Source organism: Helianthus annuus, chromosome 1, assembly GCF_002127325.2.
Source record: "Helianthus annuus cultivar XRQ/B chromosome 1, HanXRQr2.0-SUNRISE, whole genome shotgun sequence".
Taxonomy (NCBI): Eukaryota; Viridiplantae; Streptophyta; class Magnoliopsida; order Asterales; family Asteraceae; genus Helianthus; species Helianthus annuus.
Genome location: NC_035433.2, coordinates 58,295,692 through 58,367,780, shown reverse-complemented (window position 1 = coordinate 58,367,780; position 72,089 = coordinate 58,295,692). Strand labels below are relative to the sequence as shown.

At 41.1% G+C, this 72,089-nt stretch overlaps 1 long non-coding RNA gene across 29 annotated transcripts; it reads left to right on the top strand.

Annotated features, from left to right (window-relative positions):
- Nucleotides 1-43,125: 43,125 nt before the first annotated feature.
- On the top strand, nucleotides 43,126-49,923 carry LOC118481255. 29 transcript variants are annotated; one of them, XR_004865121.1, is made up of 13 exons: nucleotides 43,127-43,385; nucleotides 43,493-43,550; nucleotides 43,625-43,671; nucleotides 44,010-44,082; nucleotides 44,286-44,332; nucleotides 44,404-44,505; nucleotides 44,593-44,650; nucleotides 44,766-46,651; nucleotides 47,511-47,599; nucleotides 47,680-47,761; nucleotides 47,881-48,106; nucleotides 48,255-48,413; nucleotides 48,598-49,536. It is a non-coding gene; the product is annotated as an uncharacterized LOC118481255 (long non-coding RNA). The 29 variants fall into 29 exon arrangements; XR_004865123.1 differs by having other exon boundaries at nucleotides 43,975-44,082; XR_004865119.1 differs by having other exon boundaries at nucleotides 43,476-43,550.
- The last annotated feature ends 22,166 nt before the right edge of the window (nucleotides 49,924-72,089 follow it).

The window sequence follows — 72,089 nt, the reverse complement described above, 5'->3', positions numbered from 1 at the left end:
TGACTGTTTGATAACATTACTCTTCGAATCATGAGATACTATGCTTCAAGCCTTAATCGATTTTCAACTCGTTCGACGTATTGGAGTGCCACCCGATCGAACATGCCGTCCGATCAGGTGACATCCCACTGAGGACCCATTCTGAAGTACCTAACCGATTGGTTAAGCCGGCCGATCGAACAGGTCGTTCGATCGATCGACCTGAAAGGTAAGGACACTTCAGTGTCCTCTAATACTACAACAAAAACTTCAAAAGGACAAGCCATCATACACAAACACATCCTCCTCAAAGGAAGAAACAATCCACTCGAACAGCCCAACCGATCGAGCCTACCGGCCGATCGAACAGGCTGTCCGAACGGACTGTCTAACCGAACGAACAACCCGTTCGATCGAACCTACAGTTCGATCGACCAGGCTGTTCGACCCATCATCACTTGTTTCCATTTAACGCGTTACTCATCGTTATGCTATAGAACTAATCAGGCTAACCCTACTCTCAAGCGCTCCATTCAATCCATCAATCAATCGCTGTGAGTATACTCGAACCCTTTTTGTTTTAGCATTTTTGGGTGTTACATACGTTACTTAACTAAAATCACAATCGAACACACCACTCAATTATTTAAACGCTAACCGTTCTACATGTATTACGTGACTAAATGAAAGCTTGTTGTTATGTTTACACGTGGAATGTTGTCTACCTGCCTTAATGACGTAGTACTATAGTTTGGACTCAGCACATGTTCACATGGGGGTTGTTAAGGACAATTACTTGCATGGATTACGGTGGTAATCATGTATTGCGAACTGCCTCGGGCAGGCAACCCGCAGTCATTGGTATCGATAGATCCATGTCGATAATTAACATGCTTCGTTTTCCTATGTGTACGTGCTGGTTATGCGTAAACTATTTCGAACTCTATATGCTATTATCAAACTTGTATGCTCACCTTTACATTTTATGTATTGACTTTATTTTAACGTATGTGGCAGGCAATTAGGATACTTATCTGCTAGGAAGGCCAGCTTAGAATTAGCGTCTAGAGCATAGTTGTCTGTAGATCGTGCAGATCGAGTCTCTAGAGGCATTTGAACAATTATATTATTTATATATGAATCTGAGTTGTCGGAACAGGACATTTGACTACTTGTTATCTGTAATAATTTGTTTTACTATTTGGGATACGGTATGGGACGTATTAATTAAACTAAATAGTAATGATAGTTGTTGTGGAAACTTCTGGACAATCTGTTTCGTTCAGTGCCATGCCCTGATGATTCTGCCATCGGTTGGGGTGTGACAGATTGGTATCAGAGCCATAACTGTAGGGAATTAGGCTAGACACGACCTAGTACGGGTCGTTGTCTTAGAGACCTAGGCTATAGTTAGGAACCAACAGACCAAGCTTATGTGCTACATCCTGTTACTCTTCGCTATCACTGCACTCGAATTTTCAAATAGAATCAAGCGATTTAGTCAGGATTAGGTGTGAAAACCGCAAACTCTCGACTAAATTGCTAGGTCAATGCTGATTCTATCAATTCATCAATGATTTCTTCATTAATTTTTCAAAACCAACGAGGAGAATTATACCAAATCAGGAGTGAAATCCATATTTTGATGAATAATCTCCTCAATTTTTACTAAAACAAGGAAGAAGTTGCTAAGCTAGGGGTGAAACCCTAACCTTGACAACTTGTTCCGGATTTTATTTCATCTCACCAAAGCCTCGATGGACTCCAACGACCTGAACTCGCAAGTATGACCTAGGGAATACGTGCTGAATGCCCAAGAATCGAGGCAGCAACACGAACCCGAAAGTCGAAAAGTGACGACAAGTCCACTGCGAATAGTCGAATCGCTTTAGGTAGCCGATGTCTAGTAGCCGCAGACAATCTATCCCTCGATTTTATGTGTTTTGATTCTGAGCTCGCAACTGCCAACTCTGATAAATCGTTAATTTTATGTGTTTTAAGTGTACTTGTCTGTTTACGTGTTTTAATTTTGAAAATCATTCGATTTTCGCTATCACTTCGATCGACACACACGACTCGTATTGCTATTCTATCTCAAGACACTAATAAGTCGCTGCAATTTTAGACAATATTATGCTACGATTATGCTATACTACTCTACGACTATACCATACTAACTCGATATGCTATTTGCGATTGCTATATTAGAATAACTCGTAAAACTTAGATGCAGTCAGGATATTGTATGTGCTACTGTGTGCGGATAGGAGAATTACGTGACATTAAGTGCATCTGTGATTAAATGCCTATGTGTTTATGTGCTTCTGTGATTCTGTGCTCTATGTGCTTCTGTGCTTCTGTGATTACGTGAATCTGTGGTTTTGTGCCTATGTGTTTATGTGATTCATGCCTTATCGTGTTCCTGAGCTTTAGTAAGTAGTAGACATGTGAGGTGAGATTCGATTTGTTGTGTCTGAGGCCTACGACAATGTCTGTTGCAGACCATGTCATCATCTGGACACCGAACCCCTCTTACCTGCCAAGAAAAGAGAGACCGTCATCTTGCTGTTATCATCGCCAAGCAAGTGGCAAAAGCTATAAGCGAGGTATATGAAAACGTCAGCAAATCGTCTGAGGAGTCGCGAACTGAAGCTCCTAAGGACGCTAACAAGACCGTTTTCAGCTTCAAACAATTTAAGGCACGCGGACCAAAAGAGTTTACCGGAGAAGATGGCCCTACCGCCATGTTTCAATGGTTTGATTCGGTTGAAGTCACTCTGCGCCAAAGCGGCTATCCAGAAAATCTCCGTACCCTAATGCAACTGCCGTTTTCCAGTCCCGAGCTTTAGACTGGTGGACGGCCGAGCGAAACAAACGCGGGAATGATGCAGCTTATGAGCTGACTTGGGAAGAGCTGAAAGCCATTATGATGGATGAATTCTTCCCTCCCCATGAACGCCAAAAGCTGGAGGACGAGTTTTGGAACATCAAGCAGAAGGACGGAGACAATGCTGCTTTAACTGCTCTCTTCAAGTAGCTTAGCATTATCTGTCCCGATCAAGTCAAGACGCCAGACATGGCCATCAAGAAGTACATTCGAGCTCTACCTGATTGTGTTGCCAACTTTGTTCACGCCGCCAAGACATCATCAATTGAGGAGACCTACTTGCTTGCCGCCGAGATCAATGACAAGCGGGTAAAGTCTGGTTTCTGGGATAAGCCATCCAAGTCTCTACATCAAGCTACTACTACACCGACCGCCGACTCCACTGCTCAGCCATCCAAGTCATTACGCCGAAAGAAGAAGCACAACAACAGCAGCTCTAGCAGCAAGAACTATGCTGTCACAACAACTGTTGCCCCTCTGCAAGCCGTACAGGCTCAGCAGTAGTCTCATCACCGACCAGCTCCAGTGACCAATGCACCGCCAGCAAAGCGTGCTTACACAGGTCCCCACCCGTTGTGCCCGACATGCTCATATCATCATCCGGTGGGAATCGCCTGTCGTTTCTGTGCTCACTGCAATCTCTACGTTCATTTCACTGCGAACTGTCGCTATGGTCCCCGAAACACTGTTGCTCCTGCCGCTGCTCATCAAGCTCTACTCCCAGCCCCTCAAGGCCAACCCGCAGCTCAAGCACCTGCGGTCAATGCTCGAGTCTGCTTTGCATGTGGTGATCCTAACCATTTTGCAAACATGTGCCTGAACAGGGTGGTGAAACAAATGCCCCAACAGCAGCAGCAGCAACCTCAACAGCAGCAGCAAGCAGCCCGTGCCAGAACCTTCAACATCAATGCCCGTCAAGCCCAGGCTGACAACAACGTGGTTAATGGTACGTTCCTTGTGAATGGTATTTATGCATCGTGTTTATTTGATACTGGAGCCGATAACTACTTTGTGTCGTTTGAATTCGAGAAGCTCCTTAGTCGTAAGCGCTTTTATCTCCCCTCGTCATTCGAAGTTGAAGTCGCTACGGGAAGAACTGTCGCCGTTAATTCTGTTCTTCGTGATTGTACCCTCAAGCTCAACAATCATATCTTCCCTATCGACCTTATTCCGATGCAGCTCGGAAGTTTCGACATCATAGTAGGCATGGACTTTCTTCGCGAAAACCATGCTGAAGTTGTGTGTTTCGATAAAATGATTCGATTCTCGCTCGCGAATGGTGATCTATTATGTGTGTATGGTGAAACAGCTTCGAAAGGTCTCAAGCTCATGTCATGCATCCAAGCTAGCAAGTATCTCCGCAAGGAGTACAGAGCTTTCTTGGCCAACATTGTAGTAGCGGAGAAGGAAAAGAAAAAGAAGGCTGAAGTCAAAGACGTTCCAGTGGTCCGAGAATTTCCTCAGGTATTCCCTGATGATCTTCCTGGGCTACCGCCAAGCCGTGATATCGACTTTCGTATCGACCTTATTCCTAGAGCTAACCCTGTTGCCAAAGCTCCCTATCGACTCGCACCATCCGAAATGAGGGAACTCTCGAACCAACTCCAGGAATTACTCGAAAAAGGCTTTATTCGCCCGAGCACCTCTCCTTGGGGCGCACCGGTCCTTTTCGTTAAAAAGAAGGATGGGTCGTTCAGGATGTGCATCGATTATCGGGAATTGAATAAGATAACCATCAAGAACCGATACCCTCTACCTCGAATCGATGACTTGTTTGACCAGCTGCAAGGTGCTAAGTGTTTCTCGAAGATCGATCTACATTCAGATTATCATCAATTGCGCATTCAAGAGGAAGACATACCTAAAACCGCTTTTCGAACTCGATACGGCCATTATGAATTCGTTGTTATGCCTTTTGGTTTAACTAACACACCCGCGGTTTTCATGGATCTGATGAATCGCGTGTGTAAGCCATTTCTAGACCGTTTCGTCATCGTGTTCATCGACGATGTCTTGATCTATTCTAAGTCGAAAACCGAACACGCGCAACATCTACGTTTGGTTCTCGAGCTACTCCAGGGGAATCAACTCTACGCCAGGTTCTCCAAGTGCGAATTTTGGCTGGAGGAGGTTCAATTTCTGGGTCGCATCGTTAATAGTCAAGGTATTCATGTCGACCCCGCAAAGATTGAAGTAGTTAAGAGCTGGATTACGCCTAAAAACCCGTCTGAAGTTCGTTCTTTTCTCGGACTAGCGGGCTATTATCAACGATTTATCGGAGGATTCTCTAAGATCTCTGTGCCGCTTACCGCCCTTACTCATAAAGACAAGCCTTTTGTTTGGGGAACTGAACAAGAGTCTGCCTTTCAAGCCCTCAAGCATACGCTCTGCAATGCTCCTATCCTCACATTGCCCGACGGAAACAACGATTTCATTGTCTATTGTGATGCTTCCAACCTTGGTCTTTGCTGTGTTCTCATGCAACGGGACAAGGTTATATAGCTTACGCATCTCGTCAGCTCAAAATCCACGAGAAGAATTATACAACCCATGATCTCGAGCTAGGCGCAGTTGTTTTTGCATTGAAGATTTGGCGACACTACCTGTATGGTACCAAGTGTACGATCTTCACCGATCACAGGAGTTTACAACACATCTTTAATCAGAAAGAACTTAACATGCGTCAACGCCGATGGGTAGAATTTCTTAACGATTATGACTGTGAGATTCGTTATCACCCAGGCAAAGCAAATGTTGTTGCCGACGCGCTCAGCAGACAGAGTTATTTGCTCAGCATTCGCAATACCCAAGCCCAGCATGATCTCGAAACCCTCATCTGCGAAGCCCAACATGCTTGCTTTAATGAACACACTTTGAAGAAAGAGAGGATATATCACGATGGAGCTCAGCTGGTAAGCAAAGCAAATGGGATTTTCTATTATCTGGACCGAATTTGGATCCCTAAGCGGGCCGATTTGCGAAAGATCATAATGGACGAAGCCCACAAATCCCGATATTCTATTCATCCCGGTGCCGATAAAATGTACCAGGATCTTCGCTACAAGTACTGGTGGCCGGGCATGAAACGGGATATCGCTCTTTATGTTGGAAGTTGCCTGACTTGTGCGAGAGTTAAGGCTGAACATCAACGACCTTCTGGCTTACTCGAACAACCTCCAGTCCCCATATGGAAGTAGGAAAGTATAGCTATGGATTTCATAACCAAACTTCCGCCCACGCCATCAGCTCACGACAGCATTTGGGTTATAGTTGATCGTCTGACCAAATCAGCCCACTTCTTGCCAATACGGGAAGACTACAAGGCAGAACGAACGACTAGCCCGAATCTACACCGACGAGATCATTTTTAATCATGGTACGCCTCGTGACATCATTTCAGACCGTGATGCTCGGTTTACTTCGCGATTGTGGGAAAGGTTTCAAGCAGCTCTTGGTACGACGCTTAACCTAAGTACCGCATTCCATCCTCAAACCGACGGACAGACTGAAAGAACGATCCGTAGTCTTGAAGACATGCTCCGCGCGTGTGTCATAGACTTCGGTGGTAGTTGGAACAAATACCTACCGTTAGTTGAATTCTTGTACAACAACAGCTATCATGCCAGCATCCAAATGGCACCATTCGAGACTTTATATGGAAGAAGATGTCGATCGCCTATTGTGTGGCAAGAGATCGGTCACTCGCAATTAACCAGTCCCGAGTTACTACAAGAAACGACTGACAAAATCCTCCAGATTCGAGACAACTTGTCGAAAGCTCGAGATAGACAGAAAAGTTACACCGATAGAAGACGCAAGCCCCTTGAATTTTACGTTGGTGACTACGTACTCCTAAAGGTATCACCTTGGAAGGGTGTGGTCAGATTCGGCAAGAAAGGGAAACTAGCGCCTCGATATGTTGGACCTTTTAAGATTCTGGAAAGGATCGGAAAAGTGGCCTACAGACTCGAACTACCGGAGGAACTTAGTAACGTCCACCCGACTTTCCATGTGTCAAACCTCCGAAAATGCCTAGCTGATCATGATCTGATTGTACCTCTCAACGACCTTCAAGTCAACGAAACGCTGCATTTCGTAGAAAAGCCTGTCGAAATCATGGATCGCCAAACCAAGCAACTCAGACGCTCGCGCATCCCTATCGTGAAAGTCCGATGGGAAGGCAAACGAGGCGCGGAGTTTACTTGGGAACTCGAAAGAGACATGAAGGCTAAGTACCCGCAGTTGTTTAAATAAAGATCTGAAGTGAGAAATTGGTAAGATCATTCACGGTGCTGTGCAGCTTTCAGCCTAATTTCGGGACGAAATTCCCTAAATAAGGGGAGGCTGTAACACCCCGTGTTATCGAATGTCAAAGTCAAAGTCAAAGTCAAGTTTGACTTCTTGACTGTAATTAGTCTATTTTATGTTTTAATATTTGTATTATGTGGAGTAAGTATTGTTAATCAAAAGAATCGAAGTAATCGAATGTTAATCGACGCGAAACGCTTTACGAGTGTGAATAGTAGGAAGTAACAATGCGATAAAGTCAATTAATCGATAATCAAGCTAATCGAATCATCACTCAAACTCGAAACTCAATTATGCGACTTTGGTATTATTATACGTGTGTGCGTGCCTTACGTGTTACCTGTGCGTGCTTACTTTATGTTATGTGTGGTGATCAATTGAATCGAAACTCGAAACTCAATCAAACTCAATCGAAATCGAATTATGATGAATGGTAGCGAAAAGATAGTTTGAAATGTAGATGCTTGTATGTAGATATAGTGGTTGGGATTAAAAGTAATTTGAATAGGAAACTGTATCGTACTCGTATCGCCTTCAATCGGAATCGAAACATCAGAAATCGTCGCACCGAACACTCAAAGCAGGCTGTGGATCAATCAGGCTCCTAGCCGATCGAACAGCCCAGCCGATCGGACGGATTGTCAGATCGAGCAGGCTGTCCGATCGGGATGCCTGGCCGATCGGCCAGCTCTTTCCCTTTTTGGAAGCCTATAAATAGGCCTGTCATTGTCATTCTTTCCACTTTTGGAAACTCTCTGACCGACCAGGTCGTGCACCCCCTTCTTTTCTCAGATTTCTCTCAATCCCGGTGAGTTCTCATCTTAAATCTTGTACGTTTTTAATCTATGCACACTCTACACCTTTCTATCTTTCAAATCTTAACTTTCAACCATGAAATCATCAAGATCTAAGTGTTCTAGGATGATGTCGTCATGAGTTCTTGAAAGAACTTCATGTTTTGGCTTCAATCCACCAAGAATCACTTGGATCTAGCCGATTTCCACAGAAACAAACTAAGATCTATCACAGATCTGAACATTTACATGATGTGAAGGATTGAAAGAAGGATTTCCAACTTTCTTTCAACTCTTTTACACTCAGTGCCTTCAAACCGATAGAAACGGAGCTTGAGCCAACTCACTAATCATTCTAATGGTTGTGTGGTTCAAGATTCGGATTCTATCTACGAGGTTCACCGATTTCGGGTTAAACGTTAAACTACCGTTCCGAAACGTTCACCAGCCGGACTTGGGTGATTCCTATCCGATCAGGGGAAACAAGTAAGAACAAAGGTGCCATGGCTTAACTCGTTGTCAAAATACCTCGATATAATATCAAACAACCAGAACAGCCAAGTGTTAGACGAACAGGCCGAATATAAGGCAGTTTTGTATGCAGAATAGGCAAGAGAGCTTGGTGAGTCTGTAAAACACTGTATGTATGTGTTTGTGTATGTTCTCTTCCATTTAATCAAAGTTAGTGAATCTTTGGTTACGTGTGTGTTCTTTACTATGCTTTGGTTGCATACATACAAGGATTCCGCACTTGTATTTGTGTTCTAACAACAAGAAAGTAGGTTTCTTGATCTTCCAAGTGGACCTACAAGTGGTATCAGAGCTAAATCGAGTGAAAGAACAAAGTATTGCTGTGAAGCAGTTTGCTGAACGTCTAGCTGAAAGGCATGACGTTATGAAGAATTGGTATGATACCAGAAACACCACATTGGTGGATGGTTTCAAGTCAATTAAGGATGCTTTCGAAATAAGCAGGAAAAGGGTGAACATTATGTGGAATGATCGATGCAAAGCACAAGAAGTTCAGCAAAAGCGTGATCACGACAGCGAAGATCAAGGCAATCCTGATGCATTAGCCTCTTCTGAGCCACAAGGGGCATCTGTTTCTACTCAGATCATCGTGTATCAGCCTTAGCAGACTGAAACAACTCAAGGCACGTCAGGTGGTTCAAAGGATAATGTTACACAGATGGAAAGCGGTATTGCTATGCAAGAATGTCCTCCGGAAAGTTCAACGGCTGGTGCGAATGTAGCGTCAAGCTCAGCTGATGTTGACTTGCAAGTATGCCCTACTGTTAATAGAGAAGACCTACAAGACGGGGAATTTATCTCTGATATGACAGATGAACAGATTCTGAGGTTAAAAGATATGAAGGTAGTCGATGATACTACCATTGACGACACTCCAAGTGAACCCGATGCAACAAACTTGGATGGTCTTGACGAAATAGTATTCGAAGGCGATGTCGAGAAGTCGAAGTATGTTAGAGAAGACGGTAGTGAGTTCAATCCATTCGATGAAGACTGGTTGAAAGATAACGTGGATGGAATCGACGAGAGATTGAAGAATCGTGATTCGTCTGATGTTCCAGCTGATTCGTTTGAAGAATGGAGAAAGAACTTTCTTTCGAAGACTGCAAAACCAGCCCCTCCGGTCGCACAAGTTGACTACATGAAGTATGAAAAGAATCATCTTCTGGGAAGAATTCTTAGCTGGATGTTTGTTAAAGAACTTAATTGTGTTGCTGTGAAGCGAGAACATGGGATTCAGTATTTCAAAATGCTTCTAAGTATTCTTACTTTTGTCACACCCTCAAATTACCACATAGGGTGTGTCCCTGTTAGGCGTGTGACCACTAGTAATGAGCCACCAATTACATTGAATCCATAAGTTTAAAAATAGAGTTTCATCATTTGATAGTAATAAAACCCAAACATAAGTAATTCAAAAACCATCAAGTTCAGCGGAAGCATTATTGTATCATAAAGTAATACTAATCAACATGATAAATAAGTGTTTAACAAATGAGTCCAACAGTGTGACCATGACCACTCCCGTCCTCCAGCCAGCAAGCTCCTGTTTCCATCCCCTAATGACCTGCGAGCATGTAACAAGTGTATCAGACAAAGCTGGCGAGTTCACAGTTTTAGAAAACGTTTGTTACCAGTTGTATGTAAAACAGTTCACTGACAAATGCAAGTAATATTGTTAATATCTCAATTCCGAATAAGACGGCTCCTGATGTACATGACTTCCCTTTCCCACATACTCCTATCCAGTACTGGGCCCGACTCGGTCATTAGTTCACATTCGTCCAATCTAGGAGCGGTGTGAGGGTGCCAAACCTAAGTAGCGCTACCAACTAATACCCATTACCCTCCAGGTAACAACATAAGGGACTTACAAGAATGATAGGTGAGAATATTAACCAATATACCCGTTTTTACCCAAAAGACTTATCCCTCCACGGGATACCCACTGACTGTCCCCAACCACTGGGACACATGCTCGAATGTAGTGAACTCACCTTTGGTTGCTCGGTATGATTAGATATTCGTTTACGTTCGCAGTTGGTCAATCAAGTCCTAATATTATTACCATTAGGAATCAGTTTCACATGTAATTATCCACACATTTGATAAACACAGATCGTACATGTATTTACACTCATTGTTTCACGTATCATAACAATGCTCACGTATTCATAACTTTCATCCCATACACATAGTAACACACAATCATCACACCTATCCTATGGGCCAAAACGGTTTATCATACAAACATATCTGTCGGTTATCATCATAAAACCTCGTATCACTAAATATATCTTTTCGTTATTCACATAATGTATAACTAAACAGGTTCATGGCCCATTATTACTAGTCTCGACTGGGCTCTGTGACAAGGCCCAACCGAAGCTTGTGTCCCCCCCCGGCCCAACCGTAATCACCATGCTTATCAAGCATTCGATAACAGCCTTGCATGTGTCACTCCCCACAGTTTCTTAATTAAAGCAATTGATAAGATTCAACCTCCTTGACTAGTTCCGACACACATTCAGGAGGTGCACATGGGCCAATTAGATTAAATCACAATTTTACAAGAGCCATCATTACTTACATGTGCACATGAATTTATGAGATCAAGATCACAAATAACGTGGCCACCGTTTACATCCATCATTTACATATGTGTGCACATGGATTCAAGGTTTACTACTATTATGAAAATCATTATTTACCATCTATTGGACCTTTCATCAATTAATTCATATTGTCAATCAGCATGTATGCGCATTGTGACAACTCGAATTTCCAAGATTCTATTTCGCATTTATTGCACGTTCATGTATTGACTAGTCGTATATATGTTTTGATTGTTTGATTGTGCATGGTTGTTTGTTAATTGTGAAATTGGTAAATATATGAACTTGGTGGTGAAATTATGAAATTGTTATGAGATGGTGTACATGTGTAATAAATAATACTAAAGGGTGCTTAGGGTTGATAGTGAAACTTTAACAACTCATAACCCTAATTCTTTTCCCTAATCATTCTCTAATCATTCACAAAGAATCAAAAACACGTACTTTCACCTCCTCTAATCCTCTCTACAACACCTTCTCATCATTCTTGGATTCACAAGTTCTTTGCATCAAGTTTGATTGCCAATCCATCTAGAATCGAATCAAGGTAATTGTTTAATCATTGTTTGAGATTGTTTGATTGTTATTGATCCTTGATTATGTGATTCATGTTAAAAACCCTAGTTCTCCATATATGATAGTTCTGTGGATGTTGATTGAATCATGATTATTGTGAAATAATATTGATCAGTGGTGTAATCGTATGCTAAATGTCAAGATGTTTTGCATGCTATAACTGTTGAATGAATTGGATGAATGATGTTCGTAATTAGGGTTTCACGATCAAGGAGAAATGAAAACGTAACTGATGGAATGATAGATCGTAACTGTTTCAATTGTGTTTGCTAGTTGTCTGAGTTTTGAAATGATGAATTGGTCCGAGGGTTACACTTTGTATCTTGCCCGAGTTTAATTCATAAGTATAGTCCGAGTTTTTAAGGTGGCAAAAGGCCCGAGCTTTTGTATTATTTGATGTCCGAGGTTTATAAGAAGCTATAGGTCCGAAGTTCTTGTTATGCTTGATGTCCGAGTTTTGGTGTGTCAACATGAATGGCCGAGCTTTAACAATGTGGAGTCCGAGTTTTGTAGCCAACACACATGTCCGAGTTTAACTCTACATTTACCCGACCTTACAAGTCACAAGGGGTCCGAGTTTAGGGGAGACTTATGTCCGACCTTGTGAAGGTTTCCACCCTTGTCCGAGTTTTGATGGATCACCAAGTCCGACCTTGGTGACCTCTCATTTGTCCGATTTTAATGAAGGGGAAACCCCCCCCCCCACATGGTCCGAGATTGGGGAGGCTTCCCCATGGTCCGACCTATTATTTACATCTTAAAATCGGTCCAATGATATACATAGGTATAGCTAGCATTTTGTGTGAATGTGTACAAAGGATATTGTTAATGGCCGACAACATGAAACAAAATCACAGGGACTGAATTGTTTGTGAATGTGCATGATAATGAAATTACATTGCTGACAACCTTAATGATGACCGAATTGTTTGTGAATGTGCATGAAACAAATAAACTCTTAATGATGATCGAATTTCTTTAAATGAAATCAAGAATATTAGAAACAAATGCACATGCATTTGTCTGACAACCTCACAACTATCCTAATTACTATTGGACCTCTTAACATGGATGTTTATCAAACTATGGGGCTGAAATATCTCATGAAAATTATCAATGTGCATTTAGTTGTCTCTGATTTGCAATTGTTGATGTTTGTGCCGAATCAGAAATCACATGGGCTACTCGTATAGTATAAGTGATTTCGAGGCATGTGATTTAGTTTAAGTATGTAACTTTTAATGGTTTGATAACCTTGCTAGTTCATTTAACTTTGTTAGTTTATAAGTTCTGTTACGTATGAGATGTTGGTTAGTCTCTTAACTCTGTAGGGTATTGTTAATTAGCTAAGGAACTTGTATGTAACCTAGAACCTTGTATGGATTGACTAACAGATTGTGTGTAAATAATGTCAACTGCCAAATACACTCTGTGATATTGATTGCATGTGAAATCTTTAGCAACATGAATTGACTGTGTATACATGCATACTCTAGGCTTTGACTGATTGATTGCGAGCACATAACTTAGCATACCGAGCAAACCAAGGTGAGTTCACACAGCCAAGGCATGGGGTTCCCAGGGTGGGAATGGGATTGGATTACTTTATTGTACATACTCAGTTGATAGAACCTAACGATAAGAATACGACTAGACTAGTAACACTTATTGAACTGATCTTCGCACACCTGCCAAGGGTTGGCCGCGATATTATGACTGACTTCGCACACCTGCCTTTGGAAGGCCGCGAACTGGGATTTACTAATCTTCGCACACCTGCCTGGTAGGCCGCGATACAGATAAACCTAGTCTAGAATACTCGGGAATGAACACCCCCTAATATCTTCGCATACCTGCCTGGGAGGCCGCGATGGAAACTAATACGATACGTGACATAACGAACGAACACACTACTACTCACACTATACTATTACTGAACTGTTAACTGTGAACTCGCTCAACTAGTTGTTGACTCTCTGCTGCATGCCTTGCAGGACATTAGGTACATATGGAGCTTGCACAGGGAGGAGCAGGTCGTTGTGGAGCTTGGATCGTGGATGTTATGATTACACTTACAACACTTGAACCATTTACATACATTGGATTCTCATTGTTACGCTTCCGCTACTTAAACTATGTTTTGTTGGAACATCAATCGTATTGAATGATTGGTTTACATTTATTATACTTGACATTAATTACATGTTCGATATGATTGGTGGCTTGATCCTGGTCAGTCACGCTCCCAAGCGGTGATACTCCGCGTGTGGATTTTGGGGGTGTGACAGATTGGTATCAGAGCCCATTATAGAGAACTTGGTTTTAATATGGGAAAAATGTTTTTATTAAAACCAGACTATAACCAGAACAGTGCTCTCAACGATCCACAACGACGCTTCGCTCCACGTGCAAGACTCGACATCCTAGGTAATAAGGTTTATGTTTATTACCTGCTTGCTAGAACTGCATAGAACTTTGCTCGTAGTATGCTTACATTACTTTGCTCACTACTTGTTATTGCTTAAGAACACTTACGTGCTTACACTCTTCTGTCATCGCACTATTCGCGAACCTTTCTCACTTATGTTGCCTTTGATGTGAAGATCAATGGCCGGACGAATTAACATAACTCAAGCCCAGCTAGAGGCTCTCGTTCAAGCTCAAGTTGCTGTGGCACTTGCAGCTGCTCAAGCAGGTCAACACGCGCAGCAGCCTGTCTGCACTTTCAAGAACTTCATGGACTGTCGTCCAAGTACTTTCAGTGGCACCGAGGGGGCAGTGGGACTCCTCCATTGGTTCGAGAAGCTAGAATCTGTGTTCGAAATGTGTGAATGCCCTGAGGCTCGCAGGGTCAAGTACGCCACTGGCACTTTGGAAGGAATCGCGTTGACTTGGTGGAACGCGCAGGTACAGATCCTAGGGTTGGCAGCTGCTAACGCCACCCCTTGGAATGACTTCAAAGAATTGATCAAAAGGGAATACTGCACTCGTGAAGACATTCACAAGTTGGAAGATGAACTGTATCACTTGAAAATGGTTGGGTCAGAGATCGAAGCCTATACCAAACGGTCGAATGAACTGGCCGTGCTATGCCCAACCATGGTGGACCCTCCAGTGAAACATATTTAGTTGTATCTCAAGGGTTTGGCGCCAGAGATCCAGAGCCATGTGACATCGGCTAATCTTGATAATATCCAGGCTATTCAGCGCCTTGCTCATCGTATTACAGATCAGGCAGTGGATCAGAACAGACTGCCAAAACGTGTCAAGGCTACCACTGCTGCTGTCACCACTACTGCTATTCCCAGTGACAACAAGAGGAAATGGGAGGGAGATTCCAGCAAGGGATCAGTTTCTGTTCAGTCTCAGCAGCGCAAGACAAATGACTACCAGAATTCGAGTCAGCAATCATCTGGCAGTCAGGGGCAGGGTGGATATCGGGGAATTCACCCACTGTGTAATAAGTGCAACAGACACCACAGCGGAAGATGTCGCAGGGAACGTTGTCAAAGATGCCTCAAGATGGGTCATGAGGCAAAGGATTGTAGAAGCTCTCGGCCAGCAAATCAGAACCAGCAACTCCCACCGCCAGCTCCACAGAACCAGCAGCAGCAACCACAGCGTGGAAACCGGGGATGTTTCCAGTGTGGGGCAGAAGGTCATTACAAACGCGATTGCCCTCAGTTGAACCAGAATCAGAACCACGACAATAACCAGGGCAACGGGAACAACAACAACAACGGGGGAAACAACAACAACAATGGCAATGAGGCAAGAGGTCGAGTTTTCGTGATAGGACGAGGAGACGCAATGAACGATATTTGAACTTATAACTTATTTTGGGTTTTCATTATTATGTTCCCGCTACTCAAACAAAGTTTGGTTTGAACATCAATTGTATTGGGTTTTATGAATTATTTTAACTACTATACTTTATGTTTGATTTGATGGATGGTTTGATATTATTGAGCGCACCTGCCGTATTTATGGACCTTATGAACAGGGTGTGCAAACCCTATCTTGACAAGTTCGTCATTGTTTTCATCGACGACATTCTGATCTACTCCAAGAATCAGGGGGAACGCGAGCAGCACTTACGTCTTATCTTGGAACTTCTTCGAAAGGAGCAGCTGTACGCAAAGTTTTCAAAATGCGACTTCTGGCTTCGTGAAGTCCATTTCCTAGGCCATGTGGTGAACAGGGATGGGATTCATGTCGATCCATCCAAGGTAGATTCGATCAGGAACTGGCTAGCACCGCGTACACCGACAGAAATACGTCAATTCTTGGGTTTGGCGTGTTATTACAGGCGATTTATTAAAGACTTTTTGAAGACCGCGCAGCCGCTTACTATGTTGACACAGAAAGGTGTCACCTACCGTTGGGGAGATTCCCAAGAGACCGCTTTTCAGTACCTTAAGGATAGGCTTTGCAGTGCACCTATCCTCTCATTGCCGGAGGCACAGATGACTTCGTGGTTTATTGTGACGCATCGATACAGGGTCTTGGTTGCGTATTGATGCAACGGGATAAGGTTATTGCTTACGCTTTGCGGCAACTCAAGATTCATGAACAGAACTACACGACGCACGATTTAGAGCTGGGAGCTGTTGTTTTCGCGCTTAAGATATGGCGGCACTACCTGTACGGTACCAGGTGCATGATTTACACCGATCACAGGAGTCTCGAGCATATTCTTAAGCAAAAGGATTTGAACATGCGTCAACGGAGATGGGTTGAACTACTGAACGATTACGAATGCGCTATTAAGTACCATCCAGGCAAGGCCAATGTTGTGGCTGACGCCCTCAGTCGGAAAGACACTCTACCTAAGCGCGTGCGAGCGCTACAGCTTACTATTCAGTCCAGTCTTCCTGCACAGATACGAGCTGCTCAGATAGAAGCATTGAAACCCGAAAACGTCATGGCTGAAGCCTTACGCGGCTCAAGGCAACGTATGGAACAAAAGGAAGACGGCGCCTACTATGTAACGGGGCGTATTTAGGTCCCACTCTATGGCGGTTTACGAGAGCTTGTGATGGACGAAGCACACAAGTCTCGCTACTCGGTACATCCAGGGTCGGATAAAATGTACCACGATCTCAAAACTACATATTGGTGGCCTAGTATGAAGGCTCACATCGCTACTTACGTCGGCAAGTGCTTGACCTGTGCAAGAGTCATGGTTGAATATCAGAAACCAGCGGGTCTACTTCAACAACCCAGGATACCACAGTGGAAATGGGAAGAAATTTCCATGGATTTTGTTATAGGCCTACCCAGATCCCAGCGTGAGAATGATACCATATGGGTGATCGTGGATCGACTCACCAAGTCTGCACACTTCCTAGCTATAAAGGAAACGGATAAGTTCTCCACTCTTGCAGACATCTATCTTAAAGAAGTTGTTTCAAGGCACGGGGTGCCCACCTCCATTATTTCGGATCGGGATGCACGATTCACGTCAGAGCTATGGCAAGCGATGCACAAATCTTTCGGCTCATGATTAGACATGAGCACAGCGTATCATCCTCAGACGGATGGGCAGTCTGGGCGCACGATTCAAACTCTAGAAGACATGCTTCGGGCGTGTGTTATCGACTTCGGCAACAGCTGGGAAAAGCACCCCCCTTTTAGTGGAGTTTTCGTACAATAACAGTTACCACACCAGCATTCATTCCGCTCCATTCGAGGCATTATACGGACGTAAATGCCGGTCACCTCTCGGTTGGGCAGAGGTGGGGGATAGTTAGATTTCAGGCCTAGAAATGGTAGTTGACGCTACTGAACGAATTGCACAGATACGACAACGCATGGCGGCAGCTCGCGATCGCCAGAAAAGCTACGCAGATAAGCGTAGGAAGCCATTGGAATTTCAGGTCGGGGACCGGGTTTTACTCAAAGTTTCACCCTGGAAGGGTGTGGTTAGTTTTGGTAAAAGAGTCAAACTCAACCCACGGTATGTTGGACCGTTCGAAATCACTGAAAGAATAGGCCCAGTAGCCTACAGACTAAACCTACCAGCTGAACTCGGTGCAGTTTACAACGCATTCCACGTGTCGAATCTGAAGAAGTGCCTGTCAGATGAGACCCTCATAGTTCCTTTTAAGGAACTCACTATCGACGAGCGGTTGCAGTTCGTCGAGGAACCTGTAGAAATCACGGACCGGGATGTTAAGGTCCTCAAACACAAGAGAATCCCTCTTGTCCAAGTTCGTTGGAACTCCAAACGTGGCCCAGAGTACACCTGGGAACGCGAAGACCAGATGACAGAAAAGTACCCCCAGTTATTCGAAACCAATGCAACCACTACTGAGGCCGAAGCTACTACTACTGAATTTCGGGACGAAATTCCAAATCAACGGGGGGATGATGTGACACCCCAGGAAAACCAGTAAACAATATAACTTACCTAGCTTCCTCAGTGAGTGCGTACCAAATTTCGGGACGAAATTTCTTTTAAGTTGGGGATAATGTGACAACTCGAATTTCCAAGATTCTATTTTGCATTTATTGCACGTTCATGTATTGACTAGTCGTATATATGTTTTGATTGTTTGATTGTGCATGGTTGTTTGTTAATTGTGAAATTGGTAAATATATGAACTTGGTGGTGAAATTATGAAATTGTTATGAGATGGTGTACATGTGTAATAAATAATACTAAAGGGTGCTTAGGGTTGATAGTGAAACTTTAACAACTCATAACCCTAATTCTTTTCCCTAATCATTCTCTAATCATTCACAAAGAATCAAAAACACGTACTTTCACCTCCTCTAATCCTCTCTACAACACCTTCTCATCATTCTTGGATTCACAAGTTCTTTGCATCAAGTTTGATTGCCAATCCATCTAGAATCGAATCAAGGTAATTGTTTAATCATTGTTTGAGATTGTTTGATTGTTATTGATCCTTGATTATGTGATTCATGTTAAAAACCCTAGTTCTCCATATATGATAGTTCTGTGGATGTTGATTGAATCATGATTATTGTGAAATAATATTGATCAGTGGTGTAATCGTATGCTAAATGTCAAGATGTTTTGCATGCTATAACTGTTGAATGAATTGGATGAATGATGTTCGTAATTAGGGTTTCACGATCAAGGAGAAATGAAAACGTAACTGATGGAATGATAGATCGTAACTGTTTCAATTGTGTTTGCTAGTTGTCTGAGTTTTGAAATGATGAATTGGTCCGAGGGTTACACTTTGTATCTTGCCCGAGTTTAATTCATAAGTGTAGTCCGAGTTTTTAAGGTGGCAAAAGGCCCGAGCTTTTGTATTATTTGATGTCCGAGGTTTATAAGAAGCTATAGGTCCGAAGTTCTTGTTATGCTTGATGTCCGAGTTTTGGTGTGTCAACATGAATGGCCGAGCTTTAACAATGTGGAGTCCGAGTTTTGTAGCCAACACACATGTCCGAGTTTAACTCAAGACATTTACCCGACCTTACAAGTCACAAGGGGTCCGAGTTTAGGGGAGACTTATGTCCGACCTTGTGAAGGTTTCCACCCTTGTCCGAGTTTTGATGGATCACCAAGTCTGACCTTGGTGACCTCTCATTTGTCCGAGTTTAATGAAGGGGAAACCCCCCCCCCCCACATGGTCCGAGATTGGGGAGGCTTCCCCATGGTCCGACCTATTATTTACATCTCAAAATCGGTCCAATGATATACATAGGTATAGCTAGCATTGTGTGTGAATGTGTACAAAGGATATTGTTAATGGCCGACAACATGAAACAAAATCACAGGGACTGAATTGTTTGTGAATGTGCATGATAATGAAGTTACATTGCTGACAACCTTAATGATGACCGAATTGTTTGTGAATGTGCATGAAACAAATAAACTCTTAATGATGATCGAATTTCTTTAAATGAAATCAAGAATATTAGAAACAAATGCACATGCATTTGTCTGACAACCTCACAACTATCCTAATTACTATTGGACCTCTTAACATGGATGTTTATCATACTATGGGACTGAAATATCTCATGAAAATTATCAATGTGCATTTAGTTGTCTCTGATTTGCAATTGTTGATGTTTGTGCCGAATCAGAAATCACATGGGCTACTCGTATAGTATAAGTGATTTCGATGCATGTGATTTAGTTTAAGTATGTAACTTTTAATGGTTTGATAACCTTGCTAGTTCATTTAACTTTGTTAGTTTATAAATTCTGTTACGTATGAGATGTTGGTTAGTCTCTTAACTCTGTAGGGTATTGTTAATTAGCTAAGGAACTTGTATGTAACCTAGAACCTTGTATGGATTGACTAACAGATTGTGTGTAAATAATGTCAACTGCCAAATACACTCTGTGATATTGATTGCATGTGAAATCTTTAGCAACATGAATTGACTGTGTATACATGCATACTCTAGGCTTTGACTGATTGATTGCGAGCACATAACTTAGCATACCGAGCAAACCAAGGTGAGTTCACACAGCCAAGGCATGGGGTTCCCAGGGTGGGAATGGGATTGGATTACTTTATTGTACATACTCAGTTGATAGAACCTAACGATAAGAATACGACTAGACTAGTAACACTTATTGAACTGATCTTCGCACACCTGCCAAGGGTTGGCCGCGGTATTATGACTGACTTCGCACACCTGCCTTTGGAAGGCCGCGAACTGGGATTTACTAATCTTCGCACACCTGCCTGGTAGGCCGCGATACAGATAAACCTAGTCTAGAATACTCGGGAATGAACACCCCCTAATATCTTCGCATACCTGCCTGGGAGGCCGCGATGGAAACTAATACGGTACGTGACATAACGAACGAACACACTACTACTCACACTATACTATTACTGAACTGTTAACTGTGAACTCGCTCAACTAGTTGTTGACTCTCTGCTGCATGCCTTGCAGGACATTAGGTACATATGGAGCTTGCACAGGGAGGAGCAGGTCGTTGTGGAGCTTGGATCGTGGATGTTATGATTACACTTACAACACTTGAACCATTTACATACATTGGATTCTCATTGTTACGCTTCCGCTACTTAAACTATGTTTTGTTGGAACATCAATCGTATTGAATGATTGGTTTACATTTATTATACTTGACATTAATTACATGTTCGATATGATTGGTGGCTTGATCCTGGTCAGTCACGCTCCCAAGCGGTGATACTCCGCGTGTGGATTTTGGGGGTGTGACACGCATAACAAATAATCAAATTATAACTAGCATGTTATAAAATTACTAACCAGATCTTTGATTAATCGGAATAGGATATCACGAGTAGGGGGTCTTGAGGTCTGCCGACTTGATCACCAAGAGAAGTAGGGTTTGTCTATTGTTTAGAGTTTTTATTTAATCCAACTACAAGTTACGTACATATATCATATGATGGTTTGGGGCGGTTTAAGTTATTGGCTGAAGTAATGGGCTCAAGCCCAATCCATTTAAGCCATCGAGGAATTAGGGAGGGAAGTTGTGTGATGCTTGGGAATTATGAAGTTATAAATAAAATGCACATGCTATCAAGTTGCAATTAAAATGTAGTAACTAAATGTGAATAGGTGGGCCGGTCATGAGGTCCGTTGGGCTACAAGGCACATGGCTGCTCGATTCTAAAATACAAGGTGGGTCTCGAGTGGATTGGTTCTTGGTCCGAAGCTCAGGTTGTCTAGTAATCGACTACAGGTGTGGCCCTAGATTAGTGGCCCAACACTAACAACGTTATTATGTGTTACCTATCATTCTATAATTAGCTTAACGAAGTTATCATAAATTAGAATATTAACACGAAGAAGAGAGATAATAAAGAGTTAAGATCACCGTATTCAACGTTGCTAACCTCAAGGGTTCGAGTTGTCACATCATCCCCAACTTGAAAGAAATTTCGTCCCGAAATTTGACAAGTAGACACAAAGGAGTGAGGTGAGAAATCAAGATTGCTGCGGGTTTGGCTTACGTGTCACATCATCCCCAACTTGATGAGGAATTTCGTCCCGAAATTCACCAGCTTCACCAAATTTAGACTTTTCTTTAGGAAAGAGGTGTGGATACTTGAGCTTCATTTAGTCCTCTCACTCCCACGTGAACTCCGGTCCACGTCTTGAGTTCCAACGAACTTTAACAATTGGAATACGACTGTGTTTACGCACTTTGACCTCTCGATCCATGATCTCAATGGGCTCTTCGACAAACTGAAGCTTGTCGTCGATCCTCAATTCTTGTAACGGCACAACCAGTGTCTCATCAGGCAGACACTTCTTCAATTGCGAAACGTGAAAGACATCGTGCACATTACCCAACTCAGCAGGTAACTCAAGCTTGTAGGCGACTTTACCGATCCGCTCCAGGATTTTGAATGGCCCAACGTAACGTGGATTTAGCTTGCCACGTTTCCCGAAGCGTACAACGCCCTTCCACGGTGAAACTTTCAACATAACCCGATCATTAACTTCGAATTCCAAAGGTTTTCTACGCTTATCAGCGTAGCTTTTCTGACGATCACGCGCCGCTACCACACGATTCCTGATCTGAACAATCTTTTCCGAAGTTTCAAGCACGAGTTCAGGACCTGTGATCTGGCTGTCACCCACTTCAGCCCAACAGAGAAGAGAACGGCACTTTCGCCCGTACAGTGCCTCAAATGGAGCTGCCTGAATGCTAGTGTGGTAGTTGTTGTTGTAAGAGAACTCTATCAAAGGCAAATGTTTCTCCCAACCTTTCCCAAAATCAATCACACACGCACGCAACATGTCTTCAAGCGTCTGAATGGTGCGCTCACTCTAACCATCCGTCTGTGGGTGATAAGCAGTACTCATATCGAGTTGTGAACCGAACGATTTATGCATCGACTGCCATAATTCAGAAGTGAAACGCAGATCTCGATCTGAGATGATAGAAGTTGGTACTCCATGTCTAGAAACCACCTCTTTAAGATAAATTGTTGCAAGCTGAGAAAATTTATCTATTTCCTTAATCGCAAGAAAATGTGCTGACTTTGTGAGACGGTCAACAATCACCCAAATGGTATCGTTTCCAGCCTGAGTCCTCGGTAACCCTGTAACAAAATCCATAGCAATCTGCTCCCACTTCCACGTGGGTATCTTTGGCTGCTGAAGTAGACCCGAGGGTTTCGGATGCTCTGCTTTGACTCTAGCATAAGTCAAGCATTTACTCACGTATGTGGCGATGAGGGCTTTCATATTCGGCCACCAATACGAAACTTTAAGATCCTGGTACATCTTATCCGATCCTGGATGAATAGAATATCGGGACTTGTGCGCTTCATCCATCACAAGTTCTCGAAGTTTACCATACAGAGGAACCCCATACCCGCTCTATAAAGTAATAGATGCCGTCAGACCTCTTCTCCAGTCGTTTTTCCATACCCCGCCAGTACTCGGCCTCGATGTTCTCTTCCTTCAAGGCTTCGATCTGAGCAGAACGAATCTGAGCTGGTAAACCAGAGTGAATAGCAAGCTGCAGAGCACGAACGCGCTTAGGCTTCGTCTCCTTTCGGCTAAGTGCATCAGCCACAACATTAGCTTTCCCGGGGTGATACTTGATGGCACACTCGTAATCGTTCAAAAGCTCTATCCAACGACGTTGCCGCATATTCAATTCTTTCTGGTCGAAGATATGCTGAAGACTTCTGTGATCGGTGTAGATGGTGCATTTGGTACCGTACAGATAATGCCTCCAGATCTTCAACGCGAAAACCACCGCTCCTAACTCCAAATCGTGAGTCGTATAGTTCTTCTCGTGCACCTTCAACTGATGAGAAGCATAAGCTATCACCTTCTCGCGTTGCATCAACACGCAACCGAGACCCTGAATCAAAGCATCACAATAAACCACAAAATCCTCGATACCATCTGGTAGAGATAGGATCGGCGCGCTACATAGTTTCTGTTTCAAAAGTTGAAAAGCGTCCTCTTGTTTTGTTCCCCAAGAATAAACCACATTCTTCAGCGTCAAGGAGGTGAGAGGTTGAGCAATCTTCGAGAAATCCTGAATAAACCGACGATAGTACCCTGCAAGACCCAGGAATTGTTGCACCTCCGAAGGATTCTTTGGCAACGCCCAATTCCTAATAGCATCGATCTTCGCAGGATCCACATGTATACCCTTCTCGTTGATAATATGCCCAAGAAAGTGTACTTCCCGAATCCAAAAATCACACTTAGAAAACTTCGCGTAAAGCTGCTCCTTCCTCAGGAGCTCCAAGATAAGACGTAAATGCCGCTCATGGTCCTCCTGACTCTTGGAGTAAATCAGGATGTCATCGATGAAGACAATAACGAAGTCGTCAAGGTACGGTTTGCACACGCGGTTCATGAGATCCATGAAGACCGCTGGTGCGTTGGTCAACCCAAACAGCATAACCAAAAACTCATAGTGGCCATACCGCGTCCGAAAAGCTGTTTTGGGAACATCCCCCTCTCTAACCCGTACCTGATGATAACCCGACCTTAAGTCGATTTTAGAATAGAAACTTGACCCTTGCAACTGGTCAAACAGATCGTCGATACGTGACAAAGGATAACGATTCTTGACTGACACCTTGTTGAGCTCGCGATAATCTATACACATCCGAAAGGACCCGTCCTTCTTTTTCACAAACAGAACTGGGGCTCCCCAAGGTGAAGAGCTAGGTCGGATAAAACCCCTGTCCAATAGTTCCTGAAGTTGATTTGACAATTCCTGTAACTCCCCTAGTGCAAGACGGTAAGGAGCACGAGCAATCGGGGCTGCTCCCGGAGCGAGATCGATCTGAAATTCCACCTGTCGATGTGGAGGTAAACCAGGGAGTTCCTCAAGAAACACATCAGGAAACTCACGAACTACTGGAAAATCCCCGATCTTCCTCTCATCAGACTGCGAATCAGTAACAAGGGCTAACATAGCAGAATAACCCTTATGCAGCCACTTCTGAGCCTTCATTTCTAAAATAATGCTAAGTGTGGCACCACTACGATGGCCCTGAACCGATAAAGATTCTCCGCTAGGGAGAGGAACACGTACGATCTTCTCCTTACAGAGAATCTCCGCCTGATACTTGGACAACCAGTCCATACCGATAACCACGTCGAAGCTTCCAAGAGTAATGGGAAGTAGGTCAATGTCGAATACTTGACCCAGAAGATCGAGTTTACACCCAACTAGGACATGCGAAGCTTCGATTGTTTTACCATTTGCTATCTCTACTACGTGAATCGTTACGAGAGGTGTAGGACTTAACCCTAACTGAAAACTGAACCCCAAAGACACGTAACTCCAATCGGCACCAGAGTCAAATAAAATAGAAGCAAATACACTGTTTACTGAAAACGTACCAGTAACCACGTTGCCGTCTTTCGCGCTTCCCCAGCTCCTAACACAAACCCGCGCCCACGCGCAACATTACCCCCATTGTTTCCAGCATTGTTATTCCCATTGTTACCCCCTGTGTTCTGCTTCAGCTGAGGGCAGTCTCGCTTGAAGTGCCCTTCGGCCCCACACTGGTAACACCCTTTTTGAGTACCCTGGTTCTGCTGAGTCTGTTGTCTACCCGACTGCTGTGATGGCTGCTGCTGAGCTGGAAGTGTAGCCCTACAATCCCTAGCCACATGCCCTGGTCGGTTACACCGATGACAAACCCGAGTACACTGTCCCTTGTGATGATAGTTACACTTGTTGCACAAAGGTAGCTTCCCTGCATAAGATCCCTGCCCTGAATTGTTACTCTGGTTTTGATTCAATGACGATGACTGACTGAAACTGCGGTTGCTGCTAGTATCTGCCCTTTTCTGTGACTGCACTGAATTGGACGCCTTGTCCACATCGCTCCACTTACGCTTGCTGTCAGTGGCGGGGGTAGTAGCTGTAGTAGCGACAGTAGTAGTAGCAGAAACACGTGGTGGCAGCGAATTGCTCTCCACCTCCTGATCAACGATCTTGTGATCCAAACGAATAATCTGAGTTAAGTTATTGAGGTTTGTTGCCGTAACCAAACCCTTTACCCGTGGAGGTAATCCCTTGATGAACAACTCAATTCTTCGAGGCATAGGTCGGGACAAATTCGGACACAAGTCAGCCAACTCATACGACCGCTTCACGTATGCTTCAATCTCAGACCCCACCATTTTTAGATCATAATACTCGTTTTCTAATTTCTGTATTTCATCACGAGGACAATATTCCTCCCTCATCAATTCTTTAAAGTCGTCCCACGTAGTGGTGTTCGCCGCCTCGATGCCTAACAGCTGAACCTGGGCATTCCACCAGGTCAGGGAACCATCTTCGAGCGTGCCCGCAGCATACTTCACTCTGTCCCCAACCGGACAGTTACACATCGCGAATACGGACTCTGCCTTTTCGAACCATCGCAAGAGTCCTACAGCCCCTTCAGTCCCACTGAAGGTCTGTGGCTTGCAATCCATGAAGGTTTTAAATGTGCAAACAGGCGGATGGTGCGGATTCTGTTGCACCTGTTGACCTATTAACGAAAGAACATAAAACAAACGGGTAAGACTCAAGCATGCGACACAAGGATAAAGAGTGTTTGGTACACATCGTACCAGCCTGATAGGCCGCTAAGGCTTCAGCCACGCGAGTGTTAATGAGATCGGTTAACTCAGCCTGAGTCATAGCAATATGGCCACGTCCACCACCGCGACCCCCACCACGTCCACCATTACGTCTGCCACGTCCGCTCAAGATTCTATATATAAGAAAGGAAAGATTCAACATGCAAGTACAAGTAGGAAGCAAGCATTACTATGATCTCCACAGATTTCTACGTTCTAGCATAACATCAACTAACAGAGCGGAATCCTTTTTCACACTTGTCAAGTTTCACTGGGACTCACATGCATCCCACATTATTATTATGTGTGCACCCACAATAATAATCCAATTTGCATGTTCATCTCAGCTCCACTCAATTCGTGTTAGAAAGGTTCCCGAATCCAAGCAATAAAGTAGGTGACACTACAACATAGGCCATGAAAGTTCAAGAAAAGTTGCACTCTTAAAACACGTATCGTGGGTTGTCATCATATAAGTTCATACTGTTGTGCCAAGTGTGCATTCACATGTAAGGTTATCTAATAGCAAATACTAGAGATACTGCATAATAGTAAACAAGAAACGAACCTTGCAGTCTGGAGCTGAGTGTCATGGTCGATTTCGGATCAGTTCGGTTATAGTCTGGTTTTATAAAAAACGTTTTAAAACCAAGTTCACTATAACCAGTGGCTCTGATACCAAACCGTCACACCCTCAAATTACCACATAGGGTGTGTCCCTGTTAGGCGTGTGACCACTAGTAATGAGCCACCAATTACATTGAATCCATAAGTTTAAAAATAGAGTTTCATCATTTGATAGTAATAAAACCCAAACATAAGTAATTCAAAAACCATCAAGTTCAGCGGAATCATTATTGTATCATAAAGTAATACTAATCAACATGATAAATAAGTGTTTAACAAATGAGTCCAACAGTGTGACCATCACCACTCCCGTCCTCCAGCCAGCAAGCTCCTGTTTCCATCCCCTAATGACCTGCGAGCATGTAACAAGTGTATCAGACAAAGCTGGCGAGTTCACAGTTTTAGAAAACGTTTGTTACCAGTTGTATGTAAAACAGTTCACTGACACATGCAAGTAATATTGTTAATATCTCAATTCCGAACAAGACGGCTCCTGATGTACATGACTGCCCTTTCCCACGTACTCCTATCCAGTACTGGGCCTGACTGGGTCATTAGTTCACATCCGTCCTATCTAGGAGCGGTGTGAGGGTGCCAGACCTAAGCAGCGCTACCAACTAATACCCATTACCCTCCAGGTAACAACATAAGGGACTTACAAGAATGATAGGTGAGATTATTAACCAATATACCCGTTTTTACCCAAAAGACTTATCCCTCCACGGGATACCCACTGACTGTCCCCAACCACTGGGATGCATGCTCGGATGTAGTGAACTCACCTTTGGTTGCTAGGTATGATTAGATATTCGTTTACGTTCACAGTTGGTCAATCAAGTCCTAATATTATTACCATTAGGAATCAGTTTCACATGTAATTATCCACACATTTGATAAACACAGATCGTACATGTATTTACACTCATTGTTTCACGTATCATAACAATGCTCACGTATTCATAACTTTCATCCCATACACATAGTAACACACAATCATCACACCTATCCTATGGGCCATAACGGTTTATCATACAAACATGTCTGTCGGTTATCATCATAAAACCTCGTATCACTAAATATATCTTTTCGTTATTCACATAATGTATAACTAAACAGGTTCGTGGCCCATTATTACTAGTCTCGACTGGGCTCTGTGACAAGGCCCCAACCAAAACTTGTGTTCCCCCCCCCCCCCCCGGCCCAACCGTAATCACCATGCTTATCAAGCATTCGATAACAGCCTTGCATGTGTCACTCCCCACAGTTTCTTACTTAAAGCAATTGATAAGATTCAACCTCCTTGACTAGTTCCGACACACATTCAGGAGGTGCACATGGGCCAATTAGATTAAATCACAATTTTACAAGAGCCATCTTTACTTACATGTGCACATGAATTTATGAGATCAAGATCACAAATAAGGTGGCCACCGTTTACATCCATCATTTACATATGTGTGCACATGGATTCAAGGTTTACTACTATTATGAAAATCATTATTTACCATCTATTGGACCTTTCATCAATTAATTCATATTGTCAATCAGCATGTATGCGCATAACAAATAATCAAATTATAACTAGCATGTTATAAAATTACTAACCAGATCTTTGATTAATCGGAATAGGATATCACGAGTGGAGGGGTCTTGAGGTCTGCCGACTTGATCACCAAGAGAAGTAGGGTTTGTCTATTGTTTAGAGTTTTTATTTAATCCAACTACAAGTTACGTACATATATCATATGATGGTTTGGGGCGGTTTAAGTTATTGGCTGAAGTAATGGGCTCAAGCCCAATCCATTTAAGCCATCGAGGAATCAGGGAGGGAAGTTGTGTGATGCTTGGGAATTATGAAGTTATAAATAAAATGCACATGCTATCAAGTTGCAATTAAAATGTAGTAACTAAATGTGAATAGGTGGGCCGGTCATGAGGTATGTTGGGCTACAAGGCACATGGCTGCTCGATTCTAAAATACAAGGTGGGTCTCGAGTGGATTGGTTCTTGGTCCGAAGCTCAGGTTGTCTAGTAATCGACTACAGGTGCGGCCCTAGATTAGTGGCCCAACAATAACAACGTTATTATGTGTTACCTATCATTCTATAATTAGCTTAACGAAGTTATCATAATTAGAATATTAACGCGAAGAAGAGAGATAATAAAGAGTTAAGATCACCGTATTCAACGTTGCTAACCTCAAGGGTTCGAGTTGTCACAACTTTACCATTCTACGATGTAGCAGCGTTAGCACGACTGGAGCTGATTAACCGATCAAACTTTGAAGGTGTGCTAAGCTGTTTGCTCGGAAATTGAGAATGGAACGACGAAAGGGTTGGAAGGATGAGTTATGTAACACCCCGAAAATATAAACCTTTATATTAGAATTATAAAGAATAAATAAACAAGAACTAACCAACTAGGAATTTTAACCTAGTTAATTACAAGTCTTGAGATAACTTACACTAAGGTTAAAACACTTAATCTTAAAGCTAAATGATATGTGGAGGGACTAAACTAGTCAAATCTGAAAGTTAAATGCTGAAATAGAAAACAAAAACACACAAACCACACACTGGTGGGTGTGTGTCGATCAAACAGAAGGAGGGCGACCAGGGGTTTATTCCAAAACCTAGAATTTTCACAAAATTCACAAATTGAAGCTGCAAATCTGCTCCAAATCAAGTTCTAAACACAAATTAATGATCACCTCGTTGTAGGGATCAAAAGGTATGTAAAATTTTGGTATTTTGATCCATCATGAATTCTAGGTTAATTGTGAAAAACTGAAATTGAGCCTAAATACATAATGCATGAATGAATCTGAAGTAATATGGTGTCTAGAGTTAAACCCTAGATGATTTCTTGTAAAATTCTTGCATGATACTTGAGAAATTTATAATCACCATTGTAGGTGGTTGATGAAATTGTAGAAACTAGATAAACACTAGGATTATGATTTCTATGCTAGTGAAGGCTGAATTATACGATAAAATTCAGTAAATTGATGTTAAAAGTGTGTAAATTACTTAATTGAGGTGAAATTTGGTGTAAATAACATGTCAAGAACCTAGTAATGATTAAGTAGAAATCTAACCCGCTAGGTGTTCGTAGAAACGCCAAAGTGAAGATCAAAGTATTAATAATCGGACAAAAACGCAGATTAGATTACCGTAATAAATTGTCCGTTATTGATTATAAAAGAGTTCTAAATTGATTGCGAATGGAACTCTTTAGGTAAGGAATCCGGGTCGTCAAGTGGACAAGCCGGGGGTGATACACGCTAGACCAAGATAGACCAATATGTCACGAAAGTGACTTTGTGTCTTAAACAAGTAAAAACGGGTCCAAACAAGATATATAAAAGGATCCTTGAAATGCCTGGAATGGTGCCTAAATTTCGGCATCCAAATGGGTCAAAACAAGTTAAAGAGTAAGCTTTGATGTTGGTTACCATTACTTGAGCAATGGTTATAAAAAAAGCGTAAGCCTTGTAGCGGACACGCTAAACTAGTTGAGAAACTTAACTCCTAATACAGGAGTTAAAGTTCGGAATTGTAAACATGACAAGTAGTGTAAAAAGGCAAGCACAAAACCTTGGAAATAAGCATGTAGATTATCGCGTAAACGATTCCTCAAGAGGGAAGCGAAACCTGATAGTGGGAAAAACTTGGGTATGAGTAACTAGCCTTAGTTATGTGTTAAACGTATTCAAAATTAAATTACAGCGAGGTAAGAAAAGAATCGGCAAAACTGCAAAAACAAGAAAGAATGTACAGCAGCTATCGTAAATTACGGTAGCAAGTAAAACGTTACGGCAGTTCTCTACTGAGTTACGGTAGACCATAGTTGCCCAGGGGCCACCGTAACTTATGGTGGCTACCGTAAGTTACGGTAGCGCCCAGTCTCGAAAGCTGAATTTTCATATTTTTTTGGGCTACTTGTATTTATTTTGAACATGATTTCGATTATGTTAACATTCAAAGGCTTTAATACTAATGATTATCAAAAATTTCAGTTTCTAGGTAATACAAGTACGGGGGATGATGATCAAGCAAACGAAATCGAACCGAACACACCAATCAACGCTTCCGCACTTGATCTATTTTGTCTTAAGATTATGTAAACCCTTGTAATTCTGTTTTGTACATTGTCTAGTAGGATTAAATTGTGAATGTTATGTCGGGTATGGTTTTTAAAATCATCAAAGTTTTTTGTAAACTCTAAAAAATTTTAGTATCAAATGCAAAGTTTTATATCAATCGTCTAGTATTTTAAGCTGGGTCTTACAAGTTGGTATCAGAGCTCAAGGTTGCCAATAAAGTGTTCGGTTCAAGCTTGATCAAGCATCCGGTAAGAGTTAATAGTTTAAAGAGATTTAGAAAATATAGAAATAAATCATGAATAAATTATGCATGTAAAGAGTGTGTAAGCTCACTCAAACACAAGAAATGCATGAAACAAGAACGATTGAATCAAGTTGGGAACTTGATTGAATCAAAACAAGTAAAGCATGTGTTATAAATGGAATGTTTAACTATCTACGTAAACATTTCAGTAATAAAGATGGCGGACGGAGGTGATGATGATGCGGTGCCAAGAGTCACCGAACAAATGAGGGTAGTGATTGCCGAAGAGGTTGGAAAGGCGATCGAAAACAGCTTGTCGGGATTTATTGATAAAATTCAAAACACAGTTTTATCAATAGTGGACGAGAGAATCAAGAAGTTGGAAGACGATGCTAATTTAGCAAAAGAAATGTCTGGAGGACGAAAGCCTTGTTCATACAAGGAATTTATGGCATGCAAACCGCCAGTATATAATGGGGAAGTGGACCCAATAGTATGCCAACGGTGGCTCAGTGATATCGAGGGAGTATTCTAGAGAACTCGTTGTGATGAAAATGACTACGTAGCCTATGGTACGGGTCAATTAAGGGGTCAAGCGAAAGACTGGTGGGATAACAAAAAGAAAGAGATTGGAAGTGAAGCGGCTAAGGCCATGACATGTGAGGAGTTTAAGACACCATTTCTTAAACATCATAGTCCCAAAGTGGTCATTAATAGAATCAAGGAATAATTCATGCAACTCAGGCACAAGGGTGAGTCCATAGACAAGATCACGGGGATGTTTATGGATAAGATGAAGTTCTGTGATGAATTGGTGATGAATGAAGAACAGAAGATATACTACTATCATAACATGTTGAGTGCAGAATATAGAGAGTTCATAACCCCTTCAAAATACGAGACCCTTACCGAGATCATTAATGTTGCTCGGGAAAGGGAGATCGAACTGAAAAAGAGCATTGAACGAGGTGAACGGAGGGCAAAAGAAGTAAATCCAAGCCCTACCAAGAAAGCACGAACAAATGAAACCGCGAAGAAATCGGATACGAAAGGTGGGTCGCCATCTTGTAAAATTTGCGGGAAAGGTCACAAAGGCGAATGCCGATTCAAGGATAAGCCTTGTCCCATATGCCGAAAAACGGGACATATGGCTATATCATTCCCGGAGAAAGTGACTGTTTGTTACAATTGTTACCGACCGGGTCACAAAAGATCGGAATGCTGGAACTGATTGGAAAGAAAGATGGGCAAGACTCGAAAAGTGAAGCCCCAAAAGCAAAAGCAAGATCTTTCCAAATGACCGCTGCAGAAGCTGATATTCGCTAATTTACACATATTTTAGTCCCCCATTTTATCCCCATTTTATGCGTTTTCGGCCGTAAACCGTCATTCAGATACTTAATCATGTATACTTTTGTTTACAGGCCTAAAACAGCATACCAGACAAGATGATAGTGAAAACGAGGACTTTCTGGACGAAACGACAAAGCTGCGAAGATTCTGTGAGGAAATCTGATCTGGGCAAGTTGCACCCCCGTGCGGTTGGTGGCACCCCCGTGCGGATGCGACAACAAGGCTCATCTCGGCGTTGCACACCCAGCCCGTTCAGGAGTGCAACGAAATCTCGGGAACGCACCCCCGTGCGACTGGTGGCACCCCCGTGCGACTGGTGGCACCACCGTGCGACTGGTGGCACCCCCGTGCGGATGTGATGACCAACACCAACCCCGGAGACGCACGCCCGTGCAACCCCTTGCACCCCCGTGCGGACGCGCTGACCAGCACCAACCCCGGAGACGCACACTCATGCAACCCATGGCACGCCCGTGCAGATCTGAAGACCAGTCAACTCTGCTAACGTCATGAACAGTAACTCCAATAATTCAAAAAGTGAATGGTCGTGCCATAAAGTGCACGACCGTGCGATCGTAAAATGATATAAAAAACTTGCAGAAACATTCTGCTCGTAACTCTGGAATTTTGGAGAGCTCCACAGGCGATTTTCAGGCTCCGGAAGCATCAGCTTTAGCCCGGATTCAAGCCACATTGCCCGGTTTAGCTCGGTTACTATCCGGATTCTCATTCTTATGCTTGTTTATGGTTTGGTTTCTCAAATCTTTCCATAATTTTGTTATGTTTCAAGCATTTAGACTGATTATTATGTATTAATGTAAGCCTTTGGGCAAAAACACAGCAATCCCTTGCTTGATTATAACCATTAGTATGTTAACCTTTGTTTGTAATGACATTTGGAAGTATTTTCTATGATTATCTTTGATGATTAGTTTGCAACCTTGTTATTGATATTGATTTCTTGATTATAAGTAATTGTGTTGGATGATTGGTGCTTGGTTAGTTAAGATAGTTGAAAAATGAAGCTTAATTAATCATGTATTAGTAAACTTTTAATTTGGTTAACTAGTTTAACTTAGTTAAAATGTGGGCACCATGATACTAGAAATGGTTAGTGGTTTAATAAAATGTAATTATTGTTAATCAAGAAAGCTTGCCCTCACGGAAGGACTCTAACGGGTTAGATGGTGTTGTTATGAATTCTTGCCATGATTTGTTAGCTTAGTTAGTAGTTTCGGCCAAAATTGCTATCTTGGTGAATTTATGCACAAGATTTGTAAAATGAACTCGGTTGTGATTTAATCTAGTTTATGCTTGTCTCGGTGGTTGCATTGTGTTTATCGGTGTTGCTTTCCTTGATTAAGTGAGGTTAGAAAACTCCTAATGGATGACTAACTTATTTTTAGGAGATTTTCATAGACATTTATCAATTGCACGTTAAAGAACAATTTTAGGTGGTTAAAGTGTGTTTATTGTTTTAACTTTCCGAATGATTGTCATGTTAGGATTCCCAAAAGGAATACTAATTGTCTCAAAATGGAAAATTGACCGAATACTTCTAGTGCCAAAACTGACTTAGTTGACATGCTTTGGTTGTGTATTAAGCAAGGCTATTTATATATAATATACTATGTTTTATAAATATTTGTTTATGCTTACTTTAGTTTAATTAAAAAACCAAACGACTTATGTTTTTACCGGTAATTTAGTGACAAAGGTCTAGTATTATTTCTCCGCCCATTTCCGTGGATCGATACTTGGTTCTTACCGATACTTTATTACATATATGACGGTGTACACTTGCCTCTTTCGTGTGTGTTTTGATGTAAAAGTAATAATCACTTTTATAAATTTAAAACCAAATCGTGTGTAATTTCATTGTAAAAATATGTGTAGTCACGCACACATCAGAAGCCAAAGTCGAACCCGACGTGGTCTCAGGTATATTTACTATAAACTCGATTCCCGCACGTGTGTTATTTGATACGGGTGCGAATAAATCCTTTATTTCATATGGATTTATTTGGCATCCTTCGTTTGTTCTAACAAAATTACCTATGCCTTTAGAAGTAGTATAGGCAATAACAAGAGCTTTATTGTTTGTGATGTATGTGAAAATTGTAAATTGAGCATTGATGACGAAGAATACACAATAGACTTGATCCCGATGTCGATGGGAGAATTCCAAGTGATCGTGGGGATGGATTGGTTATCCCGATACCATGCGAAGGTGGTTTGTTTCCGAAAGGAAATACAACTGACGTCTCCTAGCGGAAAGCAAGTTACGATATACGGTGAAAAAGGAGGTAACCCGGTGCTATGCTCAATGCTAGAAGCCTATAAACTTATGAAACATGGATGCAAGGCTTACATGGTATACGCAAGCGAATCGGAAAAAGAACCCCTCAAAATTGGAGACGTGCCGGTGGTACGTGATTATGAAGATGTATTCCCGGAAGAACTACCGGGAATACCACCAGAACGGGAGGTAGAGTTCGGAATCGAATTGATTCCGGGCGCAAAACCCGTGGCCAGGGCGCCGTATCGACTTGCGCCGTCAGAGTTACAAGAATTGATGTCTCAAATCAAAGAATTGCTCGACAAGGGGTTTATCCGACCGAGTGTGTCCCCGTGGGGCGCACCAGTTCTATTCGTGAAAAAGAAGGACGGTAGTATGCGCATGTGTATCGATTATCGAGAGTTAAACAAACTCACGGTGAAGAATCGATACCCACTCCCAAGAATCGATGATTTGTTTGACCAGCTACAAGGAGTTAGTTGAATCTCCAAGATAGATCTTAGATCCGGTTATCACCAATTGAAAGTCAAGGAGGAAGACGTACCAAAGACGGCATTTCGTACGCGGTACGGGCATTATGAGTTCCTTGTAATGCCCTTTGGGTTGACTAATGCACCCGCGGCTTTCATGGACCTCATGAACCGGGTTTGCAAACCTATGCTAGATAAGTCGGTAATTGTATTTATCGATGACATTTTAGTATACTCGAAGAATGAAGCTAAGCACGTGTGTCATTTGCAAGAAGTATTAGAGACACTCAGATGAGAAAAGTTGTATGCAAAATTCTCAAAGTGCGCCTTCTGGCTTCGAGAGGTGCAGTTTCTTGGGCACAACATTAGTGCTGATGGAGTACTAGTGGATCCGTCAAAAGTAGAAGCTGTGTCAAAATGGAACCCTCCAAGAAATCCCTCAGAAATCCGAAGCTTTTTAGGGCTTGCGGGATATTATCGGAGATTCATACAGGATTTCTCCAAAATTGCCTTGCCATTGACCAAATTGACTCGCAAGGAGGAAAAGTTCGTGTGGGGCATCGAACAGGACGAAGCCTTCCAAACGCTCAAGGAAAAGTTAACTCACGCTCCGGTGTTAACATTACCGGAAGGAGTTGACAACATGGTAGTTTACACGGATGCGTCGCATTCGGCACTCGGGTGTGTTTTAATGCAACGAGGCAAAGTCATCGCCTACGCCTCAAGGCAATTGAAGATCCATGAAAAGAAATACCCGGTTCATGACTTGGAATTGGCGGTGGTGGTGTTTGCCTTAAAGATATGGAGGCATTACTTGTATGGGGTAAAATTTACAATCTTTACCGACCATAAAAGTTTAAAGTATTTCTTCGATCAGAAGGAATTAAACATGAGACAAAGGCGGTGGCTGGAAACGGTCAAGGATTTCGACTGTGAAATACATTACCACCCCGGGAAAGCCAATGTAGTGGCTGATGCGTTGAGCCGAAAAGCAGATTATATCCCGATACGGGTACGATCATTGCAGCTCATTGTGACCTCGGGCTTACTAGAACGAATCCGAGAAGCACAAGATGAAGAAGTAAAAACGGAAAACTGGAGAAAGGAAAGGATTGTTGGCCAAGTTAAAGATCTCAAGGTAGGCAGTCACGGCTTGAAGACACGTTTCAATAGAATTTGGGTCCCTAACACATGTGGAGTTAAAAAGCTCCTACTTGATGAAGCTCACAAGTCCCGTTATTCCATTCATCCGGGAGCGACCAAGATGTATAACGATTTAAAACAAAACTACTGGTGGCCCGGAATGAAAAGAGACACCGTGAAATACGTGGAAAAGTGTTTGACGTGTCTACAAGTCAAGGCGGAGCACCAAAAGCCATACGGTAAACTCCAACCGTTAGAAATCCCGGTTTGGAAATGGGAACATGTTACGATGGACCTATTAACCAAACTACCAAAGACGAACCGCGGTTTTGAGGCTATATGGGTAGTTGTTGACAGACTAACCAAGAGTGCTCATTTTATTCCAATTCGTGAGACTTATACGTCAGAAAAGATGTCAGAAGTTTACACTAATGAGATAATAGCACGCCATGGGGTACCGGTATCCATCGTGTCCGATAGGGATACTAGGTTCACTTTAAATTTCTGGCGAGATTTCCAAGAACAAATGGGAACCAAATTGTTCATCAGCACTGCGTATCATCCCCAGACGGATGGACAGAGTAAAAGAACAATACAAACGTTGGAAAATATGCTACGGGCATGTATAATCGACTTTGGAGGCAGTTGGGATGTTCATCTACCCTTGGTCGAGTTTTCTTATAACAACAGCTACCATGTTAGTATTGGGATGGCACCGTACGAAATGCTCTATTGTAGGAAATGTCGAACCCCGGTATGTTGGGGTGAAGTGGGCCCACGTGAACTTGCCCACCAAGATATAGTACGAGCCACTAATGAAACGATTGATGCGGTTCGGGCTCACTTGAAAGCGGCTCAAGATAGACAAAAGTCGTATGCTGACAAAAGGAGGATACCAATCGAGTTCCAGGTTGGCGACAAAGTCATGCTCAAAGTATCCCCATGGAAGGGGGTTATCCGGTTTAGAAAAAGAGGGAAATTGAGCCCAAGATTTATCGGGCCATTTACGATTGTTGAACGAGTAGGAAAGGTAGCTTACCGCCTTGAGCTGCCGGAGGAATTAAGCGGAATTCATAGCACTTTTCATGTGTCACATCTTCGGAAATGTCTAGCCGATGAGACGACTTATATCCACTACGACGATATCGAGGTGGATGACAGATTAAACTATGTGGTAAGACCCATTGCGATTTTGGATCGTAAGGTGAAAACCTTAAGGAACAAAGAGATCAATCAAGTGAAGGTCAAATGGGAACACAGGAAAGGTGCGGATACCACATGGGAATCCGAAGAAGAGATGCAACGGCTCTACCCTACTTTATTTGGAACGTAATTCGGTTTCGGGGACGAAACCCTTTTAAGGGAGGTGGACTTGTAACACCTCGAAAATATAAACCTTTATATTAGAATTATAAAGAATAAATAAACAAGAATTAACCAACTAGGAATTTTAACCTAGTTAATTACAAGTCTTGAGATAACTTACACTAAGGTTAAAACACTTAATCTTAAAGCTAAATGATATGTGGAGGGACTAAACTAGTCAAATCTGAAAGTTAAATGCTGAAATAGAAAACAAAAACACACAAACCACACACTGGTGGGTGTGTGTCGATCGAACAGAAGGAGGGCGACCAGGGGTTTATTCCAAACCCTAGAATTTTCATAAAATTCACAAATTGAAGCTGCAAATCTGCTCCGAATCAAGTTCTAAACACAAATTAATGATCACCTCGTTGTAGGGATCAAAAGGTATGTAAAATTTTGGTATTTTGATCCATCATGAATTCTAGGTTAATTGTGAAAAACTGAAATTGAGCCTAAATACATGATGCATGAATGAATCTGAAGTAATATGGTGTCTAGAGTTAAACCCTAGATGATTTCTTGTAAAATTCTTGCATGATACTTGAGAAATTTATAATCACCATTGTAGGTGGTTGATGAAATTGTAGAAACTAGATAAACACTAGGATTATGATTTCTATGCTAGTGAAGGCTGAATTATACGATAAAATTCAGTAACTTGATGTTAAAAGTGTGTAAATTACTTAATTGAGGTGAAATTTGGTGTAAATAACATGTCAAGAACCTAGTAATGATTAAGTAGAAATCTGACCCGCTAGGTGTTCGTAGAAACGCCTAAGTGAAGATCAAAGTATTAATAATCGGACAAAAACGCAGATTAGATTACCGTAATAAATTGTCCGTTATTGATTATAAAAGAGTTCTAAATTGATTGCGAATGGAACTCTTTAGGTAAGGAATCTGGGTCGTCAAGTGGACAAGCCGGGGGTGATACACACTTAAAGGGTGCGCTTTGAAGGTACGAAATTTACTGTTTCGTTTCATTAAGTCTATTATTAGTCTTATGTCGTTATTTTGAAATATGGTAAACAAGATAGACCAATATGTCACGAAAGTGACTTTGTGTCTTAAACAAGTAAAAACGGGTCCAAAGAAGAGATATAAAAGGATCCTTGAAATGCCCGGAATGGTGCCTAAATTTCGGCATCCAAATGGGTCAAAACAAGTTAAAGAGTAAGCTTTGATGTTGGTTACCATTACTTGAGCAATGGTTATAAATAAAGCGTAAGCCTTGTAACAGACACGCTAAACTAGTTGAGAAACTTAACTCCTAATACAGGAGTTAAAATTCGGAATTGTAAGCATGACAAGTAGTGTAAAAAGGCAAGCACGAAACCTTGGAAATAAGCATGTAGATTATCGCGTAAACGATTCCTCAAGAGGGAAGCGAAACCTGATAGTGGGAAAAACTTGGGTATGAGTAACTAGCCTTAGTTATGTGTTAAACGTATTCAAAATTAAATTACAGCGAGGTAAGAAAAGAATCGGCAAAACTACAAAAACAAGAAAGAATGTACACCAGCTACCGTAAATTACGGTGGCTACCGTAATTTACGGTAGCAAGTAAAACGTTACGGCAGTTCTCTACTGAGTTACGGTAGACCATAGTTGCCCAGGGACCACCGTAACTTACGGTGGCTACCGTAAGTTACGGTAGCGCCCAGTCTCGAAAGCTGAATTTTCATATTTTTTTGGGCTACTTGTATTTATTTTGAACATGATTTCGATTATGTTAACATTCAAAGGCTTTAATACTAATGATTATCAAAAATTTCAGTTTCTAGGTAATACAAGTACGGGGGATGATGATCAAGCAAATAAAATCGAACCGAACACACCAATCAACGCTTCCGTACTTGATCCATTTTGTCTTAAGATTATGTAAACCCTTGTAATTCTGTTTTGTACATTGTCTAGTAGGATTAAATTGTGAATGTTATGTCGGGTATGGTTTTTAAAATCATCAAAGTTTTTTGTAAACTCTAAAAAATTTTAGTATCAAATGCAAAGTTTTATATCCTTCATCTAGTATTTTAAGCTGTGTCTTACAAGTTATATAAGCCATAGTTCCCGATGTATGAGCAGATAAAGTTCACGTTAGATCCAGCAACAAATACGTCTTGGTACAGGCTCGTGTACAAGCCGGTGAAGGTTTTGGATAGTTAATGACGATGGAACAAGATATACTCGAGAACATGGCTCTTTGGTGTTATGATTCAGACACGCACGAGGCAGTCATTGTCTTCAGAAACGACAAGGAAAACTTCTGTATTCTCGACCCGATGTGGATTGTTAAGATGTCGGCGGCCGATATCGACAGGTTGTTTCGTCACGACATATTCTACGAGGATAAGGATGCAAGTCAGGCTCTACACTTTCAACACGTCGCCTGTTACTGTTACTATCAGGGAATTCACGCGGGAAGCTCATGGTCGGAAGCGGCTCATTAAGACAGAAGACCGAAGACCAAGCAACAACCAAGGGGGTGTTTGTTGATGCACTTTTGGTGTCTGTCACTTGTTCTTATTTTATTTTCTTTGTAATGTAATAGAACGGTCTTTTCGTATTATCGAGTCTGTATGTTTGGTCGAGTCGACCAAGTCAAGATATCCTCCTATCTTGACTTGGTACGACAGTTATGTTGTTGATATGTATTGCAACTGCAATGTTTGCAGTCTGCAAGTGTTTGCCTCTCTTAACTGTTTCTGCACATGTTATCTGCCTGTCATGCTTGGCTGTTTGCAGCCTCCCACGAAGAACATTCTTCGTGGGATTGGACCTACACGAAGAACATTCTTCGTACACCTTTGGGTTCTTCACAGTGATAGTTCACGAAAAATCTAGTTCTTTGTGGGCTTTGGTTGTTTGTGGGCCCAGTAACATTCTTCGTGATGTTACTGGGCTGGGAGGTCTATATAAGGCAGTTTTGTATGCAAAACAGGCAAGAGAGCTTGGTGAGTCTGTAAAACACTGTGTATATGTGTTTGTGTATGTTCTCTTCCATTTAATCAAAGTTAGTGAATCTTTGGTTATGTGTGTGTTCTTTACTTTGCATTGGTTGCATACATACAAGGATTCCGCACTTGTATTTGTGTTCTAACAACAAGAAAGTAGGTTTCTTGATCCTCCAAGTGGACCTACAGATGCATTGCTCAAAGGATGCGGGAGATGGCCAAATCTAAAAGAGTGTTTGGTCAACGGCTACTCTTGTAAATTTTCCCATTAAAAATTGGCATTGACTTTTAAATGTGTGGGGTATGGAAGAACCGACTTATCAGAGTGTGGGCTATGGAGGCGTCAATGTATAGGAGTTTGGGCTATGAAGTGGTAGGCACCTTAGAGTGTGGGCTATGGAGGTGCTGGTTTGGCGGTTTATCCGAGTGTAGGCTATGATGGTGCCATACGGACCCAAGCTCAGTATGGAGCTTGGTGCAAAACAGGCTATGGATGTGCTGGTTTGGCGGATTATAGGATTGTGGGATATGGAGGCACCGACTCTGCCGCCCTCTTACGGACCCACCCTTGCAGAGGAATTTCCCCTACATGAGCCCCTATGGATGTCATGTTGGAGATGGTCCAAAAAACACAATGTCAAATTCTGTTGTCTATAACTTTTGCAAGAGATGTTTGACTGTTCTTTCCGTATCCACTTGGGGTGGTTCCTTTTCGTTCCCATTTTGGGGTGGATATATATAAGAAACTGTTGCAACTATCAACAGTGGCTTGTTGATAATGGAGCCTCCGGGTATTGACAACTTGACAACGACTATTGAACATAGGTACCATCGCTTTACAAGATGTAGTGTGAGTTTATGAATTAGGTTAAACTATTTACTATTTTCTACTTTGTTTTTTCTCGGATTCATATACAGTTCGGGTCGTTTGTTTTTTATTTTTATTCGGTCTATCAACATCGATTTGGACTATGGTCTAAGTTCTTTGAGATTATCTGGTTTTACCATATAATCTACTCAAATCTACTCAATTCCTTTAAAACAGTCATGCACAACACTAAAATAACGTTTTAACTCTAAACTTCTAATATTTAACTTAGACTAGTTTAGAAAATTCATAAGTAACATCAAATGTAAAGCTTATTTGTCCCATTTCCTGTGAAGTAAAACAATTTAACATCATAAAATCTGAGTAAAAGCAAAACAAAACCATAAAACTAATAATTCTCTTTGACAAAGTGACATACGAAAAAGCTATGTAAATTAAGTGCAATGAAAAATAATAATAAATAAAACTATGCTATTGTGAAAAGTGAAAAAAAAATCCTAATACTCAAAATCAGTTAACTGGTTAACTAAACGAGTTGGGGTTGGATCTAATTAGCAAAGTAATTGAAGTTAAGGTGTTGCTCTTCTTAAAGTCAAAGGTAGTGGATTTGGTGTGATTTAAGTCATTCTAAAAAAACAACTAGTTAACTAAAATCCAATATTAACTAATGTGATAACTAGTGACCAAATCCATGAAATGAACATCAATATAGTAACTAATTACTGGACGATTGAAAATAAAAAAAACAAGTATAGCTTAAAAATGTAATATTTAATATTTGGGCAACTAGTTACTAACGTTTGAAAGCAAAAGAGATATGGTGTGACTAAATGTATTGCTTTATGTGACAATGATTGTACGAAGGTGAGACGGTGCAAACTTCTATTTGAGGCCAAGGCTTTTGGAATTAAAGCTAGAATAAAAAGTCATGCATTCAATTTGATTCCAAAGATCAAATAATCATAATTGAGAAACACTTAATTCAGAAGGGCTTGTGGAACATTGTCGAAAGTCAAAGGATGAACAGAAATTTTAATAATAATTTTTATTATTGATTTGTTTGTTGATAAATCAATAAGAAATTTTTTATTTTTAATTTTTGTTGATAAATCAATAAGAAATTTTTTATTTTTAATTTTTGTTGATAAATCAATAAGAATCATCATATATAGTGACTTTACAAATATGTAGAACAGTATGAATCTAGCTGTTCCAATAAAGGTCCATATAAAAGACAAATTAGCATTCTGATTAACATTCTTGATTGGCTTAACAAATGGAAGTTGCTTTCACACAGGAATTGACTCGCTTATCTATATATATAATATATGAACAAAGTGTGGGACACGTGGCACTATATTGTGCAACCTCACAAAGTTTTTGGCGGGAAAATTAGAGAAATGTGATGTTTCTACACGGGATCCGTGTATTCTATCCAAACCCGCATGGATATTGACCCGGGTATATAAGGAACTAAAAAACCCTAATTTGTGAAACTTCTCATTCTTTCTATTCTTTCTACCGTAGTCTCTCAACCCTAACCAATTTTCAATGCCGTTCGTCCCTGATTCTTCATCAGACTTCCATCATCAACATCTTAATTCGAAAAATCAGTTCGTGTAATATGTTCGATGAACGTGTTTACGAGATTGAGCGTTTGATTCTGATTATTTTATGGTTTTATAACATGAAACAGTGGAGATTTAAGGAATTTTGGGGGTTTGAGAAGCTAGGGTTTGTGGTTTTGGTAAGCATTTCATCTTCAGATCTGTTGTTGCTTTGGTTAATCTAATCTTGTGAAACTATTTTATGAATTCTGGTTGCCTTGGCGGAGGAGGGTTTTCAACCATTCAGACACCCTAGAGGCGGAGGAGGGTTTTGTTTTGTGGATGGAGACAATGATTTTTGGCCGGTAGGTGTACGCTTGATTTTTCTTAGGGTTTTTTGTTGTTTAGTGATTATTAATGTTACAAAAATGAACTGCAGGTTGATTTGAAGCATCTGATGATGCTGGTTTTAGCACAGATCTTCATGTGGGTAATCGTTATATACATTTTTGTATATTTTTTGGTTTTGGGTCTTTATATTTTTTTAGGGTTCTAGATAAAATTAGGGCTTTTACTGTCAGATATAAAAAAAGATAAAAAATAAATTAAAGCTTTGGTCAAGGGGTGTTCTTCGGTTTAGTTAAACGGGTTTCCAAAAAATCAAAGCAAACCTGATAACCAACCTGTATCTTTATTCGGTTGTTCAAGTTCAGGTTTAATGGGTCGGGTAGATTTTTATATGTATCCCAGTGAGCTAAGGTAATAACAAATGATGTCTATTTTCCCTAGAAACTTCATCTTTGGATTGATTGAGTTGTTCCCAGATGGTCCAACATATTGTTCAAGATGGTTGAAGATCCTGTTAATAGACCTGCTTTTGAAGTCATATTAGTGCAGGTAAAAGTTTAAGTGTTTTGAGTTTTAGTGAGTTTATAATTGGTGATATGATAGCCAAAGAGGCTGATAGGGCAATACATGCCTTACATAATCAGCATACATTGCTAAGTGTCAGTGTGTTCTTTCACTATGATGGTACATTTTTAATAAATTGGTGATATCTTGTCAAGTGAAAGGCGTAGTGATTTGAGTTTATTTTATAGGGAGTGTGTCCCATCCAGGTCAAGCATGCTGATGGGGAGCGTGAAAGGTTAGGTAATTTGACATCTTTATTGGGTCTGTGGGAACAAAAATCAAATTTTGTTCATTGTCTTTTGGTAGAAGCTGAAAATGTACGAAAATAATATGACGAGGCCAACAGAAAGTTATCTAAACTAAAATCAAGGATATCTCGCTTAACAAAGAAGCTAGCGCATGATTTTGGTATGTTTTGTTTATTTAATCTTGTAAATTACAGTAGTTTTTCGTCTTTTCTATGGTTCTTTCTGTGACCCGTGTTTGACTTTGCAGGACCAGAGAAGGAATTCTACTCGTGATATGGTCAATGTTTTGAAAGCAAACAAAACAAGTTACAACCTTTGCAACTTTATGTTTTCCTTTTTTTTTCCATATTGAGCTATAATTTCTTTATCTATTCTCTCTAAATTTGAATTGTTCCTGTTTTTTGATTCATTTCATTCCAGATATGTTTACAAAGTTTGCCCTTTTAAACAAGCCACTCAGGATGAAGGGTACAACACAATGCGGTTGGGGTAAGTCAAAACACGTTGGGGTTGAAACGGGCTATATTTTTTAGTACAGGTGGATGCAGGCCGGACTGGGTTGTGCTGGCCCATTTAAATTTGTTTATAAGTTAAAATATATATATACCTGAATATTCTATCTTATGAATATTAATCTTCATGCACTAAATGTCACAAGGTGATCGGAACGAGATGTCAGAGAATATATTTTCGTCGAACGGGTCATTGCAGAGTGGGATGTGTTTTTGTCAGTTACTCAGGTATGGGTTGATATTTAAGCTTATAGTAACAGTTTAATTTAAGGTAAGATGGATGATAGATGTAGTCATAGTTGTTAGACTCGGACAAGTCACGAGTCGACTCAAAACGAGTCATAATTTTAGAAGATGAAACATATATTATAAACTCTGCTAAGAAGTATGTGTATGTGTGTCAAGATTTAATGGAGAAAACTGTGGTCCTTCCTTTAGATACTGGACAGAAGAGATATAGTGCTTAAAAGTACGCTGAACTTGTGATTTTGTGAGATAGGATCGCTCTTTCATCTGTATCAGGTACGGACATTGTAGACTACGAACATTGTAGACTACGAACATTTATAGACTGATCTCTTTATTTTCATGGTTCATTTGAATACTTAATTATCAGCTAAGAGTTCAGCAAATCTGAACAAATGTCATTTTTTTCTTAGGTTTGGAGGTTTTTCTTTATAATTTGTTTTTATTTATGTGTTCAGTATATTCTTTTGTGAGTTTATGTATGTTCTGTTGCTGATTTTCAGCAGAGAAAAAGGCTAAGGCTAACGGGACTCTTGATTCTGGCATCTCTCAGCTATCAGTAGCACATACATACGGCTTCAACCAACAGAATTCACTTGCTAAGCCCTCACGAAACTATTACCACTCTTTTTTTGGTGAATTGGCCCTAAATTGTTTATCACCACAACGGCAATTTTTATTACCCAACCCATACCCACATCTTTTTATCCAATTACATCGATCTCAATTAACACAATATCTTTCCCCTTTTCTCTTTAAAATCCTAAAAGTGAAATCACGAACTATCCAGGTATGTTTTCTTGATCTTTCATGATGTAATCTAAGATTCCTTTGTTTTTTTCGCTTTACTTATTTTTTAATATGTTAGTCGTTCATATATTAGTAGATTTGTCGAATAGTTTTTGATTTTGAAGTTTAAGATCTTTAAAGTCGAATCATTCATAACATTATTTATAAATAATCAATTGAGTTACTTTTGACTACATTAACATTATACTTACAATATTATCGTTTCTCCTAATTTACATAGAAGTGGAAATAGCCATGGTACATCATGCTTTGTGCTTCTACAGTCTAGAAACCACAAGGCATATATCAATGATCAGTGTGAGTTGGTTTATTATGGTTGAATATTTTTTAGTTATAGTTCTTAGTAATGATTTTATTCAATATTATATGTATCCTTGATAAATTGAATACCTGTAGTGTTTTAATGTCAAATGGGTCATATAAAAATGTTTGTGAGAAGGGAAATAAGTAGGCTGGTGAAATTGGTTAAGGTGGTTCAAAGCCGTTTTTTTGTCTCAAGCGGGTGAAATAATAATATTTGAAAAAGGGATTTGTTGAAATGGGCTGAACGAGTTGAAAGTACTTCAAATTCTATTTAAAATGTTTGCAAACGTTTGTGTTGTTTGATTTAAAGATATAGATGATCATTGTACTTGTATTGTTTCTTTAATTGTACTAATTATGTTAATTTTTTGAGATATCAACCACCATTGCTAGCACGTCAGGTGGCGGTGGCAACTGAATTTGAGTTTGAAGGAGGTATGTCATCTGTTTCATCCGCACCATAACAAACTAGCCACATCAAATATCATTTAATGTATGAACCACTGGTACCGAAAAATGGAGAAAATCTGGTACCGGTTCAATGCCGAAACCGATGTTTTACCCGTAAATTACCGGTATCATATTGGTACCGAAAAATGGGGAAAATGGGTACCGATACCGAATATACTCAGTACGGGTACCCAGTACCAAATGCTCATTACTCTAACTGTAACTTGATAATAGGTCCATGGCATTGGTTCACGACAATTAAAAAATCCATTATGGTAAATTGTTGATTTGGTTTTCTGACTTATAATGCTAAATTGAAATAAATCAAGCCACTTTCATATAAATATATTATTTAAAAGTTACTACAACTTTATGCTAACATAAAGGAAGGGGATATATATGTAGAGAGCAAAATAAAAAAAAGTGATGTTGCTGCTCTTACCAACATACTAATTTCCCATGATTCTATGATATAAGTGATTTTAATATTTATCTTTTATAAATTTATAAATTTTAGGGTAAGGCCTTTCAAAGAAATAAGTTGTTCAAGAATTTAAGATTAGGAAATTGCTGGCACGAGTATGCAATACAAATACAAATACAATTATGATATTCTTAAAAATAAATGTAAAAATATAGATAGTATCCTTTATTATGTTTAATATCTAAAATCGTTCCTTTACATATGATACAGAACTTATTTAACTTCTGTATATTTAACTTGCACACTGACGTTGTTGAAAAGCTTATATTCGACCCATTTACTTCTGAACGGATTCGGGTACAACAAAGCTTCTATATATTTAACTTGCACACTGACGTTGTTGAAATTGTTGTGATACAGGTTGGTGTCTCAGTTGTGGATCGGTTCACATTTTATACATTAGCTTTCTTTGAGAGGCTAAATATGTATGACAATGCATCATTAAGTAGGTATAAACGATATACGTTATGAAAGTTCTATACGGTCTTCAGCCCATACCTATTTCTCCTTTTTCGTTGTTGTTTTGCAGACTTTTCAGCTCATTTAACCCAAATTTGTTGATGTCAACCACATATTATCGAACAGATCTATACCAAGAACAAGTAGAGAAGGTATGGCAGTTGTACATATAATCCAATGCTACTAATAAAGTGGGAACTTGCAAGTTGTGATTGATTACACACTATGCAATCAGGAACTAATAGTTGACTTTCGATTATCTTATCATCAGGTACCTGTGACAAATTTCTTTGGTTCAGTCATGAAAATGATCCACACAGATTCTACTTACTGAGCAACCTCAGGTACAGACAGCAGCCGGGTCAAATATGATGTGACATCCGGTCAATCAGATGATGTGGACGTTCGAAGAATGACAAGTTCAGATCCCGAGAAACAAGCTGATCATCCAGATATAAAAGGGTCTCTGGTTCCCCTTCATAAAGAAAATGAAACGGGTCAGTTTTTAAGTAATGGTCAAAATGTGTTGGGCATAGGTTGGGTGACGTGCTAACATCTTTTGTACGGTTTTTATTTTTTATTTTATAAATAATGAAATAAACGAGGGTGATTTAAATCTCTAAACAAGCGATCTATGAGTTGCAGTTGGTCAAAGGTGGAGGCTGGCTCATGCGAATTGGTGGAATGCCATCGTTGAGAAGTTTCAAGGTATTAAAAATGGTGACATGATTGTGAATTGCGGGCTTGCGGCTTGGTTGGAATGTTGACTTTGGTGGTTGTTTCTACTTGGCAGTCATCATAAAGGTGAGAAATAGAATCTTCATTCGATCATCTAAATATAAGAAATCAGCCGGTTAGCTGGGTTGAGGGTAACGTGTCCTTATGTTTATGTTTTGATTTTTAGTCCTTATGTTTATGTTTTGATTTTTTGATTTTGTGCCTATGCCCACTCAATAGTTTATGGTTTTTGTTTTTTTCTTCCTTATAGATTGAGTTTGGATGAGTTTTCCTTGGCTGACATTTTGTCGAACACCTTCCATGCGTGCCCAAATTCAGGTTTTTTTTTTTTAAATTCCATTTGTTAAATCAAATATTAATAATGTTGGGGTGAAGGAGGATAAGATGATAGTAGATATAAGTGGTGACGATGGAGATAGTGAGGAGGAAGGGGAACCGGAAGAAGGTGTGATTTATTTGGATGTGGAGGTTGTTGGTAAACAAGAAGGCGCAGGGGTGATGTTGAGAAGCGGATTAATGTGATATTATATGTATTGATAGCCCTGGAAAACGGGTCGGGTCGAGTCGTATCATGGGTCAAAATGGGTTCGGGTCCAAACGGGTTCGGGGCAAAACGGGTCAATTAAAAAAGGTTTGTTTTGGTTCGGGTGGAAACGGGTTTGGGTCAACACGTGTTCGGGTTGGAATGGGTTCGGGTCAGAACGGGTTTGATGATACACGAAAAAATTATTAAACTTACTCAATGGGCTTAAACCCTATATATACTCTGCAAATTCCATCGAATGCATTTTTAACAAGATGTTGGTTGATGATTGATACAATTATTGTGTTATATGAGGGCAATTAGCTGCCTTGTGTTGTAAAGGTTAGTTTCATATCTTTTGGTATACATTGTTGCACAAGACAAAATATTTTACTTTTTTTTGTGATTTTTAGGCATTTGATGCATAGAGGTTTCTAAGGCAAATGATGATGATGATTGGTACAAGAATTTTATCTATGTTGTTGTAGTGAAAATTTGTTCCTGTAAGTACTCAGAACAGAAAGAAATTGATCCCAAAGTGGCTGTATTGTTAGATGATAGTACGAATCGTGTTTTGGTTGATGTTAAAGACTTGGAAGAGGATTTTGTTGTGAATGCAAACCTTCCGGATAATAAGTTTCATTTGGCAAAAGAATCATTTGTTAATTCGAATTGTTAAGAAGATGACATTGTTCACAATGTTGTTAGAGAATTTGACAGTTGGATGAACAATTTGATCTGGTGAAGTTTCCTGATCTGATTTCATGTAAATCGTTCACTCGCTTAATAAACTTCTGATCTGAAACCGCGATGTATGCAATATGCTGAATATTATGAAAATGAAAATGAAAATGACAAAAGAAAATGTGTTTTTAGAAGAGAGCAACAAGGCAAAATAAGGCGTTGACTGAAACGGTCAACAAGGCGATCACTACTCCAACCGCGGCTGTGAAAGATTTTAGAAGAGAGCAACAAGGCAAAAAAGAACAAAGTTAGTTCTATGGAGTCAATGGTTCTCTCGATGACATTTGGGTTCCGTATAATATGGCGTCAAATTATACATTTACATGAGATACATGAAATTAGTTCATCTATAATGTATTTATTTTATATTCACACATTGGAGTAACGTTTTAAAAACTAATAAAACGTATGATATACGTGATTTTTTCGTGTATCATCATCTTTGGTGTTTAGTACAATGAAAAAGCCATGAACTACATGGAATTATTTCACATATCATATACGATGTAAACCAGTTTGACAATACAACTGTTTTGGTCAAAAATTACCGAAGCAATTAAGTGATCAAATTAGTTGAGTGAGGTAGTGTGCTAAAAAGTGTGTTGAAAATATGTTTGTTAGGTTCTTTGGAAAAACAGTGTTCAGGATACGGCTCAGGATATTGAGCTGTATCTACGATCAAACAATGAGCAATAAAGTAAAGTAAATGACACGAGATGTACGAGGAAAGCCCTTGATCAATCTAGATCGCCGGCATAAAACCTCGGGAGCTGACAATCGCAGCTGCCTAGTTCTTCTTATTGCTTTAAACTTCAGGATACAGTGCAGGATATAGATCAGATCGCTAAGTGTTACAACGAATTTTGTGAAAGTTGCGAGAGAGCAAGTGTTGAGAGTGTAGAGAGTGTGAATGTGATGTCCTAGTTGATCTGATATACCCACTATTTATAGTAACGAATTACAAACTAAAATTCCTATAAACATGGGATGCCCCGAATATTCCAATGTGAACGTTGTAGACCGAGTAATGCGGCTTCAACGGCTTCTTGTGAACGACTTAGACCGAGTCTTCAGTAGAAAAGGTCTTCATGAACGTTGCTAGCTTCTAACCCACGTACCTGCATTTAATCCGTTAGTGATCCTGAGGATACCATTCAGGATGTTACCAATATACTGAGTCAGCATCCCGGATGTAAACAGATACAATAAACAAGATATATATCAAGATATTTTCCAGGATATGGGCTCAGAATTTCACCCATAACAATTGTCCCCAAAAAATGTTACCGTTAAGTATCCTGGTCACTAACGGTTATATTTTTTCCCGAAGAACGAGGCAATGAAGAGATAAGACCATTGATGTGATAGCTTTCAACCACCCGGCCTATAATTACTCATCACACCCTATATCTTTTTCATCCTTATCTTCATTTAACTATCTCCGAAGAGAAAAAAGGTAAACACTTTCTCTCAACTTCATCTTCCTTTTTCACCCTCTTCAATATTCCGGCAACATGACAAGGCAGACAAGATCTAGTTCCGGCGATTCCGCCCCCACATTCATTCACCAGAATATTCTCCAAGATCCGGAGAAGGAAATATGCTCCTTCGACAGTGCCCACTTGTCGGCCCTCAAATCCTCCGGCATCTTCCCAAAAGGGACGGTGTTCCGGCCATTTGATCGGGAAATCCGATCGGATATGGTTTCCGACGAGTGGCTGTGTTTCAATGTTTTCCCCTTTACTCTAGGGCTGCAATTTCCTTTTTCTGAATTTATCACCGAGTTTTTTGATGTCACAAAAATTTGCTTCAGTCAAACAATGCCAATGCTTTGGCGAGTCTTGTCCGTTCTTGATCAAATCAAGAACAACCATATCCCTGACCTTTCTGTTCACGATCTCCCTTTAGCATACCGACTTAGGTGCCACGGTTCTTGTCGATTCTTGTTTTATTCTACTTCCAGTGACCCACTAATCCTCCGAGCCACAAGGAATGAAGAGGAATGGAAATCCAAATTCTTTTTCGTAAAAAGAGATTCAATCCCTGGTGGAGCGGATTATCCGGTGCATTGGTTGAAGAAGGGTAGGACTTAGGGTTTAAAGATGATCCTGCTTGTTATCCTGCTTTATATCCTGAACTGACTTTGTCGTTTTCCTGTACAGCTGATTTTAGGAAGCTAGCACCTCCTCTTGCAGATTCTCAGAAAAGAATAGACGCCATCAGGCTCCTTCCAGAAGCAGAGAGAAGTTTCAACCCATCTCCAGTAACTCCAAGCCCTCTTTCAAGCGCAACCATGTCTGGTAAGGATCCTACAAGATATCCTGTAGACACATGTTTTTTATTTGATATCTTTAGGAAAGGTTTAGAATTTTACTCCCTGTGTGCAGATTCCAGCAAAGTCCCAGTCTATCTAGACCTTGACGAACTTGACAGCTATCCAACTCCCTCCATAGTCAAGAAGGAGGCTCCTGCTGCTACTAGCTCCAAGCCACTCCCAGCTCCCAAGGCCAACCCAAGGACTCGTGCTTCCACGGCGAAAAAGAGGAAAGGCCTTGAAGTCAGTGCTCCAAGCTCAGAAGGGTTCTCCTATGACGAGCTCAGCTTCACCGATTCCTTAGAGCCAATGACATCCTTCCTCAACAAGGTAATATCCTGACACATATTCTGCACGTATATCCTGCACATATATCCTGCCTGGATATCCTAACTGGATATCCTGATAGGATATCTTAGTCATTATAGAGATACATATTCTAACTTGTACCTGTTATTGATGCACAGGGCCTCCAGCATTTGCTCCACTTGTACAACGATGCATGTGGTACTGTTGCCCTCCATGAAGCCAGGATCAAACATCTCGAAAGCACCGTTGCTGACCAAGGTGCCATTGCTGAAGCGAAGAGCCGGCACTATGAGGATAAGCTGAAAAAGGTCACCCAGGATGCTGAGCTCAAATTGGCCACCATGCAAATGGATCACGATCAGGCCATGATCAATTTCCGGGAAGGAATCAAGACTTCCGCCATTGTCTCCCTGTTACAAGCACGTATCAAGATGGCCTATGAGGCCAAGGAGACAGGTCTTGTTTGCCCATCCTGGCCAATTGAATCATGGGTAGCCAAGCTGAAGGAGCTCGGAGGCAAGGCTGTGCCACTCCCATCTGAAGCCGGTGAATCTTCCAAGTCAGCAGGGGTGGCGGATCAGGCTGGAGACAAGAAGGATGCTGGAGCGGATGCTGGTGAGGATGCTGGACAGGATGCTGGAGAGGATGCCGGTGCTGAGAAGCCGGGGAAAGCAGGAGAGGATGCCGCTGTGTGAGGGCAGCTGAGTGGGCGATGATGGATATTGATGCCTAGGCCGGAGCCCACTTTTTTTTAGGTTTGATGGTTGATGTCTCGAACAATTTACTTTTCTTGTCTGTTGAACAATTTTAATTTCCTGCACGTAGACAATATGATGGCCAAAGGTGGAGGGATCCTGAGTTTCAGGACGAAGCCCTTGGTCATCAGTTAGTATGGTTTATTTTGAACAATACAACAGTTGGAGGTGGATGGGTCTCGGTTTGAGATGAAGCCTTCAACTGTTGGGTAAATATGGTAATGAACTATTAGTGCTCTTAGTGGATGGGCCTTGTTATTAGGTGAAACTAAGAGCACATCTTTTGGTATGTTAATAATATAACCCTTTTTTGACTTTATCATTGTCGTCGTCGATATATGAATTTCACTTGTGAAAATTGTTTTGTTCAAACATTTTTGGGAACATATTACAGATATATCCTGGTAGATATCCTGAAAGATATGCTGATAAAGATATCAAAATACAACCTATTAATTGTCTAAGTAAAAAGGAAAGATCATACCAGAGATTCTTAGTGAATCAATTTCAATTCCTCATTATAGGCTTGTCCCCAGTGCACACTTATAAACTCGTATGTCCCCTGTACTTAACATAGAAACAAATGTATTCATATTCTTGACTCGAATGAATTCCACATACCTCAGGGCAAAACTCTTGATATCCTGAAATGAACCCTTAGTATACTGGGGATAAACCCTGAGTTTCATGCGCTACAGGCGGGAGTGTATAAACTCCAAGACTTAGAAAGGTGAAAACCTTTAAACCTTAGAGAGTATGAAAATACCCTTTCGTGAGAGAGGGTGATCAATCCTCATATACCTTTAGAATTCAGGATATAGCCAACAGTAACGAAATTGTCAGCCACTTTTACATGGACTGGTCCCGCCACCTTGAACTATCCCTGAATAACTTGCGCTCCAGGCGGGGTGTTTAAACCCAATTCGGGAGAAAGGTGAATACCTTTAAACCTGTGAAGGGATCAGTATCCCTTAAACGTGAGAGAGGGGGCCAATCCTCTAATCTTCTGAGTTATCCTGAGTACACATCCTAGAGCTATATCCTGAAGCATATGCTGCAAAACAATTGTAAACTAAGGTGGGTGTTAGCTTGGCTAACACCCCTCCGATGCCTAAGTATAAACATATATATTTAAAAGAGATAGGATACATACCATTCTGGGATAGAAATTAAATTCTATTCTTACTTGAAATAGAGCTTTAAGTGTACAGCATTCCAAGACCTTGGTAGCATATCCCCTTCCATATTCTTGAGTCTATATGCTCCTTTCCCTACTTCTGATTCAACTTCGTATGGTCCTTCCCATTTTGGAGCTAACTTGCCATCGGCAGGATTAGTAGTATTCTGAAAAGCCTTCCTTAGTACCCAATCACCCACTTGAAATCTCCGAGTCCTTATATTCTTGTTATATGCTCTGGATATTCTTTGTTGATATGCTGCCATCCTTAGCCTTGCTGCGTCTCTTCTTTCGTCTATGGTATCCAAATCTTGACATAAGGCTTCAGGATTCTGTTCAGGATTCTGTAGGATAGATCTTGCAGTAGGTATCACCATTTCCGTTGGAATTACTGCTTCTGCTCCGAATACTAAGGAGAATGGGGTTTGGCCGGTTGCATTTTTTACCGTTGTCCTGTCAGCCCATAACACAAAGGGTAATTCCTCTGCCCATCTTCCTTTTTTGGCTCCAAGTCTCTTCTTTAAGTTGTTCACTATTATCTTGTTTGAAGACTCAGCTTGCCCATTCGCTTGAGGATGCACCGGAGTAGACGTTATCATCTTGATTCCCCAACTCTTGCAAAAGTCAGTAGTCCTTTTGCTTATAAACTGGGACCCATTATCACAAATTATTTCAGCTGGTACTCCAAACCTGGTCAGGATATTCCTCTTTATGAAGGAAACTACTTCTTGGTCTCTAACTTGCACAAATGCTTCAGCTTCAACCCACTTAGAGAAATAATTCGTCATTGCCAGCATAAAGACTTTTCCTCCCGGAGCTTTCGGTAACTTCCCTACTATATCCATCCCCCATTTCATGAACGGCCAAGGGGATGCTACAGGATATAGTGGTTCAGCTGGTTGATGTAATATGTTACTATGCCTCTGACATGCATCACATCTTCGAGCATATTCTGCAGCATCTTTTCTCATTGTTGGCCAATAATATCCTGTCCTCAACACTTTTGAAAATAATGACCTGCCCCCGGTATGGTTACCACAATCCCCTTCATGTATATCCTGAAGTACTTCTTTGGCTTCAGGATCCTTCAAGCATCTCAAGTATGGTCCTGCAAGAGATTTCTTGTATAAAATATTATTTATAATAGTGAATCGTGATACCTTCATCCTAAATGCCTTAGGATTTTCATTTTCAGGGATATGTCCTTCCTTGAGATATCTCATAATTGGAGTTGTCCAGGATTTAGGATCCTCTTCAGGATACACCACTTCAGGATCTTGAATACTTGCTACTTCCTTATGCTGAGGATCCGTTGCAGGATACAGGATATGTAATATCGGTATTGGGATTCCTTCCGGTATCCTGATTGATGATCCCAAATTTGCCAATGCATCTGCTTCAGCGTTATCCTCTCTTGGTACCTGTTCAAGCGTAAAAACATCGAAATATCCTGCTAATTTTTTAAGAATACCGAGGTATTCCATTAGTTTCTCACCCTTGACTGCATAGGATCCATTAAAATGATTAGTAATTAACAAAGAATCAACATATACTTGCAAATTCTTGATATTCATACTCTTAGCCAATTCTAATCCTGCAATTAAAGCTTCATATTCTGCCTCATTATTAGTAGCAGGGAATTCACATCTAACAGCCTGGGGTATTATGTCCCCCTGTGGCGATTTTAGTAGTATTCCTAATCCTACTCCTCTTACATTAGATGCACCATCGGTATATAATGTCCAGGATCCTGAGGATTCTCCAAACTGTTGAACTTCTAGGTCTACCTCATCCTGAATGTCACTACTAAAATCAGCCACAAAGTCAGCTAAAGCCTGAGACTTTATGGCATTTCTAGGTTCATATACTAAATCATAGGCACTTAATTTTACTGACCACTTAGCCATTCTACCTGACATTTCTGGTTTCCTAAGCACATTTTTAACAGGATAATTAGTTTTAACATGAATCCTATGTGTTTCAAAATAATGTCTAAGCTTTGTTGATGCCATTACTAGAGCCAGTATTAGTTTTTCTAGGTGAGAATATCTAGTTTCAGCATTTAACAAACTTTTGCTAACATAATAAATAGGATACTGCTGACCTTCGTGATCCTTTACGAGCACTGCACTTACTGCATTCCCTGATACTGCCAGATACAAGGATAATGGTTCACCATCCTCAGGCTTCATCAATAGAGGTGCGGTTGAGAGATACTGCTTCAAATCCTGCAGGGCTGCTTCATGCTTCTCACCCCATTCAAATTTCTTGTTCTTCTTCAGGATATCATAAAAGTCTTTGCATTTTTCTGAGGATCTTGAGATAAACCTGTTTAAAGCTGCTACTCGGCCTGTCAATCTTTGTACGTCCTTCATATTTGAGGGTGATTTTATATCCAGGATAGCTTTGATCTGCTCTGGGCTTGCTTCTATTCCTCTTTTGGTTACCATATATCCTAGAAATTTTCCTGCCCCCACTCCAAAATGGCACTTAGCAGGGTTCAGCTTCATGTTATACTTGTCCAGGATATCAAATGCTTCCTTAATATCCTGGAGGTGATCCTGAGCTTTCTTTGATTTTACCACCATATCGTCAATGTACACCTCCATGGTGTCCCCCAGTTTGTCTTTGAACATCATGTTTACCAATCTTTGGTATGTTGCACCTGCATTTTTCAAACCAAAAGGCATAGCTGTATAACAATAAATACCTGTTGGTGTCATAAAGGCAGTATCCTCCTGGTCAGAAGGCTCCATTTGGATCTGTTGAAATCCTGAGGATGCGTCCATCAAGGTCAGCATTCCATGCCCGGCAGTGGCATCTACCATTGCATCAATGTGGGGGAGAGGAAATGGGTCTTTAGGACAAGCTTTGTTCAAGTCTGTGTAGTCTACACAAACTCTCCATTTCCCATTTTTCTTCTGTACCACAACCACGTTTGCTAGCCACCTCGGGAACTTAACTTCTCTGATCATCCTTGTTAGGGCTGGATTTTTACAACACATGATCCTCACATGTGATCCTTACCAGTGATCCTTGTTTCTTTGGCAGATAGTGATCCTCAGCAGAGTTCCAGGATCAGGATCACGGACCATCATAGGATCCTCATGCTGACAGTTGCTTTCGTTGAATTTAATGTTGTTTTGCAGGAATGACTAGCAGGATCCGCTCTTAGCATCACAATTAAAGGACACGTCTTTACAACTATAGCATGTGCTTAATCGGAGATGGACGTTGTAAAGGATATGGAAACTTGGCATGATTTAAGGGCGATAATTTAGGCTAGATTTACTTTTATTTCTAAAGGGGTAATGAGCTGATTATTAGTCTTTTTACCTAAAATAGGTCACCTACACTTGTATATATAACACTCTTCCTCATTCGGAAGAACACACAACACAATTCTCACACGCTTAGACACTCGAAACTATAGTGATCCTTGTACTCAGCTCATTATCATCCAAAGTTGTAACTATTTTTCTTATATTGAAGTTTGGTGATCGGTTGTTGCCATCACCCGAGGTTTTTTATGCCGGAGATCATACATTGATCAAGGGCTTTTTCCTCGTATAAATCATCGTGTCTTTGCATATTTCACACTGAAGTGATCCTTTACTTTTTCTATAAACCAAGCATCATACCCCATTTACATAAAGTTTGGTTGCATTATCCTTGTGTGATTTTTGACCAAAACAGTTTGGCGCCCACCGTGGGGCAATTGGTGCTTCATTCATAAGAAAACCTTTTGTTCGAAATCATTTCAAAGAATTACATGGCTTCATCATTGAAAAACATGTCCACGGCGATGTCTGCAGTCACCTCATCTCAGAACACTCTGCCTCCTCCACCGGCAGGATCCCAGAAGAATGCTGAGAAGAGACCAACTCCTACTAACTCTAAACCTCCATCTTCTTCTGCTATGAATTCCTATATTCCCAGTACTAGTGACGTATTTACTTTGATTTTGCAGATGAAGGATCGTATGCAGCGGCAGGATGAAACTAATGAAAGGATCCTCAGGGAAATTGGAGATCTCAAAAGACAAAAGAAAACGGCAGAGGATCATTCCCCACTGATGCCCAAATCCTTGAGCTTTGATACTCCAATGATCACTTCTCAGCCATCGGAAATTCCAGACGTGCAAATTATGGGAGAATCAAGAGGATTGCACCTCGGATCAACAGCAATGACTCAGGCATCAGGCTCACACTTTCAGCCGGCAGGATCCTATCCCCAGCATATGGGATCCTTCATGAATTCAGGAGCCTATCCGGGAGCGCAGCAGTTTCAAGGATCCTACTTTGTTCCAGGATCATCCCAGGGTCAAGGATTCTCCTTTGTTCCAGGATCATCCCAGGTTCAAGGATCCTCCTTCGTTCCAGGATCATCCCAGATACCAGGATCCTTCCAGATGCCAGGATCCCTAACAAGTTTGCAAACAGGAAGTCTAGATGCCCATCAAGGGGACTTCATTCCAATGCAGACCATTGCTTCCACTGGTCCCTCCGTTATCCCGGAATCCCAGCGATATGGATTCACTAACTTGAACTCAATGGGAGGTAACACTTTAAATAATTATCTTACCACTAACCATGGATTCATGCAGGATACAGGTGTCAATCATGCTATGGCCAGGGAATTGCAGAAGCTAAAAGATATGATCTCAAGTGTTCCAGGGGTAGTCAAGCCTATCCCAGAGATTGCAGATGGAAGCCATAAGGTATCTCGCTTTGCACCACCAATTTGTGATGCAGAGGTACCCAAAAGGTTCCATATCCCTACTATGAAGCTGTATGATGGTACAACGGATCCAGAGGAGCACATAGCACAATACAGGGAGAGGATGGAAATCTATCCTATCCCAGAAAAATTGAAGGAAGCATGCCTATGTAAAGGATTTGGATCCACTCTTACTGGATCAGCTCTTAAATGGCTGCTAAGTCTTCCCCCTTACTCTATTACTTCATTTGCTAATTTAGTTAATTTATTCAATAACCAATTCTCTTGTAGTAGAAAATTTGAAAGATTAACTAGTGATTTATATAGGGTAACTCAAAGTCATAATGAATCATTAAGGGATTATATAACTAAATTCAGTAAAGAATCCTTGGACATTCCCAACTTGGCTATGGCTACGGCTGTTGAAGCCTTCAAAATGGGACTGCTTAAGGATTCATTATTCTATGATGATCTTGTTATGACACCATGCAGGAATCTAGATGAAGTAAGAACTCGGGCACTCAGGTTCATCCGGCTAGAGGATGACAAGAGGATCCAGGAGAGACAAGTAGGATCCTCAAAACAGGAGAAGCAAGGATCCTCCTTCAAGAACAACAAATTCAAATCCTACCATAGAAATGACAACCAGAATGTGCATGCTATGGACCAAGAAGAGGATGATGAAGATTATCCTCCAATCTCAGAATATTGTTTTTCCGTTGATAATCATGAACTAATCCTTGCAATGCAGAATCTAGGTGAAAAAGCTAGGTGGCCCAGGAAGAATGATAAACCATCCGGGACTAAAGACAAGTCAAAATGGTGTGCATACCATGAGGATTTCGGGCATCTAACTGAAGAATGCATAGCTTTAAGAAAAGAAATTGGATATCTGTTAAGCAAGGGGCACCTAAAAGAATTGTTGGGAAGAAAAAAGCAAAAGACTCAGGATCCTGAAAGGATCCCTGAAAAGGCTCCAGCACCTCCGGCAAATGCACAAGTGATCAACTTTATTTCTGGAGGATCAGATATTTGTGGTACATCCTTCTCGGCAGCCAAAAGGCATGCAAAGGAGTCAAAAATGGATAATGGAGAAAGACCTATTAGAACATCAAGTGTCTCAGAAGGGAAGATGATAACGTTTGATGAGGATGATCGCATTAACATTCAGGATCCTCATCATGACAGTTTAGTTATTACTCTCTTTATCTCTAACCATTTTGTCCGCATGATCCTTATCGATGGAGGAAGCTCAGTGAACATTATCCAGCTTGATGTTCTGAAGAAAATGGGTATTCCAGAATCAGACATCACACCAAGATCCTCCGTGCTTGTAGGATTCAGTGGAGAAACGAAGAAAACTCTGGGGACATCAAACTCCCAATCTACGTGGAAGGATTACATAATTATCAGAAATTTTGTGTTATTGACTGTTAGGGCTGGATTTTTACTATAAGTGATCCTTATACGTGATCCTAACCAGTGATCCTTGTTTCTTTGGCAGGTAGTGATCCTCAGCCGGACTTCAGGATCAGGATCATGGGACGTTATGGTGATCCTTATACTAACGGTCACCTTCGCTTACTACAATATTATTTTGCAGGAACATCTAGCAGGATATGCTCTAGGCATCATGATCAAGGAACGCGTTTTCACAATTATGGCAAGAGCTAAATTGAAGATGGACGTTGTACCGGATATGGAAACTTGGCTTGATCTAAGAGCAGCAATTTAGGCTAGATTATCTTTATTTCTAAAGGGGTAATGAGCTGATATTTAGTCATTTTACCTAAAATAGGTCACCTACACGTGTATAAGTACCACTCTTCTTCATTCGGAAGAACACACACGACATACGACACAACTCTCAAACACCTAGACACTCAGTGATCCTTGTACTCAGCTCATTACTATCCGAAGTTGTAACTACATTTTTATTATATTGAAGTTGGTGATCGGTAGTTGCCATCACCCGAGGTTTTTTATGCCGGAGATCATACATTGATCAAGGGCTTTTTCCTCGTATAAATCATTGTGTCTTTGCATCCTTTATCACAGAAGTGATCCTTTACTTTCATAGTTAACCAAGCATCATACCCCGTTTACATAAAGTTTGGTTACATTATCCTTGTGTGATTTTTGACCAAAACAGTTTGGCGCCCACCGTGGGGCAATTGGTGCTTCATTCATAAGAAAATCTTTTGTTCGAAATCATTTCAAAGAGTTACATGGCTTCATCATTGAAGAACACGTCCACGGCGATGTCCGCAGTCACCTCATCACAGATCACCTTGCCTCCTCCACCGGCAGGATCTCAGAAAAATACTGAGAAGAGATCAACTCCCACTTCCTCTAAACCTCTATCTTCTTCTGCTATGAATTCTTCTATTCCCAGTACTAGTGATGTATTTGCTTTAATTTTGCAGATGAAGGATCGTATGCAGCGGCAAGATGAAACCAACGAAAGGATCCTCAGGGAAATTGGAGATCTCAAAAGACAAAAGAAAGCGGCAGAGGATCATTCTCCACTGATGCCCAAATCCTTGAGCTTCGATACTCCAATGATCACTTCCCAGCCATCAGGGATCCCCGACGTGCAAATCATAGGGGAGTCAAGAGGATCACGTCTCAACTCGGCAGCAATGACTCAGACATCAGATTCACATTTTCAGCCAATAGGATCCTATCCTCAATACATGGGATCCTTCATGAATCCGGGAGCCTATCCGGGGGCACAGCAGTTTCAAGGATCCTACTTTATTCCAGAATCATTCCAGGGCCAAGGATCCTCTTTTGTTCCAGGATCATCCCAGGTTCAAGGATCCTCCTTCATTCCAGGATCATCCCAGGTTCAAGGATCCTCCTTCATTCCAGGATCATCCCAGATACCAGGATCCTTACAGATGCCAGGATCCCTAAAAAGTTTGCAAACAGGAAGTCTAGATGTCCATCAAGGGGACTTCATTCCAATGCAGACCATTGCTTCCACTGGTCCCTCCGTTGTTCCAGAATCCCAGCAATATGGATTCCCTAACCTGAACCCAATGGGAGGTAACACTTTAAATAATTATCCTACTACTAACCTTGGATTCATGCAGGATACAGGTACCAATCATGCTATGGCCAGGGAATTACAGAAACTAAAGGACATGATCTCAAGTGTTCCAGGGGTAGTCAAGCCTATCCCAGAGATTGCAGATGGAAGCCACAAGGTATCTCGCTTTGCACCACCAATTTGTGATGCGGAGGTACCCAAAAGGTTCCATATCCCTACCATGAAGCTGTATGATGGCACAACGGATCCAGAGGAGCATATAGCACAATACAGGGAGAGGATGGAGATCAATCCTATCCCAGAAAAATTGAAGGAAGCATGCCTATGTAAAGGATTTGGATCTACTCTTACTGGATCAGCTCTTAAATGGCTGCTAAGTCTTCCCCCTTACTCTATTACTTCATTTGCCAATTTAGTTAATTTATTCAATAACCAATTCTCTTGTAGTAGAAAATTTGAAAAATTAACTAGCGATTTATACAGGATAACTCAAAATCATAACGAATCATTAAGGGATTATATAACTAAATTTAGTAAAGAATCCTTGGACATTCCCAACTTGGATATGGCTACGGCTGTTGAGGCCTTCAAAATGGGACTGCTTAAGGATTCATTATTCTATGATGATCTTGTTATGACACCATGCAGGAATTTAGATGAAGTAAGAACTCGAGCACTCAGGTTTATCCGGCTAGAGGATGACAAGAGGATCCAGGAAAGACAAGTAGGATCCTCAAAACAAGATAAGCAAGGATCCTCCTTCAAAAGCAACAAGTTCAAATCCTACCATAGAAACGAGAACAAGAATGTGCATGCTGTTGACCAAGAAGAGGATGATGAAGAATATCCTCCAATCTCAGAATATTGTTTTTCCGTCGATAATCATGAACTGATCCTTGCAATGCAGAATCTAGGTGAAAAAGCTAGATGGCCCAGGAAGAATGATAAACCATCCGGGACTAAAGATAAGTCCAAATGGTGTGCATACCATGAGGATTTCGGGCATCTAACTGAAGATTGCATAGCCTTAAGAAAAGAAATTGGATACCTGCTAAGCAAGGGGCATCTAAAAGAATTATTGGGGAGAAAAAAGCAAAGGACCCAGGATCCTGAAAGGATCCCTGAAAAGGCTCCAGCACCTCCGGCAGACGCACAAGTGATTAACTTTATATCCGGAGGATCGGACATTTGTGGTACATCCTTTTCAGCGGCCAAAAGACATGCAAAAGAATCAAAAATGGATAATGGAGAAAGGCCTATTAGAACCTCAAGTGTCTCAGAAGGGAAGATGATAACATTTGATGAGAATGATCGCATTAACATTCAGGATCCTCACCATGATAGTTTAGTGATCACTCTCTTTATCTCTAACCATTTTGTCCGCAGGATCCTTATTGACGGAGGGAGCTCAGTGAACATTATCCAGCTTGATGTCTTGAAGAAGATGGGAATCCCAGAATCAGACATCACACCCAGATCCTCCGTGCTTGTAGGATTCAGTGGGGAAACGAAGAAAACTCTGGGGGACATCAAACTCCCAATCTACGTGGAAGGATTACATAATTACCAAAAATTTTGTGTTATTGACTGTTTATCTTGTTGCAACGTTATCCTTGGCAGGCCTTGGATACATGACATGAAAGCAGTTCCATCTACCTACCATCAATGTGTGAAGCTCCCTAGCCCATGGGGGATAATCAAGATCGACAGTGATCAGCAAGAGGCTAAGGATTGCTATACCTCATCCATGAAGCCAACCTCGAAGCCAAGGGAGCAATAGCAATTACAGTATCCTCCGAGGAATGTCTTGGAGGCAAGGGAACAAGATGTAGATGAAATCCTCTTGGATCCTAGTGATCCTGAATCAAAAATCTATATCGGATCAGGGATCCTTGGCAAGATGAAAGAAGACATGATATCCTTCCTCAAAAGAAGAAAATCTACCTTTGCTTGGAAACATGAAGATATGACAGGTATATCTAAGGATATTATTACTCACAAACTTGGCATTGACAGGTCTATCAAGCCAATCCATCAAAAAAGGAGGAAGTTTGCACCAGAAAGGAATGCCATTATCCAAGAAGAAGTAGAGAGACTACTTCGAGCAGGTATGATCAGAGAGGTAAAGTATCCAAAATGGTTAGCCAATGTGGTTGTTGTCCAAAAGAAAAACGGAAAGTGGAGGGTATGTGTCGATTTCACTGATTTGAATAAGGCATGTCCCAAGGATCCTTTCCCGTTACCCCACATTGACTCTATGGTGGATGCAACAGCGGGGCATGAACTGTTAACCTTTATGGATGCATCATCTGGATTCCAACAAATCCAGATGGAACCATCTGACCAAGAGGACACAGCCTTTATGACCCCAACCGGTTTATATTGTTATATTGCCATGCCTTTTGGACTAAGAAATGCAGGTGCAACATATCAAAGGCTGGTAAATATGATGTTCAAGGATCAAATTGGAAAAACTATGGAGGTGTACATAGATGATATGGTGGTCAAATCAAAGAAAGCTGAGGATCACCTAAAGGACTTAGAAGAAGCATTCGATATCCTTGATCAGTACAACATGAAACTTAATCCTTCAAAATGCCATTTTGGTGTTAAGGCAGGAAAGTTCTTAGGATACATGGTAACCCAGAGGGGCATTGAAGCAAGCCAGGAACAAATCAAAGCATTGATAAATATCAAATCTCCTGCCAATGCCAAGGATGTCCAAAGACTGACAGGCAGGATAGCAGCTTTGAACAGGTTCATATCGAAATCCTCAGAAAAATGCAAAGAATTCTACGATATCCTAAGGAAGAATAAGAAGTTTGAATGGACTGAGAAACATGAGAACGCTTTACAAGCCCTCAAAGAATATATGTCCTCAGCACCAGCATTAGCAAAACCGGAAAAAGGAGATGTGTTATCCTTATACCTGGCGGTATCCTCAACCGCTGTAAGTGCAGTCCTTGTCAAGGATCACGAAGGTACACAATATCCTATCTACTATGTAAGTAAAAGTCTACTTGATGCCGAATCCAGGTACTCACACCTCGAAAAACTTATCCTTGCATTAATCATGGCATCCACTAAGTTAAGGCATTATTTTGAAACCCATACTATTGTTGTGAAAACTAATTTTCCAATTAAGAATGTCCTCAGGAAACCGGATATGTCAGGAAGAATGGCTAAGTGGGCAGTGAAGCTTAGTGCCCATGATATAAGATACGAACCAAGAACAGCCATTAAATCTCAAGCACTAGCTGACTTTGTGGCTGATTTCAGTAGTGATCTACAAAAGGAAGCAGAATTGGAGGTCCAGCAGCTGGATGAGACCAAGGATCCTTGGATACTACACACTGACGGATCCTCAAATATCAAAGGCACAGGGCTAGGGATCCTACTAAAATCGCCACAGGGGGACATAATACCCCACTCCATAGCCTGTGAGTTCCAAGCAACTAACAATGAGGCTGAGTATGAAGCCTTAATTGCTGGCTTACAAATTGCTAAGGATATGGGGGTAAAGTATCTTAAAGTATATGTAGATTCATTATTGATCACTAATCACTTTAACGGATCCTATGCTGTTAAAGGTGAAAAACTAACCAAATATTTAGAGATAGTCAAAGAATTGGCACTCTCTTTTGTTTCTTTCAGCTTGACACAGGTACCAAGGGAGGAGAACACAGGGGCTGATGCATTGGCCAACCTAGGATCATCCTTGAAGATTCCAGAAGATATCCTGGCTCCCGCTATTGAAAATCAGGTGGCCATGGAAATAGAAGAGGATACTGCAATGATCCCTAGCGAAGAAGCCCAATCTTATTCAGGATCATGGATCTCACCAATCATGAGATACTTGCAACATGGGGAGATTCCGACGGGAGAAAATCCTAGAGCTTTCAGAATTAAGGTATCTCAATTTACAACTTTGAATAATGTATTATATAAGCGATCTCTTGCAGGACCATATTTGAGATGTATCGAGGATCCTGAAATCGAGGAAGTGTTGAAAGATTTCCACGAAGGAGATTGCGGAAACCACACTGGGGGCAGGGCATTATTCTCAAGGATCCTTAGAACAGGATACTACTGGCCAACCATGAAAAGGGATGCTATAGAGTATGCTAAGAAATGTGATCCTTGCCAAAGGCATAGCAATATCCTTCACCAACCAGCTGAATTACTACACCCCATACCATCCTCTTGGCCATTCATGAGATGGGGAATGGATATAGTTGGCAAGCTCCCTAAAGCACCTGGTGGAAAAGTATTTATGCTTGCCATGACTGACTATTTTTCCAAGTGGATAGAAGCTGAAGCCTTCGCTCAAGTCAGAGAAAAGGAAGTCATATCCTTCATTAAAAGAAACATTATAACTAGATTTGGCATTCCCTCTGAAATTGTATGTGATAATGGCTCCCAATTCATTGGAAGCAGAACCACTAACTTTTGTGACAGTTGGGGAATCAAGATGATCACATCAACACCAGTTCACCCACAAGCCAATGGTCAAGCAGAATCATCCAACAAGATCATCATCAACAATCTGAAGAAGAAGCTAGGATCCAAGAAAGGGAAATGGGCAGAAGAGTTACCTTATGTGCTATGGGCTGATAGGACAACTCCCAAGAATGCCACCGGTCAAACACCCTTCTCTTTAGTATTCGGGGCAGAAGCAGTGATCCCAACAGAGATGGTGATCCCAACTGCTAGAACAAGTGATCCTGAAGAAAATGCTACAATCCTAGCTCAGGATTTGGATACTATTGAAGAAATCAGGGATCTAGCTAGAATAAGGATGGCAAGCTACCAACAAAGAATGGCTGGTACCTACAACAAAAATGTCAGGATAAGGAAGTTTCAAGTCGGAGATATGGTGTTGAGAAAAGCATTTCAAAATACTATCAATCCTGCTGACGGGAAACTAGCACCAAAATGGGAAGGTCCCTACTTGATTGAAGCTGAAGCAGGAAAGGGGGCATATAGGTTGCTAACCATGGAAGGAAACTTGTTACCAAGAGCCTGGAATGCTGTTCACTTAAAGAAGTATTTCATGTGAACATGATCCTTCATGCATGTGATCCTTACATTGAAGTATCCTTGAAGGATCCCGGAGATATCAGTGATCCTTACTCTGGTAATATGCTAAAACTATTGCATTTTCCTACTTGTTGCCTAAGGATAAGGATCATGTATCCTTCATCCTCTACTCACAAACCATTTGAGTTATGATAGTTCAGGTATCTTCAGCAAGTCGTCAAAGATCTCCAAGAGCACCACAGATCCTTGGGTCCAACCCCAGTTATCCTTGGGATTATCCCCAGTTTCCGCCAGTAGCGCACGATGATCCTGGTATAGTTCACGTCTTTGGGACCAGTACCCACTTTCGGGGCTGACAACCTCATTGTACTGGCTATATTTAGGATCCTACGTATAATGGTGGACGCACCATACATCCGTTCCTAAGGTTTCTAACGTTTTCACGTTAGCTAAGGTTTTGACATTTTCATGTCACTAAGTTTGGATAGTTGCCAGAAAGGGCCATACTCCAGTTTACATACGATCCTTTGGGTTTGTCCCCAGTTATCTTTTGGGCTTGTCCCCAGTGATCCTCCGGGATCATCCCCAGTGATCCTTTGGGCTTGTCCCCAGTTATCTTTTTGGGCTTGTCCCCAGTGATCCTCCGGGATCATCCCCAGTGATCCTTTGGGCTTGTCCCCAGTTATCTTTTGGGCTCGTCCCCAGTGATCCTCTGGGATCATTCTCAGTTATACTTTGGGCATGTCCCCAGTTACTAATTTATCTTTTACATTGGCTTAGTCCCAAGTTATATCTCACTTTTCAGGTTTTGGAAGTCTAAACATATAAGGGTCCTTAATCCTTATTAATTATCAAAGTCTTATCTATGTTTGTCTTGATTGAAGGTTAGGATCCTAACGTGGATCCTCAGGTATGATCCTTGACTATTTTTGATTATACTCTTTATCCTAACCAACCCTTATACTTTGACAACCGAACCTATGATCCTTGAACTAAAATTCTTTGAATATGGGGATATTTGATCTAGGATCATATCCTAAGTTTATTAAACACTTTGTCAACTCTTGTTATTTTAACAAATATAGCAATTGAGAAATAAGAGGATTATTGAAGGATAACAACACAAGATAAGCCAGAAAGATTAAAGTTATATTCTTAAACAAAAGGATCATCAACCCTTTCAAAAAGTTGTCAAAATTGCCAACCCACATTTCTACCAGCAAAACGTGGCCCGTCCACATGGGTTGGCAAAGGGTGTCCATTGTCTATGCGGTCTTAGCATTTTTGCAGGAAAGTAAAAGCGGCAGGATCACAAAGGCTTCATCCCCCAAACAGAGGATCCCCCCACCTTTTGTAATCCTACCTATTGTCTAAAAGGATCCAGGATCCTTAACCCTAAGAAACTATTGTTTAAGTTACAGACCATAAATTGTTCCAAATACCACAACCACAACCACTAACAAACCTAAAAAATTGGGCTCCGGCCTAGTCAACAATATCCATCATCGCCCAATCATGCAGCCTACTCCTTCGCTGCTCCATCTCCACCAGCTTCTCCATCCTGATCCTTATCAGCATCACCTCCCTCCAGCCTTGGGATATCCTCAGCATCCTCCTCGTCATCCAAGTCCGCCAGCCTTGCCTTCCAACCTTCAACGTCCCATGAGCTTTTGTCAAAGGTGGGATCCTGAGCCTCCTCAGCCATCTGAAGTTGTATCTTGTACATAGCGATCGCCGCCGAGACCTTGGCATCTTGGGTGATCTCCTGCTTCTCGTTATCCATATCAGTCAGCCTCTGAGCAGCTTCATCCTTGGTGGCCTGGAGTTCCTTCTCAAGATCCGCTATCTTGAGATCCTTTAACACACCCATTTGCTGAAGATCGGCAATCCGGCTCTCCTGGTCCTCAACATTGCCAAGATAAGTTTCAATCTCAGCAAGTTTCTGCAACAGGAGAAGAAAAAGATAAGCATAGGATCAGATGATCCTCAAGAAAAGCAGGATATGCTAGGCGGATAACCTACAGGGGCAGTGATCCTTACCTCATTCACATAGTCAAGGAATTGCTGACGGAGGAGGGGAAATCCTTGTAGATCTTCAATAGTCTTCCTCTTCTTCCCCTTGCCCCGGATAGACGCTTTGGGAGCTGAGACTGAAGGACTGGCAGCAGGAGCCTTCTTCTTTGAAGACGTGACATTGGCAAGATCACTGATCCCAAATTTGGAGGCTGATTTAACAGACCTAGCAGATTTTCCAGTACCTACACAATTCAAAAACAAGATAAGTTCCCTTGTTAAAATTAAATACTTTTACATAAAACTTACTTTCTATAAGGATACTTACTTGACATTGTGGCAGATGCAGAGGATATCTCTTGAGAGTCTTGAATGGTGACTTGGAAGCTTCTGACTTCAGGTTCAAGCTTTTTAAAAGCTAACACTCTTTCTCTGGCAGCAGGGGTCAACTTTAAGTGAGCAACGGAGATAGCTGCATAAAAAAGACAAAAGAGAAAAGACATCAGTGATCCTCATCATATGAGAACAGGACTGATAGTGATCCTTCGAGGATCCTCTACCCTACCATGAGTGGCCCATTCCTTGGGCAGATCCTTCCCATCCGGGATGGAATCCCTCTTAACAAAGAAAAACCGACGTTTCCAGTTTGTATCATTCTTGGTAACTTTGAAGATAGGGTGATCCTCCCCAGCTTTCCGTTTCAGCAGATACCGATGTGATCCAAACGTAGTAAGATCATAGAGCTCAGCTAGCTCCGCCATCCCCAGATCAATTCCTTCCTGCTCAATGATCCTCTCGAAGGTATAAAGAACCCTCCAGATCATCGGCATAGCTTGGATGTAAGAGATGCCGGTTAAGGAAAAGAAAGACTGGGTAAAATCTGGAAAAGGATATGAGTAACCAATAGCAAACGGAGTAGCAGGAAAAGCCACCCAGACATCTGAGACAAAGTCGCTCAAAGCAGTAGGATCAAAGGATTTAAAAACAACATTCGCCGGAAAGCAATGGCGAATCTTGTCTATGTGGACATCAGTAAAGCAGCACCTCTCCGTAGGAGAATCCTTGATAATCCCCTGGCTTTTTAAAGGACTATCCTTCTTGGAATCCTTGTGTGGGGAGTTCCGGAGCAGCATGATTGTGATCGAGTAAAAAGAAACAGAGCAAAGAAGAATAGAGAGAAGAAGAAAGAGAAGAGGAGAATACCTGATCGATCTTCGGTGTAGAATATGAAGGGAGTGTATCTCGAATTTAAATACAAACTGATCCTCACCCTATCTCCTATTTATAATCATGATCTGCAGGATTGTCACATCTCTGACGTAATGATCATAACGGCTAGTCCGAGCATAACGGCTAGTTTCTTGGAGTCGCCCGTTAGAGATAAGATCGAAACAAAATATAACTCGTCTATTTACAATTAACTCCTTATATTTTGGGGGCAATTGTTAAGGCTGGATTTTTACTATAAGTGATCCTTATACGTGATCCTAACCAGTGATCCTTGTTTCTTTGGCAGGCAGTGATCCTCAGCCGGACTTCAGGATCAGGATCATGGGACGTTATGGTGATCCTTATACTAACGGTCACCTTCGCTTACTACAATATTATTTTGCAGGAACATCTAGCAGGATATGCTCTAGGCATCATGATCAAGGAACGCGTTTTCACAATTATGGCAAGAGCTAAATTGAAGATGGACGTTGTACCGGATATGGAAACTTGGCTTGATCTAAGAGCAGCAATTTAGGCTAGATTATCTTTATTTCTAAAGGGGTAATGAGCTGATATTTAGTCATTTTACCTAAAATAGGTCACCTACACGTGTATAAGTACCACTCTTCTTCATTCGGAAGAACACACACGACATACGACACAACTCTCAAACACCTAGACACTCAGTGATCCTTGTACTCAGCTCATTACTATCCGAAGTTGTAACTACATTTTTATTATATTGAAGTTGGTGATCGGTAGTTGCCATCACCCGAGGTTTTTTATGCCGGAGATCATACATTGATCAAGGGCTTTTTCCTCGTATAAATCATTGTGTCTTTGCATCCTTTATCACAGAAGTGATCCTTTACTTTCATAGTTAACCAAGCATCATACCCCGTTTACATAAAGTTTGGTTACATTATCCTTGTGTGATTTTTGACCAAAACATTGACTGTTTATCTTGTTGCAATGTTATCCTTGGCAGGCCCTGGATACATGATATGAAAGCAGTCCCATCCACCTATCATCAATGTGTGAAACTCCCTAGCCCATGGGGTATAATCAAGATCGACAGTGATCAGCAGGAGGCTAAGGATTGTTATACATCATCCATGAAGCCAACCTCGAAGCCAAGGGAGCAATAGCAATTACAGTATCCTCCGAGGAATGTCTTGGAGGCAAGGGAACAAGATGTGGATGAAATCCTTTTGGATCCTAGTGATCCTGAATCAAAAATCTATATCGGATCAGGGATCCTTGGCAAGATGAAAGAAGACATGATATCCTTCCTCAAAAGAAGAAAGTCTACCTTTGCATGGAAGCACGAAGATATGACAGGTATATCTAAGAATATCATAACTCATAAACTTGGCATTGACAGGTCTATCAAACCAATCCATCAAAAAAGGAGGAAGTTTGCACCAGAAAGGAATGCCATTATCCAAGAAGAAGTAGAGAGACTACTTCGAGCAGGTATGATCAGAGAGGTAAAATATCCAAAATGGTTAGCCAATGTGGTCGTTGTCCAAAAGAAAAACGGAAAGTGGAGGGTATGTGTCGATTTCACTGATCTGAATAAGGCATGTCCCAAGGATCCTTTCCCACTACCCCACATTGACTCCATGGTGGATGCAACAGCGGGGCATGAACTGTTGACCTTTATGGATGCATCATCTGGATTCCAACAAATTCAGATGGAACCATCTGACCAAGAGGATACAGCCTTTATGACCCCAACAGGTTTGTATTGTTATATTGCCATGCCTTTTGGATTAAGAAATGCAGGTGCAACATATCAAAGGCTGGTGAATATGATGTTCAAAGATCAAATTGGACAAACTATGGAAGTATACATAGATGATATGGTAGTCAAATCAA